General features: G+C 40.1%; 2 protein-coding genes across 2 annotated transcripts in view; one reads left to right on the top strand and one right to left on the bottom strand.

The window, feature by feature from the left end:
- The window catches only part of LIPM (lipase family member M), a 23908-nt gene extending 951 nt beyond the window's left edge, over positions 1–22957 (top strand). Inside the window, exons 2-9 of the mRNA XM_037156633.2 lie at positions 2102–2219; positions 10786–10984; positions 11840–11949; positions 14290–14426; positions 14566–14712; positions 16039–16110; positions 17597–17668; positions 22512–22957. Of these exons, the coding sequence (XP_037012528.1) occupies positions 2102–2219; positions 10786–10984; positions 11840–11949; positions 14290–14426; positions 14566–14712; positions 16039–16110; positions 17597–17668; positions 22512–22781 (1125 nt within the window). The 3' untranslated portion in view covers positions 22782–22957. The remainder of the gene's footprint in view (positions 1–2101; positions 2220–10785; positions 10985–11839; positions 11950–14289; positions 14427–14565; positions 14713–16038; positions 16111–17596; positions 17669–22511) is intronic.
- Positions 22958–27164: 4207 nt separating this feature from the next.
- On the bottom strand, positions 27165–58257 carry ANKRD22 (ankyrin repeat domain 22). The gene is made up of 7 exons (XM_037156690.2): positions 58193–58257; positions 57881–57960; positions 36884–37075; positions 33514–33621; positions 31407–31484; positions 29059–29157; positions 27165–28457 (listed from the first exon to the last, which is right to left on the bottom strand). Exons 2-7 carry the CDS (start codon positions 57899–57901, stop codon positions 28380–28382), a joined length of 576 nt encoding a protein of 191 aa, XP_037012585.1. The 5' UTR covers positions 57902–57960; positions 58193–58257; the 3' UTR covers positions 27165–28379.
- Between the last annotated feature and the right edge of the window lie 13832 nt (positions 58258–72089).

Raw genomic sequence — 72089 nt, 5'->3', positions numbered from 1 at the left:
GTAGAGCTACAGATTTATAAGCAGGCCTGCCCAGTCATATAATTATAACCAGCATGAAACAAACCCTCCCCAGTGAGAAGGAGGAGGGACATGATTGTGTGTAGTGTTCATGATCCACAGATTTGTCATAAAGTTCACTTGCTGTAACACAGCCTTAAGACACTTTTTACAGAAGCTTCTTCTAAATGGATTCTAAAACTCTAACAGATCATAGAAATATTTTGCATCTACGTGATGCCAAATATCAGGTTTCTTTTGATCATTCCAAAGACTGCCTGCCTTTTGGTTTGTCCAGATAGTTAGCAAGCAGTTGTAGCTCCTCAGGAGCCATCCTCTGGCCCTGAGAAGGTCCCGCACAGATTCCTCTGGGCTTCTGGGTGACGGGAATCTCTGCTGCTGCAGGCGGAGCCAGTCTCCCTGAGCCTAGCCCATGGTGTGTGCACAGCACTCGGACCCTGCTGGAGCTCTGGGAGCCCCCAAACTAGCAATCATTGAATTGGATTCTGGCATTGAGCAGTTAAGCATGGGCAGGCAAAGTAAAATAGGAGACTCGTATGGCTGCTGGTATAAATCAAAGAAATGTAGTTCAGAGCCTAAATGGGTTCGACTCTGTATACTGATTTATATGGATATAATCTATCCTATATGTTGGTATAAAATCAACTTCATTTGTGTATTTTCCTAGGAAGTGTTTAACTGAACACCTATTAGACCCTTGCTACTGTGCTATGCACCGAGTTACAGAAAGATCTAAGAATATCACAGGCTTTGCTTTGTAGGGATGACAATCCAGCAGGGAAGAGGGACACTCCTTTACCAATGACTAGAACAGAAAAACCAGAGACAAAAACCAAGTAGGGGACACCTGACCCTGGCAATTTGGGAAAGTTGTTCTGAGAACATTTTTTCTTACCTGAAGTCTGAAAGATAAAAGGAGTTACTTGAACACATGGGGATGATGTTTAATTGTTGTTGTAGCCAATGGCCATTTAGTACCGACTAAATGCCAGGTAGCTCAGTTATGTGCAGCATCTTTCTGTAAAAATTGCGTGGAGTACAAATCACTGGTACACCTAATGCACAAATACACTGAAGAATAGAGATGGGTTAAATAAATTTCCCAAGATCATGTAGCTGGCTTGTGTTTACTGTTAAAGCCAGGATGAAAATTCAAGCAATGGGACCCTAGGGACTTCCTCTTAACTACTGTGTCCTTTGACCTTATATATCGTACTACAAAGGATATTTGGCACCTGGCTTTTTCCTCTTTTCTTCGTTTTAAAGCAGCAGCTGATAGAAATAACTCCCCCCTTCTTTAGATGATTCCAATGGGCAAGAACGGTGAGAATACTTGGGAGATCCCTGCGGCTTCATATTTTCCCGTTTGTACCTATAACAACTGCACAGAATAGGGGTCCTTAACCACGGCTCGTACATAGGCAACAAGAAATCTGAAGCCCCTCAAATTCACTGAGGGATTCTCGACCTAAAAATGTTAAGAACTACTGCTGTGGAGCCTGCGGTTTTAGAGCTGAAAAGGAATTGGGAAAGGCACTGCCCAGGTGTTCTCATAAGGCAAGTGCCCCATTGGCTGCATTGAAATCACGTGGTCCCCAGCTCCACGCAGGCCCGGGAGCCTGTGCGGGGTTCAGGGTCCCGGATGATTGTGACCCACACCCAGGTTTGGAGTCAGTGCTCTGGTCCGGGGTTTCTCAAATGTTAGAGCGCATCAGAATTTCCTAATGAGCTTGTTAAACACAATTCTGGGCCTTATTCTCAGAATTACTGATTCAATAGGTTTGGGGGGAAACCGACAGTTTGTATCTCTAACAAGTAAGTGCCTAAGTGATGCTGATGTTTTGGGTCCAAGCTGGGTACTTGGAAAACCACTGTTCTAATCCGGTCTCCACGCTAGAGATAGAGAAAATGAGAACTGCAGAGGCTTGGCTAATTTTTCGGAGGTAACATGATTAGCTAAAGTAAAGAAAGTAGTTTTATGTTTATGTCTTCCAGCATCAAGAAATCTATTTTTTTACTTTGGGGTAATTGATAATATAGCCTTACAGAACTGATCTCAAAAGAAATTGTGCCTTTTTTGTAGAGTGAAATCATCCGACATCAAGGCTACCCCTGTGAGGAGTATGAAGTTGCCACAGAAGATGGGTATATTCTTTCCGTTAACAGAATTCCTCAAGGCCTCGTGCGACTTAATAAGACAGGTATGGTGTGCCCTGTGTCATCCTGGCACGACATTCTTCCCCAGTCATGGCTTTCTTGTGACTTGAGTGTGTGAAGGGGAGCTGGGGTCACTGGTATTGATGGGGGTCCATCATTCAGGCTAAAAAATGGCCTTTGTTTCCCCCATGTTCTCCATCACCACTACCCCCATCTCCAATGATCTCAAATAAACAGTGTTTACTTTTCAAAAAAGACCTTCAAAAATTCTGTTTCTTGACCTCTGCTAGCACTTAATCAAAACCCTCTTATATAGATATTCTAGAACATCCATTCATGTTCTCTTGAACAGACCAACCCCAGCAGACTCTATAGTCCCCAACCAAATAGCATTTTAAATAGCTAAGATGTTGCCCAGATTCTCACTAAGCTCTTCTTAAGAATATAGTGCACTATATGTACTTTTAAAATCTTAGGTGCATGTTTCCATAGTTCATATAATCTCCCCATTTTTGCATGTGGGATTTTTAGCAATTGCTGGCTTTTATTCATTTTCATTACTTATTAAAGTGTGCCCATTCTTCATCTATGTTTGTCTTCTATTCTCTTTAATACTGAGCTCTATGTTTATAGTAACAACCACATTATCTGTCACGAGTCCAGATGACATAGTTTCTTATAATGTTCTTATATGCCAGGTAGAATGCTAAGCGCTTTATTTGCATTGGTCTCACGTAACTTTCACAATAATTCTAAGGAACTGCCACTCACAGAGAGGTTAAGTAACTTGCCCAGAAAGTCTGTGAAAGTGTCAGCACTTGCTAGTGTGTTGCAAAACCTGAGCTCAAATCAAGATCTATCTGACCATAGCCTATGTTCTTAACTAAGAACAGGAAATGCTGGGCAAATGCTACTGGCCTTCAGTGTAAAGAAGCTCTAGGGTTCTCTTTTATTCTGATTTACACTTGTGCAGCTTTTGGTAAACCAGCTTTTTAAAAATTACCAGCTGCACATAGCTGTGCCTTATATATGTCCAGCGCGCTCTCATCTCGGTGCCTTTGAATTTACAGTTCTCCTTTGGGTAACTTTCATCAGATATCTCCAGTTTGTAATGGCCCTTCTTTTAGACCCTCTCAATCACATTCTTTCCCTGACCACTCTATTCAGTACAGCAACCCCTTGCCACCTATTGAGAGCCAGCACAGTATCCTGCTTAATTTGTCTTGTAACACTTAACTCCACCTGATATGTAGGTATTTGCTTGTTCGTTTACCTGTCTCCTCCCAACCAGACTATAAACTCTTTGAGAACAGGGATTGTATTTATTTTGTTTAAGGCTGTCACCTGTGCCTAAATAAGTGTTAAACATATTATAGGTGCCAATAAGTATATGTGCAATGAATAAACTAATTTTATAGAAATAAATTAATACCGTGGGGACACATAACTTTTCAGTAGCCCCACAAATCCTTGAGGGTAAGCAGGGCATGGCTGTGCCAAGTAATCAGGTAACTTGCAGTTCCTAAGCCCAGGGGAGACTCTTGCAGCTCCTGTTCATGGGAATTTGTTTTCTCACCTCCTGTTTATTTACATTGTACACTCACTGCCAAAGGAATATCTCAGTGTTCAAGGTGTCAACCTTTTTGGTCCACTCAGAGCAGAATACTGCCCTCCAGTGGTTGATATTTTTACTGTAGTTTCCATTGGTCTCTTCAAAGAGGAAATGTCCAGCACTAAAGGAAAGCAAGATTTCTCAACATCTTTAAAAAAAAAAAAAAAAAGGAAAACAAAATTCAGAATGAAAACAACTGAAAGCTGTTCATAAGCTTATGTCTAAATATTTTGAAAAATCTTTTTGTCAGATAATCACTGTTTGCTTCAAAAATTTGTATCAAGAGAGAAAGTAGGCTGAGCCATCCTCAAAAATGACAGCTTTTTAAAGAGTAGCTGTTACACATCCACCTGCCGGCTATAACTTAAATAAAATTCCATGGCTCTAGGGAAACCACAAGCATAGATTACTGCTAGGTAGGGATAAGCTGTCCCCAGCCATGGGAAATGTGCCAAGAATTCCAAAGGAGGGTATTGATCCAGTTTGGTTTGATCACAACATATTGAGGTCACCTCCTTGAGGGCTAAGAGGATGAACTCAGTGACCAGAAATAAAGAAAAACCTATAATAACTCAGTTTCATTCTCCTGGTTATGTACTTTTCCCAGAGGAAAAAATAGGCAAATGAAATGCATAAAGATCTCCCAGATGCTGGATGAGTTTGTTGAAGAAAGACCTCTGTCAAGAGGCTGGAACCAGTTCAATGAGTAATAGTGTTATCATAGGTAGCTAACTAATTATTAATAAGAAAAGGGGAGCAAAGGGAATTAGACATTGAGTTTAATCAACTGGGGAGCGTGAGCCTGTTTGCTTCACCAGGGAGCTACAACTTCACCCCTTAGGGAATTACAGCATTGCTCTGCCAAAGGGATTAACACCCTTCCCTTCCCCCCTCCAGTACTGAGATGGCGGGGAAGGTGCTTGATCCCAGAAGCCTGTCAGTCTATCTAGGGGGGAGGGACCGTCTCAAAAGCCCAGGAAAGCTTAGGAAGTCATTGGTTGTTTTGAAAAAGCACCTCATCCATCACAGACCCAACCTAATATAATCCCAGGGTGACAAAGAAGTTCCCTCTCTTGCTTGTGACCCACACAGCCCCCTTGCACTCACATATCCTCTCTCCATAGCCATGTGGCCCTTAGCCAGTGAAGCCCAATTTCCACCCACAACAGCAGGGTCTACCATCTTGTAAGGGGTCAGGCAGGGTACCTCAATGCTGAATGCACAGTACCCTCAAAACCCTGTGAGGTAGAAGATGTATCATTGTTTTTTTAATTAGTACACTGAAGCTCAGAAAATAACTGCCTTTGAAAATTATAGCACTAATAATACCAGCAGTGAAGCTTTTCTTTACTACAGTTTTCCTCTAAATCAGCTACTGTTGTGTGGTCATTGCATTTATGATCTGACCTGATTCCCATAAGTCCTATCAAGTGCATGATGCTTTTTCCTCTTTAAAGACACAACATTTTATTAATCTTCCAGTATTACTTTCTATTGTCAAAAAATAATGTTCATTCTAACATCTAACATGTTAGAATTTCTGATGCCATTAATCCTTCTTTATCCCCTGCTGATATTGTTATAAATTTTATTTTAATATGATTTCAAATTTATGGAAAGTTTCCAAGAGCTGTGCAAGAAACTAACACATGCTCTTTACCCTGATTTACCAATTGTGAGTTACCTTTTGCTCCCATTTACTTCCTCTCACATTATTTTCTCAAATATCTTTACCATCAAGTTTCAGACATCATGCCCATTAACCCCTAAACATTTCTTAATGTTGGGCAATAAAAATCATTTCCTTTCCTACTGATTTTAGGTTCTCCAGCTGGGGACCTATAACAAAAGACAGATTAACAAGAGAAAAATGAGCGGAGTTTATTAGCACAGGGATCACACATCCACGTGGGAGCATTCAGAGATGAGTGCCTCAAAAGGATGATTAGATTTGGGGGGTCTGTATACGTAACTTGGTAAGGAAACAGGAGAGGGAGAAAGAGCACTTATAGGAAAGCAAATGATTTGGGGGGAACTTAAATGGCCCCTGGGAAAATAGATGGCAGGTGAGATAGTTCATGACTGTGTTTGTCCGGCAGCCTGCTGTGCTACTAATTTCTCCTCCCCTCAGAAGAGAAGATCAGAGCTGCTGCAGGGGAGGGAATTCCTGACAACTGAGTTCTTTAGGGAAGTTCTGTTTTTAGGCAGACAAGGAATTTCCGGAACTCAAATGCCTTCAGCGCAAATTAATTATTCCAAAGTGACATATTTGGAGGAGGTGGGGAAAATATCCTGATCCTCTTCACCATTTATCGAAATTAGGAAACTAATACTGATTGACATTAGCATCTAATCCATAGTCTGCCTTCAAATGTGTTAATTGTGCCAAAACCATTTAAAGCCCCTTTCCAGCCCTATCAATAATCTAATCCGGTATCATTCACCATATCTGGTTGTCTCTTTCTTTGTTTCCTTTCTAAGCTGGAAAGATTCCTCACGTTATCCTTGGTACTTTAGACCTTGACCGGTTTTGGACAGTTATTCTATACAGTGCTCTTCAGTTTGGCTTGTCTCCTATTTCCCCGTAAGGAGACCCAGGGTACACACTTTGGCAGGAGCTCCACAGAGATGCAGCAGCGTCTGCCCCAGTGCAGCAGACTGTGAAGCACACGATGAGGTCCTGTTTCACTGCTGGCGATGTTACCTCACATTTTTGTCTTCACCCAGCTTTACAGATGCATGATTGACAAATCTGTATATATTTAAAGTGTACTATGTGATGATTTGATATTTGTATACATTGTACAATAATTATTTCAGGCTAACATATCCATCACTGTGGGGGTGACTTCCCTCGCAAGTCACCCCCACAGTGATGGATATGTTAGCCTGAAATAATCCCCCCATGTGCCATGGATGAGAGTAAATATAACCGAGACATGATGTGATCTGCTTGGGGAAGGTGTAGCCATTTTCCCTGCTGGGAAAAAGCCATAGGCTGGTGGCCAGTTTCTCAGGGGAGACAAAGGCCAGCAGTGGCCAGTTTCTCTGAGGAGAAAAAGGGCCTTGAGCCCCCCTCCTCCAGTGCCTTTTATTGGGTTCTAATACAAAGGAATAAAGGGCAGCAAGGATCAAACAATAGATAACATTTCAAAGAAATCTGAGGGCTTACTATGAGTCAGTCTGTCAGGAACAGAGTTTTAGGGTTTCTTGCTTGAACCCTTAACATATGAATGAAAGCACTCTTAGCAGAGCAGATTTCACAGGTTTATCAGGAAGTCTTTGTGGTGCCAGATTTTTCCCCAGGACATGCTCTAGCAAGGCAAGGAGCTGCACCTCTCCCCATCAGGTATGCAGGCTTAAGGGGGTTAGAGCCAGGAAGTGCTTCTCCCGGAGAACATGGGGACTCCGGCTATTTCAATACCTGGGGGGTGCAAGAGTCCATTGCTCTGGGTGCAAGAGTCCATTGCTCTTTGTTGCAGCCCCCCACCCCCAGTCCTTCCACGAAGGCCTCCCAAGTGATCGAGTCTGGCTTAGGTTGCCCCCTGCTGTGAGGGGTCTTACCTGTCATTGGCTTCCGACCAATCTCTGGGGCCAGGGAGAGGAACTGAGGCAGCATTTGCTATCAGAGACAGGCATTGTCTCCTGCGGCTGGCACTCCAAAGGTCATCCCTCGCCCTTAGCCACAAGGGGTTGAGACACAATTCCTAGAACCAGGCAGAGTGGTCTACAACACATTACCTCACATACTTTTGTGTGTGTGTGTATGTGTGTGAGAGAGTGCTTAAGATCTACTCTCTTAGCAAATTTCAAATACACAACACAGTATGATTAACTATAGTCACCATGCTATATGTTAGAGCTCCAGAACTTGCTCATCTTATAATGAAGACTTGTATCCTTTGACCAGCATCTCCTCATTGCCTCCACCCATCATTCCCTGGTAACCACTCTTCTACTCACTGTGGCTGTGAATTCAACTTCTTTTTCTCTTATTCCACATATAAGTGGTATCACATGGTGTTTTTCTCTCTCTGTTTGAGTTATCTAGCATAATGCCCTCCAGATTTGTCTATGTAGTTACAAATGGTAGAATTCCCTTCTTTCTTGTGGCCGAGTAATATGTCACTTTATATATAGTATGTATCACATCTTCCTATCCATTTGTTATAGAAGAAGCTCCCAGAAACTCGGTTCTTCTAGCCAACACAGTAAAGAACCACTGATCAGCAAGCCTGCTAGTGTGCAAGCAAAGTTTGTTAGTGCTAACTCCTAATAGAAAAGCTAAAGCAAGGGTGGCCAGAGGCCAGGTGGCTAGAAGCCAGGTAGGTGGCCAAACAGAGAGCAAGTCCTTTGTTCTGAGGACTTACATAGTTGGTGAGATGGGGGTGAGGGAGTTACATATTGATCGATGGGTAAAGGCGGCGCCAGTTCTCCCTCTTGGGTGACGTCACTACCCAAACGTAGTTGTGTGTGTGTGTGTGTGTGTGTGTGTGTGTGTGTGTGTGTTGGGGGGAGCACTGTTAGCCTGGATCCTTATCTTGCTGCAGACTCTATTTGTTCATTTTGCATACAAGATGAGAGGCAGGCAGTTAAGCAAAGTTTTTTTATGGGCTTTTTCTTTTGGGCACTGTAGACCGCCCCCACTTTTCTCCCTTCCAGGCCTTGGTATGAATATACAGTCTCAAGGTTTTCCTTTTCCCAGCTAGTGGAGATGATACAGAGTTTCAAGGGCCCCTCCCACCTGCACTCTCCTGGTTTTGCTATGTTGTTCAGAGTGCTTGGCAGTCTTATGGAACCCGGGCCAGGACTACTGGCCGAGACATGTCTCCCCTTGCTTCTGTGCTGCTGTGTTCAGTTCTTCGTTAGATTGCAATGGTGGGGGCCCTGCCTTCATTTCCCTTCTGGCTGCTCATTCTACCACAACACATTCATCATTTGACAGATGCTTAAGTTGTTTTAATATCTTTGCTATTGTAAATAGTGCTACCATGAATGTGAGAGAGTAGATACCTTTTCAAAACAGTGATGTTGTTTGCCTTGAATTATACCTGGAAGTGGGATTGCTGGAATCGTATAGTAGATTTATTTTCTTTCTTTTTTTTTCTTGAGGAGCCTCCACATTGTGTTCCATAACGGATGCACTAACTTACTTTCCCACTCATAATGTATGAAGATTCCCTTTTCTCCACATCCTCACCGACACTGGTTAGTTAGCCCTTCTTTTTGATAAAAGCCAAGTCTGAGGTGATACCTCCTTGTGGCTTTGATTTGCATTTCCCTCATGAATAGTGATGTTGAGCACCTTTCCTTGTACCAGTTGGCCACTTGTATGTCTTTAGCAAAAATGTTGATTCAGAACCTTTGCCCATTTTTAAATTGGATTTTTTTCTTGCTATTCAGTTGTGTGAGTTTTTTATGTATGTTGGATATTAACCCCTTACCAATACATGGTTTGTAAACATTCCCTTCTGTTTCATAAGTTGCCTTTTCACTCTGTTGATTGTTCCATTTGCCATGTCAGAGCCTTTTAGTTTGATGAAGTGAAAATTGTCTGTTTTTGCTTTTGTTGCCTGTGCTTTTGGTGATATAGCCAAAAAAAAATTGCCAAGACCAATGTCAAATAGCTTTTCCCATATGTTTTATTCTAGGTTTCAGGTCTTAGTCTTTATTTTCAGTCTTTTTTATTTCAGTCTTTAATTCATTTTTGGCTAATTTTCATGAGTGGTGTAAGTTAGGGTATCAGTTCTATTTGGTGATATTAGCTTTGATCACTTTGTAAAGATGGTTTCTGCCCAGTTTTTCTACCATAAAGTTAGTGTTTTTCCTTTTGTAATTAATAAATTTTGTGAGGAGGTACTTTCAAGATATGTAAATATCCTATATCCCTTCCAACTTTAACCACTGATTTTAGCATCCATTCATAATTTTTGTAGTGGCATTATGTTATAAATAAGAGCTTTTACTACCCTCTAATTCTTTCCTTGTTCATTTTTATTGATATCAATATTGTTCATACATTCTCTATTTAATAGGATGTGATTTATTGCTGTCATTATTCATTTTGGTGCTCAAATTTTTCCATATTTAAATATTGGAAGATCCTTCAAGCTGACTTGTGGGTCCTTCTGACATGAATCACCCATAACCATTTAAATCATTACATATATGGCAAAGATACATAAGTGTATGTATTAATATTATAATATCAATCATTATAAATATATGTAATCATATATCATTATATAATGTTATATAATATATGATATATTATATTTCTATTTTATATGATATAGATACACAATATATTGTTTGTTATGTGTATAATGCACAATACTATTATAATATGTATATTATATTTGATATATACACATGTAATGTTTTACACATGTATGCATTTCTATGCATATATAATTATTATATCAATAATTATATAGTGTCTATATAATTATTTCTATTTTAACATAATATACACACATATATAACTTTGTTATATAATAACATAATTACATATTATACATTACAATAATGTAGTAATATATTATATTATTATACATATAAAATGCAAATATATAATAATATAATTTTTATTCTTATTAACCTAGAGTAATTATGATTACTGTAATAACTATCTTAATCATTACATTACACTACCTCCTGGAGCATTCCTAATATCCTCCCAGGTGCTTAGACAAGTCTACTAACAATAACTACACAAAAACAACAATGGGAGTTGAACTTTGATTCTTTTTCAGTTCCAGGCATTGTGCCATCTGTTCCTTGTACACTATTCTATTTAATTATAATTATAACAAAAATTCTGCTTTTCTGATGAGGAAGTCAGAAACACAAAGGTTAAGTAACTGGCTGAGATAAGCTAGCAAGAAGCTGAATCAGCGGTTGAACGCAGGTCTGTCTGACCTGAAAGCCTTTGCATGTTACAGGATACCGAGGAAGGTAGGGAACATTTCCCACCGACGAAATTCTGTTTTTTGTAGGCTCCAGGCCTGTGGTGTTACTGCAGCATGGCCTGCTTGGAGACGCCAGCAACTGGATTTCCAACCTGCCCAACAACAGCCTGGGCTTCATCCTGGCAGACGCCGGGTTTGACGTGTGGATGGGGAACAGCCGGGGCAACACCTGGTCTCGGAAACACAAGACCCTCTCCACAGACCAAGATGAGTTCTGGGCTTTCAGGTATTTGAAAATCTTGAGAGTGGAGATGGACATGGATGTCTTTGGAAGAGATGGGTAAACAATTATGGCTTCTAGTGTTTGGGTGATTTACTTTGGTTGGCTCATCAGTATGCTATGTGATATGCTTTGATTGTCTTAATTGACTAGTGATTCTTTGAGGGAAGTAGTAGGGAAAATTTGGTACCCTAAGTAAAAGACTGGGTATGCTGAATGGCGTGAGAATGGTGACTGGTGTCAGGTGATTAAGACCAGTACAAGAGAAATTTATGTCCATTTTCTTACAGATGCATGTCCTGGGACTAACTCTTCTTTGAGTTATGACAAGGATCAGTATCCCCAAGAGGAGATCAGACATGAAAGACATAAGAAAACTATTAAGCCTTAGGGACTATTAGTTCAACTAACACATCTCTGACACTCTTACAAAAGGTTTTTAATATTTTTATTTAAATTACCTGTGGACATTCATCCTGCTCTTTATCCAATTAATCAGAGAAGTGCTTCATAGCATCTTTAATACTTTCCATATAAATGAATTTGCATGACCCTGTGTTGTTCTGCTAACAGAATAACAGGATACCTCTACCCGGAGGTGGATTGGGTGCTCAGTGCATAGGCACTGAAGATGATCATTGCTCTATAACATCTGCAGAAATAGCAGTTCGCTAACAACCTGGGACTCCAGAGGCACCCGTGCATCACGGGCTTGACGCAAGTCCATTCCTAGTGTTGTGAGGGGCACAGTAACAAGCATTTGGGGCTGACAATGCAAGGGTATGTTTGTAAGCCTCGGGGACTGTTTTTATTTGTTTCTGATTATAACTTTTCATATAACTTTGTCTTTTCCTCTTGTAGTTATGATGAGATGGCTAGGTTTGACCTTCCTGCAGTCATAAACTTTATTTTGCAGAAAACGGGCCAGGAAAAGATCTATTATGTCGGCTATTCACAGGGCACCACTATGGGTAGGTTCAAAGGAAAGCAGGTTTGTATACTCAGAAGAAACGTGAGCATATGGTGAACAACTGTGCCTGGGGTCAGTCCTCTCACACTTCACTCATCTAACCTTACCCTCTTCAGTGCCTCTAAGAGCTACAGGAAACAGAAATGGAATTGAGGGAGGCTTCTGGCATGGTAGGTAGAGCGAGGGCTTTGTAAGCAGAAAGCTGAGTATTCAAATACTGGGCTCTACCACCTCTTAGGTAAATGTCATTGAGCAAGTTATTTTACTCCTCTGGCCTCAGTTTCCTCATCTATAAAATGTGGATAGTAGTTCCCTCTTAGGTGTGTTAGAGGTGATGGACTGTTCAATATGATGGTTTATATAAGCTCTGCAAAGACAGGGGTTTTATCTAAAACAGCTGTGAAGACAGTTCCTGGCACTCAGTCTGCACTCAATAAACACATTGAATGAGTTCAGTGTCTGGCATGTAATAGGCAAATAATAAACACTAAGCGGTGTCACACTATAAACAGAACAGGTGGGGGAATTTATTCAAATCTCTTTTTTTTCCTTCTAATGCCAATGTCTGCCATTGCATGCTTGTGTCCTCTTGTTTTTGATGAATTTGTGAGAAATCTTAACTCATGATCCTAGAGAATGCAGATCACCTACTTGGGAAAATGGGTGTAGAGGCTGGCTATCCTGGCTTTATGTCCGACAGAGTCAACACGAAAAACGTACTTGGCTTAGATTAGAACGAAGGAAGATCAGGAGAGGCACAGTGTGTGCCTTGAGGAAAAGGCTCTCTATTTCTGGAGAGGGATGAGAGGAGCTCCGTACCTTCACCCTGAGCCAAACCCAGAGGTGAAGGACAGGGTAAGGGAGACTGAGGAAACAGGGGAGCGCTCACTCACAGGAACTCCGGGCACAAGTTCAGTTCATTCATTTTTACTTGGTGCTCTCTAGTGCATGAAAAGACACAGTTTCCTTTCTGGATTTTTTAATAACATTAACTGATCCTAGTGATGCTATGTCTCACCGTGTACTTCATAGAAAGAAAGTTAAAGTATTATGCCTGCTCTATTTTCCAGAGGTCTTAAAAATTTTTGCTCCATACTCAAACTGTTCAATGTGACATGAAGAAAAAGATGGTAGTGATGAAGCTAAATGTGACTCTGAGAAGAAGGAGGGGCAAAAAAGCATAAGATTACTCTATTAGTCAAGCACACTGCTATTAATATGGAGAACTCAAACTTGCTTTACGTAAGAAGTACTGATGGGAGAAGTTATATAGAGTTCTCAGATTTTGACATTTGAGGAAAGTTCTATATCGTCAGAATTACACTAGAATATAGTCATGTATTTTAAAGTATTCTCAACCCAGTCCTACTGATGGTACAGTTGGGAGAGCATGTGCTAATACCAGGTCACTCTTCTGCCTGCCTTTGCACATGGCTGGCAAACCTAATACAGGAAGAGAAAACAAGGGAAGGAATCAGTCTTTCTTAATACTTACCTGCTGGGGATTGGACAGAAGTCATGTAATTCCAAGGGGTGTTTTTTTTTCCTACTGAGCCTCCCTCCCTAGAACCCACAAGCATCAGCTTAGACAGAGAGAGTACAAGCTCTTCTGAAGTAGACATAGAGTATTTCAAATATAATGGCCACGCCCTGGCTTTTTCCAACAGCCTTTTTCTCCCAAGGGCTTCACAGAGAGTATCCCTGCACAGTGGTAATTTGGGGAATTTGGCTCTATTTTATTGGTATAGAAACTGAGGCATAAACTGACTTAATTAGCATCCCATACCAAGTTTATGGTGAAAATAATAGTTGGAATCCAGCTCACTAGACCACTTGTCTACTACATTAACTTACAGTTTGGGTTCCAGAAAAAAGCAAGTGTCAAAGAAAATGGGGAAAATCCTGCTATACCCATTCTGTCATAGAACATGCTTGTTATCAGTAAACAAGGCAAATTCTCATTTCTTTCACTGTAGAGATTTATTAAAATACCTAATAAAACTTTAAGAATGAAATGAAGTAAGGACAAGGGACAAAGTATCTAGCATATGGTTACCTCTCAATATATAAATATTCTCAAAGTCCATATTATTGGACTCAACACTTTAATTCAGTAATTTGATGAGAACCTACTACTGAACACCCAATAAGCCAGAAGTCAGAGGGCACACTAAGGAGTTTTTGCTGCTGTTGTTTTTCCCCCTCCAGCCACTTACAATTTTCTGGGAAAGTGAAGACATAATCACAAGTAATTACTGAAATAGTTTGGCAAAAGTAAAATAAGCATTTTATGAGTTCCGAGATATTCGATATCCACACTGACCTATCCCTTCTCTTGCAGGCTTTATTGCATTTTCCACCATGCCAGAGCTGGCTCAGAAAGTAAAAATGTATTTTGCCTTAGCACCAATAGCTACTATTAAACATGCAAAAAGCCCTGGGACCAAATTCCTGTTGCTGCCTGATATGATGATCAAGGTATGTGACACCTCAGAAAATGTCTTGTCTACGTACAGGAGTTGTCCTGCACGATAAGGAAAGGTTTATACTTTTTGGTTAGAGTCGCTTCTTTTGGATTGTAATGTAATGACTACTATTTTGTTTCATATCTTGACAGGGATTATTTGGTAGGAAAGAATTTCTGTACCAGACCAGATTTTTCCGCCAGTTTTATATTTACCTTTGTGGCCAGATGATTATTGATCAGATTTGTAGCAATATCATTTTACTTCTGGGAGGATTTAACACACAAAACATGAACATGGTAAGTGGAAATCTAGCAAATTCACTGTTCTTAAAGCAAAGCTATTAGTCTTACTCCCTGAGGATGAGGTATTGCCAATGAACACTTAGAGAAATGTAATCTTAGTAATTATATTTTCTCCATGTTATACTAATATGCAGGAAATGGTTTAACATGGGTTGAGGTCAGGTTAACATAAAGGCATTGCTAGATATTAACTTCACAGGTTATAGATGGAAGAAATAATGAAAACAGCTTCATACAGTGAATTAGCAGATGGATAAAAGTGATTAGAATCCAGTAGTCAAAAGAGAGAACAACGATGCATCATCCACCTCCTCTTTCTACTTGGGTCCTTCTGGTTTGTAGTTTAAGCCCTTCAGGAGGGTGTCTGGGAGTTTCCATGTGGCTTAGGCACAGCCACCAGTTGGCTGGTGTCTCAGGGTGGCTTCCCAGGAAGGACACTCAGAGATGGAGATTAGTGGGCAGAGCGGTTCAGGGTTATGCTCTTGGGGTAACACCTAGAGAAGGGAATGAAACAGGGTTGGGCAGATGGGGTGGGGTGGGGGGAGCTCTGACGCTCTTTTAACGGGAAAACATTAATGGGAAGCTGGGTTGATCCTACAGGGATTTGTGAAGATGGGATGACCCGTCAGTGCTGTCCCAAGTGAGGGTGAGAGAGCTGGGTTTTTATACCCCCACATCGACTGGTCATTCAATGCAGACAATGCCAATAGTAGCTGACACATTGAGCAAGACAGCACTCTACACCTGGGACAATTCCCCAAGGAGTCCCCACTGCTACCAGCCAGCAGCAGCCCTGGCAGTTGGAAGAACACATCTTTAATTCCTGTAGATTCTTTTCCTTCTTCTTTTAAATAATAAGAGTAATAGCTACCATATGATAAGCATCTATTATGTGTCAGGCTAAATTATTCCTCATAACAATCCTATGAGACAGATATTCTCAATAGTCCCACTATTCAGATAGTATCCTGAGATTTTAGTGGATTAAATAACTCCTAAATCCACCTAAAAATTCAGTGATAGAGCCAGGATTTGAATTCAGGCTAATTCTAGAGTTTTCACCCTTAATTACTGTAGTAAAGATTCTTTTATAAAAGAGGTCATATATCTAATGAGAAGGTATCCTCCGATGAAAAATATAGGGGCCCAAGAATACATTTAGTAGTGATTTTATTTATGTGTACATACTACTGTTTTTAGATCACTGCTGATCAGTTAATGTTTCCATTTCTGAGTCTGATACCAGGAGATTTGACCTTGACAAGGTGCATATTTTGTGAATTTCTCCGTGTCCCACAAACTAACCATGCTTTGTTACAGAGCCGAGCAAATGTGTATGTTGCTCATTCTCCTGCTGGAACATCTGTGCAGAATATCCTACACTGGAGCCAGGTAAGACTGCTGATTTGCAATTTTTCCTAAGTAAGCGTCTTTGTGCAGTTTGTCTGAGATACTTGAAGAATGTCCTTGACATCCAGGAGTTATTTTACATTTATGTCAAGATGCAATGTGATCACCCCGGCTGGTGTGGCTCAGTGGATTGAGTGCCAGCCTGCAAACCAAAAGGTCACTGGCTCCATTCTCCATCAGGACGTATGCCTGGGTTGCTGGCTAGGTCCCCAGTTGGAAGGTTGTGAGAAGCAGTTGATCAATGAATCTCTCACACCTCAAGTTTCTCTCCTCTTTCTCCCTCCCTTCTTCTGTCTCTAAAAATAAATAAAATCTTCTTTAAAAAAATATGAACAAATAAACAAAGTCTTTTTTAAAAAAAGATGTGATCTAGAACATGGAAACTTTTCAGGAGATGGAAGGAAAGGATTGGCACAAGGACATCTTCAGTTGACCTGAAAAGTGCGGATTCAGGTGGTCCCAGTGAGACCTTTCTCTGTCTCCAGCCACTTCAAAATGAGGCAGGAGAATATAATTTTTGGCTCCTCCACCAGCTCGGTCAAATAGCTACAAAATACTAAGGCAAGACCTAGTTACCCAAAGAGGTTTCACAGGAAGGAAAGACTATACCTGTTACACAGGAGGGAAAGTCTTGGTTACAAGTCACATGAACTAAAGAAGGCAGAGCTGAACTAAGACATTCAAACTGATTCGAGGGCAATGTGAATGCTAATTATTCTTTCACAAATGAAGAAGCACTGAACCTAAGAATACTGCTCATTCTAGATGATACAGTAGAGTGATCCTGATTGATTGTGGAAATAAAGATGAAAATTAGGAGAGAGCTAGAGCATAACTAACCTTAGATTCTCATCTATTAAAAATACCACTATGTTAAAAAAAAAACAAGAGGACTATAACTCAAGCAGAGTTTTAAGAAGTAGTGATATTTATAAATCTTGAATATGGTTTTATCTGTCTTTCTAGCAATTTAGAGTCTAGTGAAATTGATCTTGTAAGGTCATTGTTATATTTGTGTGTGAGTGTGTGTGTGTGTGTGTGAGAGAGAGAGAGAGAGAGAGAGAGTGTGTGTGTGTGTGTGTGTGTGTGTGTGTGTTTGATTTTATAACTGTGAACTGGGTTGAGTGTTGGTCACATTCTCCCAGAGTCACCAGAGGGAGCTTTTCCTTTGTAGCCTGCAGAGCGTAGCAGAATACCCATCTAGGTACACGTTGATGGGATGCTCTTGCTGGAGTTGTATAACATGGTGACAGTGTTTCTGCAGTACATCCATTTTTCTCCCTGAATGGGTCTTATTCTTGCCTTTGTACCTTCCTGAAGATTATCCCAATGCTGACAGGAAGCTCAGCCTCAACCTTTGCTCTCTGCTTCCCCCACAACTGCAGACTTGGTAGCACACTTCCATCCCTCCTCCCACTCTTATCCAGCAATACATTTGAATGCCATGTGAATTGTTGTCTCCTTTTAGGTGGCAAATTCTGGGGAACTCCAGGCATTTGACTGGGGAAGTGAGACCAAAAATCTGGAGAAAGGCAATCAGGTAAGAAAATCAACATTCAACCTTTTAAATTGCACAACAAAAAAGTTATAATGGCAGTTTATGAGATGGGAATAAAATACAAGAAAGTGAGTGGAAAATAATAGTTCGGGTGTGACTCCATTTGCAAATGGATAAGTTCACAGCTTAGCAAGAGGCGTGCTGCTTTTACAATGGAGTAGGAGAGCTTCTTTGAAAGGCTGCTTCCATGAAGGGGAGGCACTGGGCTTTTCAGGAGCAAGATAAGGTAAACTTAGTGAAGGGAAGAGTGTGCTCTGTGGCCGCTATTACTAGAATCCTTTTTGGACCCAAACCCAAAAATACACCAATGTAGGGTATATTTAGCAGGGGCGAGGTTGTCTTTATGGTACAATACAAAAAGCATTAATTTGTGGTTGCCAGAGACAAGGTTGAGGGGTTGGAGGTGGGGAATGGGTGAAGGGGGTCAAAAGGTAATATAAATGTTATAAGATATAATGTACAGATAGTACTATAGTTAATAACACTGTATTGTATATTTGAAAGTTCCTGAGAGTAGATATTAAAAGTTCTTATTACATGCAAAACAAAATTGTAACTATATGTGGTGATGTTAACTAATTCACTGTGGTAATCATCTCACATTATAATTCAATCTTATATGTAATTTTAAAAACTTGCTGCATAAAAAAAGACCATTAACTGGCCGGTGAGGATTCCTTCATTAGTCTTACCTTGACCTATAAACTCATGTGATCGTGGGTAGGCTGCTTTGACACTTAGGCCTAAATCTTTTTTAACTCTAAAAATTATTGGGCTAGATTATTCTGGTCCAAAATTATTGGACCAGAGCTCTCCCTGGTCACATTTATAATGATTCTGTAATTTGCAAGTAAAAGTATTTTTACTATATTTTTCTATTACATTACCTAGGAAACTGTATAGCCAATGCTATAGAATAAAATTAAAAATAAGTGTATAGAATCAGAATTGGATATTATACTGCTCTGAGCATAAAAATCTTCGCTGCAGACTATTGGTGAGCTTGTTGGTGAATGTAAACAAACATTGACTGTACACATTTAAATCTGGAGGGAGCTGAATAGACACAGGTAAATCTTTAATAGTCTCATAGCATCTCTTAACATCTCTTAACATCTCTTTCTGTACATCAATCTAGATAGAAAAGGCTAGGAAATTAAAGACTGTGTAGTGCCCAGGAATAGCAAACTCCCCATCAACGGTATCTGCTCTTGTTTTTTTTTAGATCTGTCTTAGCTATTTTCTAAAATATTGTGTTGGCCAAAAATCCATTATGTTTTTTCCATAAAATAAAAGACATATTTTTTTATTTTCACCAATAACTTTATTAGTTTGGATATTTCAAGTATGTCGGCTATCTCCTGCTATTGGCTTCTAGTAGGTAGAGGTCAGAGGTTCTGCTAAACATATTCCAATGCATAAGACAGCCCCACAGCAAAGAACTATTTGGTCAAAATGTCAATAGTACCAAGAAACTTCACACACCACTTTTGATATGGTCAATCAGTCCCAGCACTTTCTCCACACTGCACAAATATTTTGAGTTTCAGCTGCATTTTTGCCTTCCTTGATATCATAAAGCATAATATGCCAAAAGAGGTGTGTATTTTCTTTCATTTTCAATATTAAAATGGTTGCACAAAAATTCCCCAATTTTGATGTTTTTCCTAAAATGCAAATGCTTATATGACAGCTGTCACAGTACAATCTCACTAAATTGTTTTGCATGAAGTTAAAGACAACTAAGTGACTTTTCCACTCAAGATGGAGGTGTAGGAAAACATGCTTTGCCTCTGCACACAACTACAGCAAAAATTACAACTACACTACAAAATAAATATCACCCAGATTCATCAGAAAATTGTATGTAAGTCCAACAACCAAGAATTTAAAGAAGCCACATGCATCTAGACAAGTAGGAGAGGGAGGATGCAGAGAGGTGTGGCGAGGTGTGGAGAGGTGCAGAGAGGCAATGGAATGGGCAATTTCACATCCATTTGTGGTAGATAAATATTGGGAGGGATACTCAGGAGCAAGCAATCCCAGCCCCAGACCAGACCACCCAGCCCAGGGTTCCAGGGCCAGGAAGATAAGTCTCCATAACTTCTGGCAGTAAAAACATGTGGGGGTCGGAATGGCAGAGGAAACTGTGGGATTCTCAAGAGACTGCTCTTAATGGGCCTGCAATGGACTTAGGACTTACATAGATCCCCCCCTCTGGGATTCAGCACCAAGGCAACAGCTGGAAGGGCACAAGTGGCATATGGGGAGAAGGGGAAAAAGTCAGATGACTGGCAATAGCATGAGTGCTGGAGAAAGCTTCCTCCCAGGCAATCTCAAGAGGCCAGGCAGTGGCATTGTCCCCTCTCTGAACCCTCCCCTACACAGCAGTAAAATAGGTTGTCCCACCCTTGCAATTACCTAAAACTCTACTCCAGACAACATACATGGCCTATTTCCCACAATACGCCATGCTACTAAGACAGGGAGTCAAAGCAGCTCTATCTAATACATAGAAACAAACAGGGAGGCTGCCAAATTGAAGAGGCAAAGAAATATGGCCCAAATTAAAAAAACAGAACACAACTCTAGGAAAAGAACTAAATGAAATGGAGATAAGCAACCTATCAGATGCAGAATTCAAAACACTGGTTATCAGGATGCTCAAAGAACTCATTGAGTATGGCAACAGCATAAAAAAGATCCAGGCAGAAATGAAGATTGCATTAAGTGAAATAAAGAAAAATCTACAGGGAACTAAAAGGGAAAGAAAACACATTCAATCAGAACAGCAAGAAGAAAAAAGAATTTTAAAAATGAGGATAGAATAAGAAGCCTCTGGGACATCTCCAAATACACCAACATCCAAATCTTAGGGGTGCCAGAAGGAGAAGAGGAAGAGCAAGAAATTGAAAACTTACATGAAAAAATAACAAAAGAAAAATTCTCTAATTTGGTGAAGGAAATAGACACACAAGTCCAGGAAGCAGAGTCCCATACAAGTTGGACCCAAAAAGGACCACACCAAAACACATCATAATTAAAATGCCAAAGGTTAAAGATAAAGAGAGAATCTTACAACCAGCAAAAGAAAAGGAGACAATTACCTACAGAGGAGTTCCCATATAACTATCAGCTGATTTCTCAAAAGATACTTTGCAGGCAAGAAGGGACTGGCGAGAATTATTCAAAGTGTTAAAAAGCAAGAGCCTAGAACCTAGATTACTCTCTCTAGCAAAGCCATGATTTAGAATGGAGGGGCAGAAAAAGTGCTTCCCAGACAAGATAAAACTAAAGAAATTCATCATCACCGAGCTCTTATTATATGAAATGTTAAAGGGAACTATATAAGAAAAAGATCAAAACTATGAACATTAAATGCTAACAAATGTACAACTATCATCAACTGAATCTTAAAAAAAACAAACTAAGCAAACAAGAAGAACAGGAACAGAATCAAAGATATATCACATGCTTGACTCCACTAGCTGGGAATCTCCATCTGGTTCCAAGCCACTGCATTAACATAACGAAAGACACGTTTATGGCACTCATTATTTAGTAAAATCCAAGGGTGCTTTCTGGGGGCTGGGAGGGTAGTGACTAAAACAATAGAAATTTATTCTTTCACAATTCTGGAGGCCAGAAGTCAAAAGTCAAGGTTTAGGCAGGGTTGGTTTCTTTTGGAGCCTCTGAGATTGTCCCATGCCTCTCTCCTAGCTTCTGGTGGTTGCTTGTCGCTCTTGGTGTGTCTTGTTTTGTAGATGCATCACTCTAATCCCTCCACTTCTGCCTACATCTTCACATGACTTTCTCCTCTGTCTTCCACCCTTGCCTTTGAAAAACACTTGTCATTTGATTTAGGGCTACTCAAACCAATGATGATCTCATCTCAACGTCCTTCACTCAAGGTTTTAGGAGCTCTGTTCCAAAAATGGGGATGAAGAACAATAATATATTTTTTTATTTCAAATTGCACCATAGTCTGTAACTCCTAATTTTTAGAAAGTCACAAAGTGAAACAAGGACTGCCTAGATTGAAACTTTGGCTCCAGAGTGGATCTTCTAAGTAAAAAATGGGCCTCAACATTTCTGTGGAAAAGATCTGGGTGCTGATTAACTTCAAGGGCTCAGTCAGCCAGTCTGATTTCATAGCACTGCTTGAGTAAGAGGTGTTCTCAAGAATTACGAAACCTAGACACCCTTCTTTGGGTGATAGCAGACTAGAGCAGGGATCTAATTCATACTTGCTCTTGATTCAAACTCCCTGAGTCCCAGTACCATTGACTTCCCCACATTTTTGGAGATGGTCAAGCTGGACTTATTCAAGGGTTTTCTGTTATCATAGAAAATCTCTATAAAGACTGAGAGCAAAGACCTTCTCAGTAGGGTCCATTCTCTTGCCGTTCTCTGTAAAATATTTCTAACTCTGTCCTCATGAAATGTTTGTGAGATTATCTTTTAAAGACAATTTATGTGTTAAATATTTATTACTAGGAAAAAGAGAATTGGATATGAATAGTTAAAGTGCTAGGCAGTTTACATATTTTCACATTTAACCTAGTCAGGTTACAGATGAAGAAACTAAGGTTCAATGAGGTTAAGTAATTTCACAGATGAAGAAACTGAGGTTCAGTGAGGTTAAGTAATTTTACCTTCAGGTAAGTGCTCTAACAGAAACTCTAAATGCACATCTGTTTGGCTCCAATTCCCTTGCATTTTTCCATCAAAACACATGGCATATTTAGTATGTTCATTTGAAATGTAAATTATGTGCTTGGAAGTCCAAATGTGATCTACAGTTAACAATATTCTTCTTTTCTAGCCAAGTCCTGTGAGGTACAGAGTTAGAGACATGACGGTCCCCACAGCAATGTGGACTGGAGGTCAGGACTGGCTTTCAAACCCAGATGATGTGAAAACACTGCTCTCTGAAGTGAACAACCTCATCTACCACAAGAACATTCCCGAATGGGCGCACGTGGATTTCATCTGGGGTTTGGATGCACCTCATCGTCTGTATAACGAAATCATACATCTGATGAAGCAGGAGGAGACCAGCCTTTCCCAGGGAATGTGCAGGGTCAGACTCTGAAGCACCAAATACTGACATGTCTTCTGAAAAACCTCATGGACGATGGTGCTGGGGTCCACGAACAAAGGATTTTAAGGATTTCCAGAACTGGAAACCTATGGTATCAATAGAAGGGAAGTAGAGAAGGGAGGGCAGAAAATATTACATATTCCTTCAAATCTCTTGCATTTGGTACTAAAACTGACAGTGAATTTTATTTTTAGTTAGCTCAACTACTCATTGGCTAAGTATAGGTTTCATGTGCTATTCATACAGGGCCCAGCGGAAGTAAGGCCTGCTTGAATGTGGCTCATAGGGTAATACTGTAAGTATAACAATTCGTAGTTTTAATTTGAACATTTCACCTAAAATGTCTTACGGCGTGCCTGAGTATGATATTATTATGTTATAGAATTACCTGCTTATGATTTTGTAATAAGAGATTTTATAATAAAAAGGGCATTATTTGTGCCAGACTCTGTATATTCTACCATATCGAAGGATAAGATTTATACAAATCAGTTAGACATTCTCTATGTTATTCAGGTAAACTTCCCTAAAATTTGTTATTTATTTTTCTATAAACCATATTTTTGAAACAATAAACTAAAATGAAAAATTGGGATGAGTCTTTTTTATTAAATATTTTACTTATTTATTTTTAGAGAAAGAAGAAGGGAGGGAGAAAGAGAAGAAAACAGCAATGTGTGAGAGATACATCGATTGGTTGTTTGGCTCTCATACGCCCCCAACTAGGGTCGTGCCCAGGAACCCAGGCATGTGCCCTGAATAGGAATTGAACTACTGAACTTTCAGGGCACAGGCTGCCATTCAATCCACTAAGCCATACCTGCCAGGGCAAGACAAGAATCTTGAATCTCTGGACTGTTAATAAATAAACTAGATATTTTCACCTTATTTCCACAGAGACAACGCTACCTCAGAAAGCCAAGCTGTTATAACAAACAAACAAATAAATTCATTGTATAGCATGGACAAAATATTACATTTTAAGCACCTTCAAAAGCGCCAGGTTTTACAGCTGAGTCTCAGAGGAGATACTTTTGTGGAATTATTACGAGTTTTTCAGTAAGTGCATTTGCACTGCATAAAGCATGTGTGTGTGTTTCAGTACCTAAATACTAGTCCAAGCTTGTTTGAGAGTTGGCTTGGAGACCTATTATCCAGAAATGTCTGACCAGCTTCCTGCCTCCAAAAATTAAAAGCTGGAAAGAAAATTGTGAAATGTCATGAGCAAAATAAAACAGTTGTATATTTTATCCTTTGATCTTGACAAAGTTACTGTTGGGAAATTCCTCAGCTCATTCTCAACTCTGGTTTTCTTTCACTTTTCACACAGTTTCAAAGATGACAGATATAATTATATGAGTAATAGTACAACTATGAAAAACTCTGGAACCAATAGCACAATTTTGAAAACTTCTGACTTGAAGGTATACTGGTGTGTGTCAAAGGTATATTTATGTGTGAAGTTACTTTTTTTTTAGCACCTGGTCACTCAGTACAATCTGACTAGATCTTACATAATTTATTAAGAGACATTTAAAAGCTTCAGAATCTGTATCTATACCCTACTATTCCTATCACAAAATAAGCGCCTTAAGGCCCAACATTCCTGGATTTGATTTTGATTAGAACTTTGTTCTGCTCAAGGATGGCAGATCTTTTATTCATAGGCATATTTGTTACCACACATACTGTGGCTTAGTTTATGTCTAAAGATATTTATGATTTGACTTCCAGTCAAGATGGCAGCATAGGGAAACATGGCTCACCTCTCCCATAACCACATCAAAATTACAACTAGAATATAAAACAACCATAACTCAGGACCATCATAAAATGGGTTGAATGAACACCTGACAACTATGGAATTAAAGAAACCATATCCAATCAGACTGGTAGGAGGGATAGAGATGCAGAACAGGAAGGTCCCACAAGCATGTGTGGTGGGTAAAAATTCGTGAGGGATATCTCAGGAGAAATGACTCTGAGCCCCACACCAGGCCCCCCAGCCCAGGGTTCCAGTGCCATGAAGAAAATTCCCCAAAACTTCTGGCTGTAAAAATGAATGGGGATTGAGTGGAAGAAACTGCAATAGACCCAAGTGATTCCTCTTAACCCACACATGGACTCACTCAGACTCACTCCCTCTGAGCTCCAGCACCACAGTAACAGTTTGAAAGGCACCAGTGGCACAAAGGGAGAAGCTGAAGTATCTGGCATAAAAGCAAAAGCTGGAGGATAGCTTTCTCCCAGACAGAAAGGGGGGCAGAGGCCATTGTCCCTTTTTTGAGCCCTCCTCCAACAGAGCCACAGAGCCAGCAAGCTGGTGCCATATCAGGGACTCCATCAACCTGGAGAATACGGTTTGCCCCCAGTGTTTGCCTAGAGATCCCCAGAGACTCAGTCCCACCCAACTTATGGGTCCACCCAAACTGCTTTTCCATATTAATGGCTGGTCTTGGCTCATGCTTCACAACTTCCTAAATCCCCTCAAACATTCAAGAGCCGACCTCAGTGAGCCCTCAGCCCCCATACCTCTTGCTAAGTGACCCCAGGCACAGCACTAGCAGCAACCAGCCTAGATTAACAGCTTGGCTTAACATGGGAATCTCTAAGACCAGTACAAGTAGCAGCCATCTCAGATTGCTTTATTGCTCAGGCAGGATGACTCTGGGCAAAACACAGGTGGGGGCTGACCTTGGTCTGCACCGCCCAGGAAATTCTAGCGCTTGCATACCCAGAGGATAGCTACAAACCATGCTGGAGCACCACCACCCTGCCCCTGCACAGATGGTCCTCCACAGAGGGTACAGGTTGGTGATCGGTGGCCACAGCCAGTCCTTACAGCTGACTAGCCTGGGTAAATTGACCTGCCAACAATAATCAAGGCTCAACTACAAGAGAAGGGTGTTCTCAGCCCACATGAAGGGTGCACCTCGATTAACCCAGCTTGGGTGATAGGGGAGGCTGTACCTCTGGACCCCACATGACACCTACTACACATCATAGGCCATGCTACCAAGACAGGGAGTTTTAGCAGTTCTGCCTAATACATAGAAATAAACACAGGGAGGCTAACAAAATGAGGACACGAAACATGGCCCAAACGAAAGAACAGATTAAAACTTCAGGAAAAGAACTAAACAAAATGGAGATAAGCAATCCATCAGATGCAGAGTTTAAACACTGATTATAAGGATGCTCCAGAAACTTAGGACCTCAGCAGCATAAAAAAGATCCAGTCAGAAATGAAGAATACACCAATTAAAGAACAACTTACAAGGAAACAATAGTACAGTGGGTGAAGCCAAGAATCACATCAATGATTTGGAACATAAGGAAGCAAAAAATAACCAATCAGAACAACAAGAAGAAAAAAGAATTATTTAAAAATGAGGATAGTATAAGCAGCCTCTGGGACAACTTCAAGCTTTCCAACAATTGCATCAGAAGGGTGCCAGAAGTAGAAGAGAAAGAACAAGGAATTGGAAATCTATTTGAAAAATAGTGATATAAAACTGCCCTAATATGCTGATGGAAATAAACATGCAAGTCCAGGAAGCACAGAGGGTCCCGAATAAGATGAATGTAGAGTCCCACTCTGAGACACATCATAATTAAAATGCTAAAGGTTAAAGATAAAAAGAGAAAAGCAGCAAGAAAAAAGCAGTTAGTTACCTACAGGGGAATTCCTATAAGACTATCATCTGATTACTCAAAAGAAACTTTGCAGGCTAGAAATATTTCATTGGCAAAAAATACTCAAAGTCATGAAGCAGGGACTACAGCCAAAATTGCTCTACCCAGAAAAGATATCATTTAGAATTGAAGGGCAAATAAAGAGCTTCCAAGACAAGAAAAAAACTAAAGGAGTTCATTACACCAAACCATTATTACATGAAATATTAAAGGGACTTATTTAAGAAAAAGAAGAAGATCAAACCTATGAACAATAAAATGGCAATAAATACATATCTATAAACAATTGAATCTAAAAAACAAACTAAGGAAACAAAAAAAGCAGAGACAGAATCATGGATACAGAGAGCATTTTGATGGTTGCTAGATGGGAGGAGGTGTGGAGTAATGGGTGAAGCAATGAGGAGATTAAGAAGTACAAATAGGTAGTTACAGAATATGCTTGGGGATATAAAGTACAGTATAGGAAATGAAATAGCCAAAGAACATACTCATGACCCATGGACATAAAAAATGGTGTGGGGATAACCTGGGGGAGTGAGGGGTATTGGGTGGAGGGGGCCAAAGAGGGAAAAATGGTACAACGGTAATAGCATAATTAATAGAATATAATTTTTTAAATTTTTAAATAAATTCATGATTTAGTCTTTATTTGTAAATCTAATCATTTTTAAGACTTTTAAAAAATATTTTATTTGTTTTTAGAGAGAAGGGAAGGGAGAAAGAGAGGGAAAGTGCATCAATGCATGGTTGCCTCTCATTGGCCCCCTACTGGGGACATGGCCAGCAACCCAGGCATGTGCCCTGGCTAGGAATCGAACCAGTGACCCTCTGGTTCACAGTCTGGAGCTCAATTCACTGAGCTACACCAGCCACAGCAAATGTAATAATTTTAAAGATACACTTTTTCACTATTTCATTGATGAAGGAGTTGAGCAAATATTTTATATTCTCTCTTTCATCTAGAAGTATAACTCAGATACTATCTCATCATATAACTGTATTTCTTATATAGAATACTTTATTTAAATAAACTACAGTAATATTTACTTATTTTTTTAGGTTTTCTTTTTTATTATGTTTTTATTGTTGTTCAAGTACAGTTTTCTGCTTTTCCCCCCACCCCTCCCCAAAACTACAGTAATATTTAAACTTTTATCAATAAAGTAAACAGAATTCACAAGTTCAATAGCTGCCTTGCATTCACAAGAGATATTTTTAAACAAACATCTTGATAGTCACATAATCTTACTCAAAATCAAGATGGCTTTTTGTTTAATAAACTGACAGCAAATTGTTTAGCAATGTGCTGGTAAAGTGATTCTCCAGGAAAAAAAGAAAAGCCTTGGTTTTAGCATTTGCCAATTTCTGGGGTGTAAAACTGCCACCACTGACAACTGATAAATGTGGTTGCCATTGTTTTGCCAAAGGAACATTTACAGGTGAATCACAAACCCCCGCACATAGACACACCATTCTATACAAATGTACATATTCTTCATCTTACCACTTACAGGGGCCTGGAGGAAGAGTGCCTCCTGGGTGTGGCACAGACAGGACAGCCTCTTCCAAAAGCACACAGCAAAGAGAACAGATCACTGTCTGAGATAACTGATCCTCTTCTTCAGGACAGACTGAATTTGAAGCATCGCCTTTTTCACTGGAGTAGAAATTTCAACAGCTTTAGTGTGTCCTCTAGAGTTAGGGCCATGGTGAACTCCACTGAGTGAGGACATGACTGCAAATCTCTTCAAAAACATTATCCTTGGCAACCACCGCTGGTCCCATAAAATGGCAGCACCCAGGCTGAGTGGCCCACAGACCAGTAGTCCAAGACGCAGATGGAATCTAGTCCTTTAACTTTTTCTACTTCTCCATCTGAGGCCACAAGCATTATGAGGCTTTTGTTAGCATTAATTCAATCTGGGAAAATTTTAATCTTCGTGCAATATCCAGGGAACTCTCGCCATCCTGACAAAAAAAAATTATTGTTATTTATCTCTAGTAGAATCAAATGCCTATACAAAGAGTCCAGTTATCAGTTTAGGCTAATTGACTCTCACTCAGGTTTGGCAAAGGCTTTAAATGTTATTGTTTTAAAAGTAACAGGATTACTTAATTATCATATTTTGCTGTATATAATGAGTACTTTTTTGCCCAAAATTTTTAGGGAAAAATAAGGATGTGCATTATACATAGGCAGTACTAATTCAATATCTATATAAATGATTTTAATTCTTTAATTTATGCTTATGCATTAAAAGTATATCTCCAGAAAGCAATACCAATATCCTTATGTTTAAAAATAAATGCTAACCTGCCTTTATGATATAAGAACCAGTATCTATATATAAATAAATAATTGAATTAAAAATTCAAACAAAAGATTTTTTTCCTGAAAGTTTGGGCCAAAAACATGGGTACACATTATACATGGCAAAAATGAGGTATTTAATGAGGATGATTAATTTTGCTGTTAACATCACACTCAATGGTAATTTAATTCAACACAAGTCCAAAGTTAGAATATCAGGCTGCTGGAGATACCATAAACCATGGACTACAGTCTTACCTTGTTTCTCAGCGTGGGGTCAGCGTGGGCTTTAAGGAGCAGAGGGATGAGATTCTGGTTTTTCATCTCACAGGCGTAATGTAAGGCAGTGCAGCCATACTGAAACACAGTGGACCAACGTTACAGCTGAGTCATCCCACTCTGCAGACCGCAGCACCTGGCTTCTTTAGCAAGCACTCCTCACATTTTGTAGGGTACGACTAAGCAAAACAGTCCCACCCAACATGTTTTTCTATTCTTAAAGTCTTTTCTGTCTCACTATGTATGTTATTAATGTTCTGTAAGTCATTAATATCTTCCTTTCTCATTTTCTCTTCCAAAAGCTGATGCTGAATTATACCAAGGTCTTTTTTGTAGAATTCCGTATGTCTGGCCAATTAGTGCTTTGATCCTGTTACCATCTTTTCCCTTAGAGTCTCCACATGGGGCATTCTGCAGATATCATCCTCTATGATTCTTGATCAAAGATCCCCCAGTCTGAAGAAGCACACTTACAAGACCAGTGCACTTTGATATATATATATATATATATATATATATATATATATAGAGAGAGAGAGAGAGAGAGAGAGAGAGAGAGAGAGAAGTCCTCCATTCTTGGTTTGTTGCAGTTTATGTTATATATTATAAAATAATGGATCGACTCTCTTGGCACTAATTTAATACACTAACTACAGGTCAAAAGAAATTTATAGCTAGGGCATTTGGGCTAAAAATTTTGCCTTTCAAAGCCAAACAACCATGATTTTAGTAAATGAAGAAATAATATCCTTGACTATCAAGATTAACAGAATTAACTCTGGCTCTTTTTCCCTAGAAACTCCTCTAAAATCACAGGGGATAATGCTATAATTTCATATTTTTTATTAAGTGATGGCATGATGAGTGGAAAAATCTAGCTCTGAATTTTTCCATGTGAAATAAAGAGTCTAAAAAGTACAATACACTACAATTACTTAGAGTTGGAAAATGGATCTTAATATATAGGTAGTTTTTGAAAAATGTGTTAAAAATCTGTGCCCATGTGCACATCTGTGTACAAGTGTGCACAGGGATGTAATTCTATGTCTAGAGACTGAGATAGAATAGACATAGATAACTAGAAAAATACCCTAGAGAAGTTTTGTTCACAAGCAAAGTTTTGAACATTTTGAGTTATCTTTTACTTAATTTTTAGTGACATCTTAATACATTTCAAAGTTACCTAAGCAAATGATGGTTCCTAGTACTAGTCTGTCCAAATTACTCCAAAAATTACATTTGAAATAGAAAAAATCACACGTTTCATAAACTCACTCTCTTTCTCTCTCCGCCCTCTCTCTCCCACATACACACACATGCAAAGAGAGAGAAAACAAGGACTACGTCTATTTAAACATCGGATACGAAATCGGACCCAAACTAAAATAGTGTAAATAATTAATAGAAATGGATTGGGATGTTTTCTTCATCACAGGACATAGAATGGTAATATTCACACAGATATATACAACATAAATTAAGGATTTAAAATAGAGTATTGCATTTTTTAATCAAATTTTGACTGGCCTATTATTTCAGTAAAGAACTAGGCAACCAAATTTTATTCAATCAAATAAGCAAATAAAACTTAGAAATAAGTTTTTGACCCATTTAGGACTATGTAAGGGGGAAGATGCATTCAAGGCACAGTTGTAAAAGGTGAGAGCAAAACCTTATGTTTATAAACAGGAAAAAGTTAGCTGGGGCTGTTCCCACTGGTATCATTGCCCTTACCATCATTTGGATTTTCCATTGACCTTTGTCCTTATCTTTCCTTAGTTTGCAGATGGAGCCCCCTTTGCTGGCTGGGATCTTGGCTGTAGTAACAGCTGCTAACAATGCCTGAGCACTTACCATGTCTCAGGCACTCTGCCAAGTGCTTTACATGAATCAACCCTGTAAGTTATTGATATCCTTATTTTACAGATGAGCAAAGCAGAAGCTGGAAAAGTTTATAACTTGCCACAATGCACACAGGTAAAAAATGGCAAGTCCAAGTTTACACGTCATAGGCATTCTGACTCAAGGTTCTTAACTACCAAGAACAAGTTTGGTTATCTGAACCTTCTTCATCTTCTTTAACTTTTCACCCATGGTGGAGCAGGGCTTTTTAAAAAATGTCCTAGATTCAATAAAGATTGTATTCCCACAAGTTTAGTGGCCATATATAAACAACCTCAAGATCACATAACCGGCAGTGAAAAAAAAGAAAAATACATGCAGAAGTGTCTAGGAAAATAAAACAAACAACTTTACAGATGACAAGTACATGACCTACAAATACCATTTTGAATGTTATTTCAAAATGACTAAAAATACACACTTACACGGTCTGCAGCATTAACGTCCACACCAGCATCAAGTAGCATTCGAACAAGGGTTTCATTCTGCTTTGTCTTTGACACCTATTACAAATAACCATACACAAGGTTTATTTACAAACATTTTCTTCATCTTATGTCTAAACTATTCCAATCAATATATTTAATTTTAATCCCAGTACCCCTATGTGCCCAGGATCTTTTTAAAAATCCCCCCACCTCTACAAGCCTTTCTAAGACCAATTAGGGAAAGCCAGGGTTCTCGGAGTGTGGACCTGGACTAGCGCCAGAACCTGGGTACTGAGAAACGCAAATTCTGGGCCCCCACTCCAGACCCACCAAATCCTCCTGAGAACAAAGCGCAGTGACCTGTCTCCCAGGATCTAAACTCTCCAATGATGTCCCACTGCTCCGAGGGCAAAGTGAATGCTTTGTCCACTTGTTGGGACTCTGCTTGTTGGGTCCACCATTTATCCCTAACACCCAGTAGAGTGCCAGCACGTAGTGGGTCAGTAAGTTTGTGTTGACTGACTGAACAAAAGGATGAAACAAAGTAGGCTCCTCAGAAATCCACTTTTCCTGCCTAGTCCCCTGAGATTCTGAGCACAGGACAGATCGATCGTAACCCCCGCCACCCCCTCCCCATCTACGACATCTCTGCCTGAGGGAGCACAGCCCTTCCTGCTCAGAAGGGCATGTCCTGGAGGGCATCGCTTTATTATCTCGGAAGCTCCATCCAGTGGTCTTTCTCTGTGCTTTCCTCTTGTGTCGGTGTCTGAACTGACTTTCTCCTACCTTCTTCTGAAGTAACACAGTCCTTTCTGTTCTCTTTAATTTCTTCTGTCCTGTAATTGCTTTTCATGTCATTCAATCTTTATACATTACAAATTAAGCATTTCAGGCCCCATTCATAAACAGAGTTCATGTGCCATCAGAGCCAGGCTATTGATCACAATTAGTAGTTGTGCCCAGGCTTCCAGCTTTTAAACATTGGACTGTCTTAGAAAGCTGGATTGTGCATCAACAAATTCTGAATGAACCTTGCTAATCATAGATGTTTTTTTCATAATCTCCAAAAATGTCTGGAAATGAACCACAGATCCCCCCCCGCCCCCAAACTACAAATATTTATATGTTATGCACTAAATACACAACTAATTTTTCAAGAACTTTTCAAGGATATAAGGAGATTATATGTTTATCAGTGAATTATAGTTTTCTCTCTCCCATAAATCCAAGCATCAAAATCAATGTTATCATGTTTAATTGCAGTTCCTCAAATTCTATAAAAATTTAAATAACAGAGGAGGTGGTAACATTTCTGACTCATAGACTTCATTCTGGAGCTTATGCTAATAGGAATAACTAACACCCATAGTCTATTAACTACAAAGAGAAGGGAGATTGGTCATTGAACTGGAGTAAATTACACATCCATTGAATCACCTTTCGAAGGCGGAACTGGCCACAGGAGAACCATATGGAAAACTGTGAATGAGTCACAGCAAAGTCGTCGCTTTATATGAAAAACAACAACAAAACTCAAGTTTCATCTTCTTATAATAGAACTGCATTCCTATACCACCTACATCTTTGTTCTCTCAGCAACATTACTGCATGCCTACGTTCATCGGAGGGAAAGGTGGGCTTCACACACCCTGTATCAAGATCTTCCGTGTCTGTCAGATGCTGGCTGCAAATTTCCTGGGCTCTGTTTCTTAACTGACAACCAGGGTGGGTCCTTAATAATCAGAAACTCAGAAAAATATGTACAAAGACAAACTCCTCTTATGAAGAGGAGTGAAAAGAAACAGTACATAGGAGGGGAAATTTTATTTTCAATATTCAGGACTTTTGTGCTTCCTTAAGATTTAAAGCAAGATGAATTTCTTTTCCTAAGTAAACATCACACAGATGATTTTACTATTGATTAATTTGTTTGGCTACTCCTTGCTTCACAGCATCGCATGTCTATTGGAAATGTCGTTTACAGAATACAAACCAAGTGCTTCTTTTGTTACTATTTCTTTACATCTCACTGGGCCAGCACAGCTGGGGCAGTCATGTTGTGGGTCTCCTGCTCACTGGCCTTTGCTCTCACAAGGGTACTCACCATGAGGAAATAACCAATAAGCAGAACCGGCATTAAGAGGACAATGAGGAGATAATCAAAGAAGGTAAATTTTTTCTTCACAGCATAATGCAAGCAGGTTCTCTCTTTCTACAAATCAAGGAAAGAATTCTCCATGAATAAATATTTCATTTCAAATTTCCTACTTTAAGACTACCCTATCAAAAAAATTTACTTTATGCCTTTCATTTTTATGGTGCATATGCCACCCATTTTTCTGTGAAGTATGTTTGCCGAAGAAACCCAGGTTGTCACTGATTAGAATGGAGTACAGTCTAAAGGAGAGGCCAGAGGAGGGCCTCGAAAAGGTAACAGGTGGAATGTGCATTTTACAAATCATCAAAAGAAGGATTCTCACGCATTTTAGTTTTGTCTAAACTAAAGCAAAAACTAAGGAAAGATAAGGACAAGGGTCAAGGGAAAATCCAAATGCTGGTAAGAGCAGTGATAACAATGGGAACAGCCCCAGCTAACTTGTTTCTGTTTATAAACATACGGTTTTGCTCTCACCCTTCACAACTGTGCCTTGAACACGTCACGTCTTCCCTCTTGTATTTTTGACCCGGTCCTAAATGGGTCAAAAATTTATTCCTAAGGAGTTTTATTTGTTTATTTAATTGAATGAAATTTTGGTTGCCTAGTTCTCTACTGAAATAATAAGACATCAAGATATAAACACAGGACTAAACACAGTATAAAAATCTATAGTTTTATCCCTCAATCACCAGTGGTTACAGTTATTCATTTTGTGGTTTGTTCATTAAAGAAATTTAACCATGTGGCAATTTTTGTGTTTCTACATGCATACAGAGAGTGTTAGAAGAATGGAAATAACTCGATTGAATTATTCAAGTACATGAATATTTATCAGATGATAAACTTAACTTTCTAGAGATTGTGAGGAATATAAATTCCTGGGGCCTCAAAACCAACCCAGGGAGATAGAAGCAGGCACAAATAAGTATAATGCAGAAAGCAGCTGTGGCAGGAACACCAGCCAAATCAATGAGGGGAGAGGGAGGGCCAGAGAGAAGAAGGGGCTGACTTCCCCTTGGGGCAGGCACTGTTCTTAAATAAGTCTTTTTGTTTTTCTAATATAAAGATATATATGTTCCCTGTAGAAGTTTTGTAAACTAGGCAAGAAGATAATAAGAGAATGAATTTAAAATCACCCATTAATCAAACAGCCCAGAGTCAACTGTGAAATTTTAAAATGTAGGCTCATACTGCATCTTCAAAATTATTTGTTTTTTTTCAATTAACATTTAGAATACGTGCATTTTCCATACCATTTAATGTTTTTAAACCTATGGCTGTAAAGGCTGTTTATCTTTCTACTGACCAGAACTATTGTGATTTATTTAGCTAAACCTTACCTGTTGGACATTTGAGTTTTTAACTTTTGATTTTTATAAATAAAACTACACGAACATCTTCTTAAAGATTAGTCAACCTTTCTGCATTTGTCTTTAACATAAGCTTCTAAAAATATAATTTCAGTCATAAGAAGTTTTGTTTTTCATATTGGGCTACTAAATTGCACTCTAATAAAACAATAATCATTCAAACCTCCTTCCTGATCAACACTTGGCTTTCTTTTTGAAGCCTGGTTAATTTCACAGACCAAGATATATTTATATATCTGTATCTGTATCTATATCTATTTTTACACTTTTTAAAGATTTTATTTATTTATTTTTGGAAAGAGGGGAAGGCAGGGAGAAAGAAGGAGAGAAACATCGATGAGTGAGAGATACATCAATTCATTGCCCAAGCATGTGCCCTGATGCAATCAAACCAATGACCTTCTGACTTGCAGGCTGGCACTCAATGCACTGAGCCACACCAGCCAGGGCTATCTTTAGGTTTTAATTTGCCTTCCATAGAATCAGTGTTCTCTGTTAAGCCTGTGCATCCAAATCACCAGCAGAGCTCTTTGTTTTCAAGGCCTTTATTTCGCCTTGCTAAAAATAACTCATAAATTTAAGAAATGAGAAAGCACTGGTTCAAATCACTAATGTACAAAGATTATACTTGAGAAAAATATGAAAAGCTTAAATACTTTAAAAACATTAAAATATTTTTAAAATAGGAAGTGCACACCAGTTATTCTGCTAAAACCTCTATTAACCTAAAGTACCCACTGAAGTCTTTTCCACGATATTTGTAACATGAGAGGACCCCAGGAAGCTGGCTCAGGTTCTCTGCAAAACAGATATGAGTGCCTCCTCAGCCCCGTCCCTGTGCTGGCAAGCATCTCCTTCTATCAGCTTCCTAATAGTAAGTCTCTTGAGAGAGGATGTGGACCCCTCGATGTCTGTTTTTGCCACCCGGTCTCACCACAACCCCACCACCTGGTTCTTCAGCTAGGAGATCGTGTCCTGCTCTATTGTAGATCTGTCAGATTTAGAACAGGCATGACTGGCTTTGAAATTCAACCAAGCAAAAAATAATAATAATAGAATAGAATTACATGTATATATATCTCACAGATAAGAAAGTTCAGCACTGGTTTATTTTTCTGATAATATAGTATTGCTCTAAATGGGTAGGTCTTTAAGCTAACTTGGAAGGGGACCCCACAGGCTGTTTTTCTTCACTGAACATGAATGAACACAGGGCATTCATAATTATTACAAATAATGACTTTTTATGTTTACTCCGGTACTTTAAAGGTTGCTTTTACTAGGATGCAGGCGTTGGAAGTTCCAAACGGGTTCTGAAAGGACCTTCACAGCAATGGACACGTATTCTGTTCTCCCTGACAGAAGACTCCACATCTGCATCCTTAGTGCCTTTCTAAGGCACTAAGGTTACAGACGCTTCAGGTAACCTCTGGTTCATGAGCTTACTTGTCCTTGGCATTTTTTTTACTAGCACTCTTTTATTCTGTAAGTAAATAACAGAACCTTCTAAGGATCAGTATATTGACATAGAAGGTAAAAAACCCAATGAAATAGCACCAGCAGGTCAATATTTTTCCCCAGGAAATCATTTCCCATTACGTCTGTAACCGTGATGAGGAGCTGGCAGAGAAGGGGGTGGGGTGGGGTCAAGGAAAAGCATGGGAAGGTGAAGGCAAAGAAATGAAGTTCTGTCCCATCAAAAGAGCGAACTATTCTCTTCCTTTTCAGAAGTACAAGGACATAATTCCCCATAAAATATGCCTGCTTAGTGAACTATGTTTTATTTGGCTTTGTAGCCCAATCAAATATCTTCAGTATGTGTCATCTCTCTAAAAGAAAAATGGTTGGTACCCGGAGCTATAAGCAGAGCATGAGCTCCCGTAGATGCTAGGAGAAGCGAATTACCACTGTCAATTACTTCCTCCTCTCCTGTGTCCTGGCCTTACCTGGTTTTTCAGGTTCACATCAGCATTTCTTTTCAAAAGGAAGGAAACGATTCTGAGGTGGCCCCGCCGGCAGGCACAGATCAGGGGGGTGTCTCCATTAAAGCCGTCTCTGACGTTGATGTGGCTGCTGTCCTCCCTCACCCACCGCCACACCTGACCAAAGTCATTCTGATAGGCTGCCTGGCAGATGGGCTGAGGAGAAAAAAACAAAGCAGATTTTTAAATGTAAGTATAATTAAACCAGGAAGAGAAAAATCATTATCCAGTAACAAAATTCAAGTGCTTCCTAAGAGTAATATATTGCTCTGTGGATGAGATTTTTGGTCTCAGTTATTCTTAGTGTTAAGTCTAGAACAAACACTGAGTCTCTGAGGAATCGCAAGATTTCCTAAATTGCTTGGCACGCAGAAAAGTTTATCACAGGGATGAATGAGTGAACGGATGGATGCAGTCATTCAGATTCGACTCCATGAAGAAATTGTTGTTGTGTTCACGAGCAGGTAACTCTTGTCAGAAAAGCAAGATTTTACAGACGATACAGTAGGCACATTGGAGGAGTTTAGGGCAGCGCTAGGTGACAGGATAAAGATGCATGGCCGCCTGTGCTCCAGGAACTTGACACAGTGGGAAAAGACCTATTTAAGATAAATAACATATAAACTATGTAATCGACTGCACCTAGATGTCTTTTAGAAAGCATTATAAAGAGCTTTGCAAAGCATGATGGGAGTTTAATGGCAAGACTGAAGCAGAAGTCATCCTGCCACTTTCCTCTCTGCTCTCCTTGTGCACTTCTCTTCATTGTTCAATACCCCTTGTTCAGTTACTTCCTCCCGGGCCTCTGCCCTTACTGCTCCCTCTGAACAACACACTGTTTCTCCTCCCTTAACCTCGCTAACTGCTTGTTTATCCTTCATGTCATAACTTGATTTTCATCTTTTCTGTGTCCTTCCTGACCCCAGCACTTCTTTGCAGCAATTAGCATAACTATAACTATTTTCTTAATTATTTATAACTGTGTGTTTCAGCCTAGCAGGAGTCAGGGGGTGAAGCAGCAGTGAGTGAGGGAAGGCACTGAAGTTCAGGCTATAAACTCCATGTGGTCAGAGGCTACAGGATTCAATCCCCACCTTATCCCCAGCATATAACATGGGGCACGTGGGAGGCAAAACAGTAAACATCTTTGGACTGATTTTAATTATGCAAAAAAAAAGCAATTAGAATAATACTTAGTATGTACAAGGTGCTCAATTTATGAAGGTTATTAGTATTGCTTATTAAGGCATTCTTTAATTTGTTAACAAGGGCAAACCTGTACACTGTGCCTGCCACAGTTGCTAGCGGAGAAAAGTATGAGCTACATTACTACTAATCATGTGAAATTTGTTCACTGGTTGGTGATATAAGACACACACACACACACACACACACACACACAAGACTAAACAATAAGAAAACAATTTTAAAGGACACAGACTTGGGAACATAAGCGCCTGCAGCAGTGAGACAAACCAGTGAGCAAGTCAAGTGGTACATTTGCTAATCAGCTCATGTTCTAACACAGCCAAATATTATAGTAAGTGAGCTTTTAAAAGTAAGATACTTTTAACTCCCAAGACCTACTCATGAAAGAAACATCCTAAAGAAAAGTCAACTCAATAGCAGATGAAGGGGCAAACTTCTATACCCCAGAATGAAATGAGCGTGTTACAGGGGTTCACAATTGCAGTAAATATTGCAGTTACAAAAATCACCCTTCCTGTTACCCCGAAGTCTTCCCTTTACCGGGCCTCGTCACCGCTCGGGCTCAGCAGGGCCTTGGGTACCATCTGGCTGACATAGAAATGATCAGAGCAGTTAGTTGAAAGACCATGGATCTGGTTTCAGGAAACCGGGCTGTAGTGAGGTTCTGCTACTACCTCCTGGGTGACCACGGGTGAGTTCGTTCCTGTCGGGAGTCTGTGCCCTCAGTTACCAAACGAAGGAGTGAAGCAGAAGTTCCTTTGGGTTCTCACACTCTGTGACAGTCACACTTCTAGACCTCAAATTTCTCTCCACCCAACACTTTTTCCACATCAATTGCTAGGGTCTAGGGTTGGGGTTAGTGTTATTTAAACACATAATTGTGTTGTGATGCCCAGACACTTAGATTTAAATAACCAGTACAACAAAACTAAATATAATAAGACAATGTAAAGTCACCAACTCTTACTTTTCTCAATTAAATTCAATAGAAGTTATAGCATCATTTCATAAAATAAAACATATTTTAAGTAAAAGCTAAATACAAATCCAAACCAAGACTATTTTAACAAGATATATAAGGCTATCATCACAGGGTGAAAGCAGTTCAATATACTAGATATATTTAGCCATATGGAAAAATTTATCCCATTGTCCTTTTTTTAAAAAAAAAATTGCCCTGGCTGGTGTGATTCAGTAGATTTAGGGTTGCCAATTCTTCTCAGGCAGGGCATGTACCTGGGTCACGGACCAGATCCCCAGCTGGGGACACGTGAGAGACACCTGATTGACGTACCTCTCACACATTGCTGTTTCTTCCCCTCTTTTTCTCCCTCCCCTCTAAAAGTAAACAAACGACATCTTTTTAAAAAATTTATTGTCAACCAGCAAAACTTTGCCCATGATCACTAGTAATTATGGACTACCATTTGGAAATTGGTGGTCTAGCATGCAGAACTTGAAAACAGGTGACTACAGAATTCATTTTTTCTTTTAAAATTATTGTACAACATTGTGAAAACTAGAATATTTCATGAATTCATTGGCTTTCCAGCTTCTCTTTTAAAAATGGAAGGATTTGGCAATATTGGGTCCTTTTCCCATAGGACACAAAATAAAGCCCTCTCTGTTCAGGCTCCTCAAAAATCTCTACTGGGACTTAACTACACAGAAAATGGTAAAGGTGGATAGTTTTCCTACATAGTCACTTGATGTTTCTGAGTGCTTTCTCAACCCCATTTGGGTGATATTACTTAAAATATTGATCTAATGTTATTAGACTAATATTTCCTAGTCTTCTTGTATCCTAGACATAGAGTTTCTGTTTTTGAAAATTAAAGTATATGCCTGGTTCAGTTAAACATACAAATGATTTGTTGCATGAATTGTAAAAACTGTGTTGTTATAAATCATCAGTCTCCACTAGGGGGCAGCTCAGTGTCGTGAAAGCCCTGAGGAGAAGGACAGGAAAGCCAGTAGAAAAATGCTAGTTGGCAAGCTAGGAATGAGAGAGGGGCGAGGGGTGGGGGCTGTCCATTTGGACTGAGGGGAGAGGTATAAATTCTGTTGGCCTCTAAAGGTGCTGGAACTCGGAGGAAGTCGATGTGTAGAGGAAACCAGTGAGAACTTGGGAAAGTACCATGATAATTCTATCCCCAAATAACTCTCAGAACCTTTCTGTCCAACTTCACTGCCAAAGTACTAGCTCAGATCTTCATAATTCTCACAAAGACTAATGGCTAATTAATGAGCCCATAATCGGCCATACTTACTAGTCTCGCTCATTCAGTTCTAACCCATCCTCCGAAAACAGCAGCTTCATATCACTTCCCTGCAGGAAACCTTCAGCGGTGACCAACCAGATTAGGATGCTGTCCCCAAACTGGCCCACGTGATTCTTCAAATCTCACAAATCCTGTCTTTCCAACTTCATCTCCCACCACTCCCTATCAGTAGCCTTGATCTAAGTAAATGAAGGGGAGCGTTATTAAACAGCGATCTTCCCAGCTAGACCGTAAAACTCCACGAGAGCAGGTGTTGTGTCTGTACCTGGAGAACACTGTCTCCCCAGCACCCAGAGTATGCTTGACACAAAGTGGGCATCCAATATATATTTGATGAGCAAATAATCAAATGAATAAATTATAATGAGCTTTTATCCAGCACTCATTTATTTCATTTAACCCTCACAACAGCCCAATAGATTGACCCCTGTACTACAACCCTATGGTATTATTAGAGCCATTTTATACAGAGGAAACTGCGAGAGGCTGCCTTCCTTGCAAAGTCACATAGCTCATAGCTGATGATGCTAGGAAGCCAATCAGAATGAATGACTCCAGAACGCATACTTTCTGGCTCTAATTACTTCAGGTAATTTAAAATTGCCTTCAAAATATCTTCTGACTACAGGACTTTGTATTAGACACTTTTTGGTTGCATTTGCACCCAAAATTAAGCTGCAGCCTACAGTCTCAGGAAACTGATCAGTCATCTTCTGCCCTGGCCCATTGGTGTCTCAGCCTTCTTGGTTATAGAGACAGGATTTTTCTCCAAATTGACCTAGAATTAGCAGTATCTGCCAATAGGAAAAGACACAGTGGTCAGAGAGGTTGCAGGAGAAACTAGAAACATATATGGCTCAGAAGAAAATGTTTCAAGAAGAGGTACAGAGTCAATAGAATGAAGCACTGCACAAGAAAAAATTGCTGGATTTGACCATTAGTGACCATTCAGAGATCAATTTTTATAGAGTGTGAGGCAGAAGACAAGGGCCTGAGTGCATGGTCTGTGAAGAGTTAGAGGCTGTGGCTGGAGAGAAATGTGGGGTCACTTTGGCAGTGAAAGCTAAGGATGAGGTTGCAAGTACACGGAGGGGAGTAGCAGGGTCCAGCCAACATTCTGCATGTGTGCAGGCAAAGTCAAGGGGTTATAAGAACAGCCTCTGGGAGCAAATTTCTAAGTTTCAGTCTCAACTCCATCATGTAACTGTCACTTGGACAAGTTCCTTAAACTCTCTGTTTCCTTCTCCATTTAATAATCACATCTTCTTTATGAGGAAGTATTAAAGGTGACTGTGTGTATGAAACACTTGGCTCGGATCTGACTCACAACAAACCCTCAATTAGCCTGAGCTACACTTATAATTATTAAAGCATAAGGAGCCAGTGACAATGGACGGGAGTGGCTATGCAGGAGTAGATAACTGCTCACAGAGAGTGAGCGGAGATAGGCTAGAGAACACAAAGGGATGCGACTGCCTTGCTAACCAGAATAACAGCACTGGGTCGAAGGCCAAAGCAAGGGAGGAAAGAGATTTGGGGTGGAGAGAACTTTACGTTGGATGATATTTTTGCCAGGAAGTCTGAGGTTTCATCTTCATGCTTTAGGTTAACATATATTTATCATAAATAGATAGACATACAACTCAGTAAATAGTAATTATGTTTACATAGATGAATGGGGCTAATGACAGGAGAGGAAATTGAGTCAAGACTGGAAGAGGCTCTTTATCACAGTGGGAAATATTTGGGACGGTCATAATGAAAGTGTCTACATGAGATGAATAAAAATATAAAATTGCTTGAAGGTTGTAAAAACGCCCTAAGAAGCTACAGTGGGCTTAGCCTGCTGTATAGGTTTGTTACTTTCTTTAGCAAATCCATTGTCAGGGTAAGGTGGAAAAAATAAGGGGACACAGAGCAAAGATTGGAAAATGTATGACAGGCGAGGGGTATAAGAGAAGAGTTCACCATGGAATTGAGACTGGATGGTTAGCACATACAAACCAGGTTGAGACTGGTAGATTTGATGAGAAAAAGCAAGACAAGCAGGTAGGAACAGAGATGGATTCGAGCAGGGTCAGTACATATGATCTAGTGGGAACTGTGACCAGTTAAGAAGTTATGATGGGAGGAAGAGGTGACAAATTCTAAGTGCTAGGGACAGAGTGGCCTTGTCAAGAGGCTGCCTGATTGGAATAGAGACAGAGGTCAAGAAAGGACAGTGAAGCTTTGTGGATATTGAGGTCACTGAGGATCACCCCTGGGAAGAGAAAGAAAAGGGAAATTGTGCTACAGCATCAAGGAAGGTGGAAGTGTGTCCTGGAGTACAGTAGACAAATGCGGGAAGGCAGAGAAAGGGACGTAGCAAGGACTTTGAGCAAGAAATTGAGCAATGGGCACTGATAAACAGTAAATAAGGAGACTGCAGTACAGATCGGATCACCACGAGATGTAAGTGAAGACACCAAGGAAGATGGGCTGGGCTGAAGGAATAATGTGTGCTCCACCTTGATTTCCCCTGATGGCTGCCGTCCCTCATAACCCAGTCACTGCCAGGACCTTCCTTCATATCACATAAAGGTGAAGTGGGTCAAAGACAAACTTAAAAAAAATCCTTGTGCCTCTTTTGTCCGAAAGAAAAAATTTACTAAGAAATTAAAAAAATCATAGTAGTGAAGAAATGAGTCAGAAAGAAAAGCTTGGAGCTAATAGTGCATATCAAATAAGAAGTTAATGTCCAAAATTTATAAAGTACTTACAAAACTCAATACCAAAAAAACCCCACCAACAACACAATTAAAAAGTAGGAACCTGTATAAAGGACCCATGGACCAGGACAACAAGAGGGAGGATTGAATGTGGGAAGGACGAGGTGGGCAGGGAAGGGGAGAGCAATGGTGGGGAAATGGGGACAACTGTATCTGAGCAACAAATTTTTTTTTCAAAAAATGCAAAAGACCTGAATAGACACTTCTCCAAAGAGGACATACGGAGGGCCAATAGACTTATGAAAAGATGTTCAACATCACTAATCATCAGAGAAATGCAAACTAGAACCACAGTGGATACCATCTCACACCTGTCAGAATGGCCACCATCAACAAGTCACTGAACAACCAGTGCCAGTGAGGACGTGGGGGAAGGGGGACCCTCTGCACTGGGATAGGAATACGGACTGGGGCAGCCCCTGTGGAAAGCAGCAAGGAGATGGCTCAAAAATTTTTAAATGGATCTGCCTACAGACCCAGGAATCCCACTTTTGGGAATATATCCAAAAGAACCCAAAACAATAATTCCAAAGAACATAATAAGCATCCCTCCTCCCTGTTCATTGCAGTGTTATTTACAATCGCCAAGATATGGAAGCAGCCCAAGTGTCCATCAGTAGATGAGTGGATAAAACAACCATGGGACATTTACACAGCAGAATACTACTCAGCCATAAAAAAGAAGAAAACTTTTACCCTTTGTGACAGTATGGATGGACCTGGAAAACATTATGATAAATGAAATAAGCCAGAGAAATAAGCCAGTCAGCCAAATATCACATGATTTCACTCATATATGGAATCTGATGAACAAACTGAACTGAGGAAAATGGGGACAGACTCACAGATGGAGAGTAGATGATGGTTAGGGGTAGATGGATTGAGCAAAAAGAAAAAGGATTCATGCACATGGACTGCCCTGTGGTGATTGCTGGGGAACACAAGGGAACTAAATGGTAGTGGGAAAAATACAACAAAGAGCAAATTTTAAATATCTGACAAGTGTTTATTATTTTTCCCTAAGATTTCTTAACTTTTAGAAGAAGAAAGATATCTTCTTTCCTTTCCTGGGAAGATACCTCCTTAGTGCACAAGGCTCTTTGCTAGAATCATTTTGCTTTAAAAACCAACAAATCCTTTTCAGAAAATGTTATGAACATTTTAAATGAGATTAATGTGTAACGTGTCAAGTTCTCAGAGCCTCAGGCAAGGTTGCACCTGATCACTCCTTACACTGAGGATTAGGGGGGACCTGCTATACTTCAGGGGAAATAATACTGAAAAATGGGGTGGAAAGAACTCTGCAAACATTGATCATGGCAAGCTGCTCAGATACTTCTATATTACTAAAATAATACCAAGTACTTTTCTAGCTGTGAGATTTATTAAACTTGGAGCAGTGCAAAATGTGATTGTGTTAAATAATATATGTAGAATATTTCAGTTATCGCCAACATGCTGGATATGTCACGTACTACCAAGAACCACTGCTCAAAATTCAGGGTCTGGGACAGTGGGACAGGGTGGTGCTCTGGCACCAAGTCCTCGGCCCTTCAGCGGGAAGACCAAAGTATACAAAAGCTGTTCCTCTGGTGATGGAGGGTGATCTGACTTGGGATGCAGATCACACAGTACAGTGTACAGATGATGTGGTACAGAATTTTACACCAGAAACCTATATAATTCTATTAACCAATGACACCCCAGTAAGTTCAATTTAAAAAGCTATTTCTAATATTCCAGGTTCCCTGAGTTTCAATGACTTCTTACCTAGGAGTGTAAGAGTTACAGTGTTTCATTACAGCTTTGCTTTCATGCTGTGTGGGGGCTTGTTTCTCTCACCTTCGCAGTGGTCCCCAACCTCATGATGCCTCAGAATCACCCACGGGACTTTGAAATAGCATGAATGCAGCTGCCCTACTCCCATAGATTCTGATTCAATTAGTAAATAGTGGGACCTGAGCTTGCCTTTTTTTTTCTTTTTTAAAATGAACTTTATTAAAAGAGCCCTACTGCACAGCCAAGGCTGAGAACCCCTGAGCTAAAATATTGACCTGGTTCTCACATGACATATTACTTCCTAAACCTCAACCCCTCTCCCAACCTCACCTCCCCAGCCTGGTCACAGGCGGATCAGTGCGTCAAAAAACAAGAGATTTTTGACTTCCGCCAAGATGGAGAAGTAGGTGGAGGGTCCACCTCGCCTCTGTGCACAACCAAATCTAAGAACAACTATTTTTAACAGCAGTCACAACCAAGCCACACGGAAAATCGACAATACGGAGTCCAAAGGACAACTAGATACTCGGCTGGACCGGTAGGAGGAGCGAGGCCAGAAGCAGAGCAGGTTAGCAAGAAAAAATTCCCGGGGCGGTGCGCGGGGCGCGCAGGCAACCGAGGGCTGATCGCCAGCGAGCTGGCTGCGGAGCGCATAGGGAAGAGGCGCAGTGGGTCGCTCAGTCGCGCGCATTTACGTGCGGAGAAACCAGTGAGAAGGGAAACCCGCGCGGCGCAGCAGGCTCGCAAAATTAGGATCGGAAAAGCAAGCCCGAGGCCTTTGAGTGTCTGGATGCGCTGGGCTAGCGGAGAGGAACGCCATCGCTCCCTCTCTGACCCTGCCCCCACACACAGCGTCACAAACCAGCGACCTGGGTCGCCCCGTCCTGGTAAACAACTAAGGCTTCGCTCCGCTCACTAAACAGCACGAATAAACCAAAAATGGCTCTAGAACAACTCAGAGCCCCAGAACCGATAGACCTAAGTGATGAAGAAATAGCCAGTCTTTCAGATGCACAGTTCAAAACACTGGTTATAAAGATCCTTACAGAACTGGTGGATTTTAGTCACAAATTAGAGAAACATATGGAAGCTAAATTAATTGAAATGAATGGTGATACAAAAGATACCAATAGTGATGGAAAGAAAATTGGGACTCAAATCAAGGGAGAACACCAGACAGAAGAAAAAGATGATCAAGCAGAAAGGAATGAAGAAATAAGAATTCAGAAAAATGAGGAGAGGCTTGGGAAACTCCAGGACATCTTTAAACGTTCCAACATCCGAATTATAGGGGTACCAGAAGGGGGAAAGGCACAACCACCAGTTGAAAAATTATTTGAACAAATAATAAAGGAGAATTTCCCCAATCTGGCAAAGGAAATAGACTTCCGAGAGATCCAGGAAGCTCGGAGAGTCCCGAGGAAGTTGGACCCGGGAAGGAACACACCAAGGCACATCATAATTACATTAGCCAAGATTAAAATGAAGGAGAGAATCCTAGAAGCAGCAAGAGCTAAGGGGACAGTCACCTACAAAGGAGTTCCCATCAGACTGTCAGCTGATTTCTCAAAAGAGACCTTACAGGCAAGAAGGGGCTGGACAGAGGTATTCCAAGTCATGAAAACCAAAGATCTACAACCAAGATTGCTCTACCCAGCAAAACTTTCATTTAGAATGGAAGGACAGATAAAGTGCTTCTCAGATAAGGTCAAATTCAAGGATTTCATCATCACCAAGCCCTTACTATATGAAATGTTAAAGGGACTCACCTAAGAAAAAGAAGATAAAAAAGATGAACAGTGAAAGGACAGCAAACTCACAGTTATTAAGAACCACACCTAAAACAAAAGCAAACTAAGAGGACAGCTAGATCAGGAGCAGAACCATAGAAATGAAGATCACATGGAGGGTTAGCAACAGGGGAGTGGGAGGAGGGGGAAGGGGGGAGAAGGTACAGAAAATAAGTAGTATAGACAGTAGATAGAAAATAGATAGGGGGAGGGTAAGAATAGTAGGGGGAAATACAGAATCTAAAGAATTTGAGACACGTGTTCATGAACTAAAGGGGGAAATGGTGGGGGAGGGGTATGCAGGGTGGAGGGGAAGGGAGGGGGGAATAGAGCAAATGTAATGGCATAATCAATAAAAAAAAAAAAAAACAAGAGATTTTTTACCCATGTTCTCAGTGCTTATCACTAAGGCAATCTGACTTTAGGAAGGCTAAAATCTAGTTAGAAACACTGGCTAACTTGCTGACAAATGAGCAGCTTGAGGTTCTGCACAGCTCCTGCTGCAGGTAGAAGAAATCCAGGAGGTTTATACGACATGAACCATGAACTGGGCCTTGAAGGAGACACGGTGCGATTTGAAAGGGTCAGGAGCGGAAGCTCAAAGGTAGGCGTGAGGAGAGAGGTTTGAAAGAGTGAGAGCAGGCAGAAGATCAGCCCTCAGTCAAAGAGAAACAGGACTTTGAAAAGCAGGCAAAAATCACTGGCACCTTACACTCTGGGAAATAGGGAACATTAAGCCTAATTTCAGTAATTATAACTGCAATTAAAAAACCCTAAAACATGGTAATGTGGTGGAGAGGGCCTGGGCTGGGAGCCAGTCCCTTTAGACTGAGTGCTTAAGGAAGGCCTCTCAGAGGAGGTGGGGTGTGGGCTGATGCATGATTTGGCCGACATTAAAGCAAAGACATAAAGACAGAAGAACGTGGAATATTCCAGAAGAGCTGGCGTGCCATGAGCAAAGACAATAATGATCGACACTAGAGAGAAACGTTAGTTTATCAGTGGGCTCTGTTAATTCTGTGTCTGTGTTTTCTATTTTTTTTCCAACAAGGTCTGCTTGAGAGATCATGTCTGCACTGCCAGGGAGCTAAAGAAGCCCCATTGCCACACTTCAGAGCCCAGCGGCTCTGAGGTCACTATGAGGAAGACCAGGAAAGGGCAAGAAAGCCTTTGCCTCCAATGGTGAGGAGAAGGGCAGAGGAGGAGTGGGTTCTACCTGGTAGCATCTAGCAAATCCAAAGCCCTGGTACCTTTCCACTGCCTCAGACCACCAAACAGGTAAATGCCAGGCAAAGAGGTGGGGTGGGGGGATGGGGGGGGCTGTAAAGAAAATCCTCTTTGCGGTGTTAATCAACTTCAGTGATGCAACTACTTCCACTCCCACTTCCTGGATTTCAAACTACCAAGGAGAGGTCACCGAATTTGCAGTTGGGCAAAATCAGCTCTCACAACAAACCAGTTCCAGCCAGGGCCAGCTGGCTCCAGCCAGCACTGGCATGTAGTCACCTGACGCCAACAGGAACTGAGGCATAGTCTCAAGACGTCCCTGTACCATCTTCCCCAGCCTTCCGGAGGGCTGAGCTGGGGAAGGGTCCGGGACTTGGACTCTTAGTAAGTAGTGTCTCCAAACACTCAGTGGACCAAAACAGGTATTTCTGCACTAACTTTATTTGGGAGAGAAATTACAAATAACATTAAAAGGCGAATAGCTATAATAGCTACTGAATATAAATTTTTTCTTACATGACAGCTACACAGCTAAGCACTTCACCAACATATCATTTAATCCCACAGCAACCTTGGTGTGAGGATAGTTATGACCTCAACTGGCTGATGAGGAAACTGAGGCTCAGGGCTGTAAATAACTAGTGAGAAGCAGAATTGGAATTCATATCAAAGTCTGTCCCACTCGAGAACTAGTGTTTCAACCTACAGTGACTCTCCCACCTTCACATGCAATTATGTACTAAATCATCATGAACTCAACCCACAAAGGTTCCAGAAGCTTCTGTAGCCCTTGATTATTTTCTTTAACACAGTTTAAGAGAACTTGAGCTCCCAATATTCACCAGGTACTGTGTGAAGCTCTAGGGATACAGAGATGGATAAAACCCAGTAGACACTCCCATGGGTACTTACTATATGCTGCAACACCCTGCGGTTGAAATCTATCTCGAAGCCTAACACAACCCCCAATGTCACAGCTTCGTTCCAGGCTCCCAGCTGCCCCTCTTGCAGCTCACCAATTCGTTCTTCCACAGCTACCCCAGCAACATTTTAAACCTTAATTGGGTCATATTACTCCTCTTCCATTGCTTTCCATTGTGTTTAGAATAAAGACAGTATTCCTCATCTGGGCCCACAAGGCCTGCACAGTCTGGCCCTGACAGCCTCCCCCACTGCAGCTCCTGTCACTCTCACTGCCTCCTGGGCACCAGGGATTTCTGTCCAACAGTGGCCACCCAAGGGTGGGGAGGACCACGCTGAATTTCCATTATTTAGAATGATCAAAGAATGGTGATAACTAAAAGCAAGTCAATAGTTAGTCAGTTCTAATCATCTCTAAATCTGTATGAACATTGCATGCAGCTAGATGAACTGCTGTGACCAGAGCGCCCTTCGTAACCCGCTCAATTATTCTGATAGGCCCAACTTCTCACAGTTCTGGAGGCTGGAAGTCTAAAATCATGGTGCCAACAATTTTTGTGTTTGGAGAGGGCTTTCTGGTTCACAGAGGACTGTCTTTTCAATGTCTTCTCCCATGGCTGAGCTGGTGAGGGGCCCCTCTGGAGCCTGGGGTCTCTTGTTTTAAGGGCACTAATTCTGTTCATGAGGACTGTACCTTTAGGACTTAATCACCTCCCAAAGTCCTCACCTCCTTATACCATCTGCTATGGGTTAGGATTCAACATCAAATTTTGCGGGGACACAAACATTCAGACCATAAAAAAATTGTTACATCCATAGGTTTATGAATCTAGAATGCTGGAAAGGTATACAAATAAAAGCCTCACTATTACTTCTATCTTCTTACTGATAGAGCTGTTTTGTTTATTCTTACAGATTCCCTTCATTTAATGAGGGATATTAGAAGCAAATGTGAATATATAGTTTTATCTACTCTATTCTTATTTATTTCAAATGATAGCATACTCTTGGCATTTTTAATACTGCTTTTTTTTTAACTTAGCAAGTTACTGCTTGCTAAGCAAATACTGCTTTTTTTTAACTTACGCACTTTTTACATAAAGTGCATGCTAATGTTGTTTTATAGCTATATTGCATTACATGCAGGTAACCTAATTTGTTTAACAAAAAAATAATCTTTTGATAGGCATTTTGGTATCTTGCGTATTTGCTGTTCTGATATATTCTGGAAATCTGTTAGTGTTCTTATAAGACAAATGCCCAGAATTAGAATTGGTAGGGTAAAAGGATAGGTATTTGGTAGGATAGGTACTTGACAGATGCTGCAAATCGCCCTTCCCAGGGTTTGTACCATTTATTCTCTCATCAGCAATGTACGCAGGGCCTGTTACCCACACCCACAGAGAACATTCTCAAGTTTGTGGCCTCTTGTCCATCCCATAGGTGAAAAATGGTCCTCGTGTCTCTGAGAAGTAAGAAACCATTCTTAGGAGCTACTCCAGCAGACTGGTCCTCTGTGGACAAGAGACCCAACTTTTCATGCTTTGGATTCTTCCTACACACATCTCCTCTGCTTGGGACAGTCTTTATCCCAAGAAAGAGCTGGTAAGAATGTAAAGCGGGGCTGGTATTTTTTTCCAATTTTTGCATTTTCCTTTTCCATATCGTGGAGACATCATGTTCAGTGCTGAACAAAATCTCACCCAGCTCTCTTGTTTTATAAATATTGGAACTATCACTCAGAGAAGTTAAATGACTTCCCCAAAGTCCCATAGACTTCCTGTCACAATCGGAACTAAATTACAGGCTTTCTTGATTTCTAGTCCAATGGTCTCTCCGCTAGTCCACAACTCACTGTTTTCCCTGTATTCCCCTCTACCATGCCAGCCCCCCCAGTCAGCCCTGCTCAACCTAAATTATGCTCTCTGGATACTGTATGTTTCAAAACAATCCCTCTGTTCCTTGAACTATGTACCCTTTTTCTATAGCAACATCTGAAAAATAGATCCATTACTAAAAAATTAATATTAAGAGTAAGTGTGTGCATGGGCATGTACATATATGGTGTGTGTTGCATGTATGCACACGCATGCTGTATGTTATATATCCCTCTGTTCTTAGATAGCCTATGATTAGACCTTCCCAAAGTCTAAAGAGATACATCATTATGATACGATCCTCAAGACATTTCTTTTAAAGCCTGTTTCTCCAGATGACAGAGTCAAGTGTCTATAGAAGATTCTATAGGTCTGCTAAACAGGAATTCCTAATTTCTTTGTTTTTAAGATTTTACTTATTTATTTTTAGACAGAGGGCCAGTGAGGAAGAAAGACAGGGAGAAAATCATCAATGTGTGGTTGCCTCTTGCGCTCTCCACACCTGGGAACCTGGCCTACAACCCAGGCATGTGTCCTGACTGGGAATTGAACCAGCCACCCTCCGCTTCGCAGTCCAGCACTCAATCCACTGAGCCACACCAGCCATGGCCCTAATTTCCTTAAGTTCTTATACATCCTCCCTTTTTTCAATTTTTTACAATACTTTGCAGTATAGTACTTTTCATCTGCAATGTAGAGGTAGAATGTACCTCACTGGGACCTGGATTTCATTTACCCCATTTATTTCACTAAGGGAAATCACAAGAGTGTGCCCTAGTGGAGAGGAGTACCGGAAGAACAGCAGACAGGTCAAGACCAGCTCCTATTTGGAGCACGATGCCCTGTTGAGACAGCAAGTAGAGAAAGAACTTAGCTGGTTGTTCATCAGTGACATGAGCAGAATTTCCCTGAATGCACAAACACAGACCTCATATCTCAGCCCCTATTCTCCAGCCATTAAGTGCTTTTTATCTGCATAACTCTGGGCAAGTTACTTAAACTATCTTTGCTTCATTTTTTTTCATTTGAAAAGTAAGTTGTTGTATGAAGTGTGTTAATACACATACCGTGTTTACAACATGGCCAGGTATATAATACCCTCATTAAGTGTGTGTAAATGTACAAACATATTGTAAATAATATTAACATAAATATGTTTGATAAGGGTTTAAGTGAATCAACTGTGTTTAAAAGTCCAGCTTACATAGCTGAGGTTGATTATTCTCAGTTAGGTTCTCCCACCGAGCTCTAAGCATATCCTGTATTGCAGGTGTTAGGCCCAACTCTTGAGATGCTCCCTCAGTCTCTCCTTCCTTCTTAAAAGCATATTGGATACAATGTAAATGTCCATTGATAAATGAATCGATAAAAAAAATGGCACAGCCCCGGCCAGGTGGCTCAGCTGGTTGGAGCATGGTCCCATACACCAAAAGTCTGCGGGTTCAATTCCCAGGCAGGGCACATATCTAGGATGTGGGCTCGACCCCTCGTTGGAGCACATATGGAAGGCAATCAATCAATGTTTCTCTCTCACAGAGATGTCTCTCTCTCTCTCTCTCTCCCCACCCTTCCTCTCTCTCTAAAATCAATAAATACATCACTGGGTGAAGATTTTTTTTAAATGTGACACATACAATAGAATAATATTCAGCCATAAAAAGGAAACCATGCCATTTGTGACAACATAGCTGGACATCCAGGGCGTTATACTAAGTGAAAGAAGTCAGACAGGGAAAGATAAGTATTGTATGATCTCCCCTATATGTGGAATCAAAAAAAAACAAACAAAAACTGGAGCACATGACTATGGAGAGCACATTGGTGGTTATCTGAGGTCAAAGGTCCAAATATCCAGTTATAAAGTGAATGAGTCCTGAGGATATAATGTGCAGCATGGCAACTATAGGTAAAAACACTGTGTTGAATATTTGAAAGCTTCTGGGAGAATGGATCTTGAAAGTTCTTGTCACAAGAAAAAAATTAATATATATATGGTGATAGATGTTAACTGGACTTACTGTGGAGATGATTGTACAGTATGTACAAATATTAAATCATTACATTTTATACCTGAAACTAACATAATGTTATATCAATTATACCTCAATTTAAAAAATATTATCATATATATCGTGCATATATGCTATGTACATATGACATCATATATTCATATCATAACTATTAGCAATGCAAGGCTCTGAAGTGTAGTAGAATATTCAACCCAAAATATACCTCTCAGCATAACAAATACTATGAGCTAAAGGCAACTGAGAAGTTGATACAGGAAAGTTCTTTACCCTTCCCCTACTTAGCTAAAAGCAGGACATAAATACGTGAAGGTGTCCCCCCTTCCCTCTTTAAGGGGAAAGACAAAAGTTACCCTTATTTGCCCAAAGAAGATACCAAAGGAATCTACATAATAAAATGTATTAAGTAGCCTTTATCTTTCATTAGCTCCCCTATATATTTGCCTTCCTGTAATTTGCCATTCCTAGAAACTCAAAGTCCATTTCCTGTATCTTACCACTAATAATTGTTCTATTGTTAAGATGCTGTGTGAGCCCAAGTTCTAACCACCCACTGAGTTACTTATCCTGAGTATGCATCATGCAGGTGTGACTAAACTTGTTTGTTTTTCTCCTGTTAATCTTTCTGTTGTCAGTCTGTTTTAAGGGTCCCAGCCAGTGCACCGAAGATGAGTGAAGCAAAAAAGGATTCTTTTCCTCCCCTAGGGCTTTACAAGTATAGGGAACTTCTACCAATCTAGAGGACTTCCCACATGCCAAGTGGGAAGTTGAACTTTACTAAAAGTTTAAATAAAAATACTTGCTTCAGGGGGATGGAGCAGGACTGGATGTTTCTTGCCCTGTTCTTATTTAGTGGTTCATGTTCTTTACACCAAGGAAATGCCAAGTAATTAGTATAGGACAAATGAGAGACTGGTACATGACAGATGAGTAGATTATGTTTAAATATTTGAGAGATTACTCCAGAGCTTCTCCACCTCTCTAAAATGATAGATGGATGAGTGTCACGGAGGGTTCCTCCCCAGATCTTCTGCATCGGAACACCAGAGGGTGAGGCTAAGCTTTCTCTTTTTTCTTTTTCCATTCACCTGTAACTCCCCGATGCAACTGGAACATGTAATCTCAGCTTTCCTCCAACTTAAAAGAACCCATTTCTCTTCAACTGTTTCTCTTTCATCCATCATTGTAGTCAGATTATTCTAATTTGGGGCATTTAACAGCACAGAGTTTTTTAGTCCACGTATAAAGAAGCTGGTGTGTGGGGATATTAATGCTTTTCTAAAACTTTGGCAGTACCAGTGTACCTCTAAAATCCATTGCTCTGGCATACCATGAAATCTGGAAACCAGAAATGAGACATGTCTAAACCCATCAACCAAACTAGCTAATCTCTGGGGGGAGTTCAGTGAAGGTGCCCTTCACACTAATGGGATATCTCCTGGGTCCAGCGCTGCTGGAGTGTAATGAGGCAGCAGAATAAACACGCACCAACACAGCCATTCTACAAACAGCATCCCCACCAAGCTGTCGTGCTGGAAGATTCAGCACTCACTCTTAAAACAAACCTACTACTCAAACTAGTTCTGCTTGTACCTTTACATACCACCATCTGTGGCTACTTTTACAAGAAGGAGGAAGAAGAGAAGCTGGTATCAGGAAGAATTCTGATGATTGAGGAGTTATTTTTGAAAAAAGGTAAACAATTTTCTTTCTGGAAATGACTGCGTTTTCAGGTGTTTCATATTGTTGATATAAAAGTAGTAAACAGTGAGCAGAATTAAATGGAAGAGCCTAGAATCCACTTCCACTTAGGAGATGCATGGCCACATTTTTCAACATTACTTTAGTGTATTTTTGTTTCAATATTAATTATGAGTTTTGAATAATTACATATGATCTTCTAGGTAAATTAAGGTTTTGTGTGTGTGTTTATTGTATTTGTTTTTTAAATATCATAGTAAATCATCCCTATTAAAATACCAATGGCATATTTCACAGATATAGAACAAACATTTCAAAAATATATATGGAACTATAAATGACCCCAAGTAGTTGCAGCAATTTTGAGGAAGAACAAAGTACAAAAGATCACAATACCTAATATCAAACTATATTACAAGGCCACTATAATCAAAACAGTATGGTACTTGCATGAGAACAGACACATGGATCCATGAAACAGAATAGGGAGTCTGGAAATAAACCCATGTCTCTATGGCCAATTAATATTCAACAAAGGGACAAAAGTATAAAATGGAGTAAAAATAGCCTTTTCATCAAATGGTGTTGGGAGATCTGGACAGCTACATGCAAAAAAAAAAAACAATGAAACTGAATCAACTTATACCATATAGAAAAATAAACTCAAGATGGATAAAAGACTTAAACATAAGTCATGACACCATAAAAATACTAGAGGAGAACATAGGCAGGAAAATCTCAGATATTACATGCAGGAATATTTTCACCAATAGGTCCTTCAGGGCAAATATAAAGGAAAGAATAAACAAATGGGACTATATCAAATTAAAAAGCTTCTGTGCCACTAAAGAAAACATCAGCAAAATGAAAAGAGAATCAACCACGTGGGAAAATATATTTGCCAATGATACCTTGGACAAGGGTTTGATCTCCAAAATACATAAACACACACAACTGCACTCCAGGAAGACAAACAATCCAATTAAAAAATGGGCAAAGGACATGAACAGATACTTCTCCAAGGAGGACATACGGAGGGCCCAGAGACATATGAAAGGATGCTCAGCATCATTAGCTATCAGAGAGATGAGAATTAAAACCACAATGAGATACCACTTCACAGAGGTCAAAATGGCCAACAAATCAACAAACAACAACTGCTGGTGAGGTTGTGGAGCAAAGGGAACCCCAGGTCACTGTTGATGGGAATAAAGAGTGGTGTAGCCAGTGTGGAAAACAGTATGGAATTTCCTCAAAAAACTAAAAATGGACCTACCTTTTGACCCAGTTATTCCACTGCTGGGATTATACCCTAAGAATCCTGACACACTGATTCAAAAGAACCTAAGCACCCCAATATTCATAGCAGCACAATTTACAATAGCCAAGTGCTTAAAAAAGCCTAAGTGCCCATCACTAAATGAGTGGATCAAAAAATTATGGTACATTTACATGGAATACTACACAGCAAAAAGAAAGAAGGAGCTCCTACTTTTTGTGACAGCATGGAGTGAACTGGAGAGCATTAAGGTAAGTGAAATAAGCCAGGGGGTAAAAGAAAAATACCATATAATCTCACCTATAAGTGGAACCTAATCAACAAAACAAACAAGCAACCAAGTAGAGCCAGAGACATTGAAATAAAGAACAAACTGACAATAACCAGAGGGGAGAGGGATAATGGGGGAAATTAGGGGAAGGGTCATCAAGGGACATGTATAAAGGACACATGGACAAAGCCGAAGGGGAGGCAAGATTGAGGATGGGAGGTGGGGCAGGGGAGAGTGGGAGGGGGAATGGAGACAACTATCCTTGAACAGCAATAAAAATTATAAGTAAATAAATATCACGGTAAATCAAAGTTGCATTGTCCTCAATGTATCTGAAGGTAAAGCATATGTTCCATTTCTGGGCATATTTTCATTGTTGATACTTGTAAGTAAGTCAACATGTATTGCCCTGCCCTGCCCTGCCTTGCCTAGCCTCAACCAATTGCCAAATCAACACACAATAAACAAACAATTGCACTGCTCATGCAAAACCTTTTTTTAAATGTGATTATTCCCGGGGCCTAGACTGCAGCCCAGCTACCCAGTGGCTATGCCCAGTGTGGTGTGTGGAGGGACAGCATAAGCATCTAGGATCTGATATGCATAATCTTAAGCCCCATTCAGCCCAACAGAATAACGATGTGCAGTTTACCAAGATTTAAACAAGATCTTGGGGTGATGGGTATGCACATTAAAATTTGAACAGCACTAGCCCAGGGCAGTGTTTCTCTCCACTGGTGGTAAACTGATCACCTACATCAGCATCACCAGGATGTTCTTCTAAAAGTAGGTTTCTGGACACTACCAGGGACTGAGCAAAACAGACTCTCTGGGATGGTGGCACTTGAAACTGCTTTTTAAACAATATTTTTCTCACAGACACTTAGGCAAGCTAAAGCTTGAGAGTTCTAGAGTAGCATTTTAGAGCATTACAAGTGTTGTCATTTTCATCCACATGAGCTTTTCACCAGGCCAAAGTCACTGGATCCGACGTGCCGAGACTTATAAACTAGTCAAACACGCACACACAAATGGCATTAAAATAACTGCCAATGGAGAGAAACTGCATTTAGTACTAGAGGAACCACCCAATGAAGTTCTGCTGAGCATGTCTAATGAAATGCAGACTAGCCGGTTAAAGTGGCAGAGAAAACAAACCATGAATAATAACGCCGTCACATCTCCGGTACCTGTTTAATCATTACTCACTTGTACTCCTTTGAGACGTACTTAAAAATCAATTTGATTCTAACAGGTTACTTTCAATGTAGGACAAAGGTCCTTTTTTTTGTAGTCGTCAGACGTGAAAAGAAAGAACTCAAAAATATATTGAAAAACCTGTTGGTTTTATTTCTCTTCTCTACAGAGAAAGTCTTTATTGATAATTGCTGCAGGTGAATTTTCTTTCAAGTACCAAGCTGAAAGGTGTTACTCGGTACATGTGTTTCCAGAAAAGACCAGTCTATCTTTAATAAGTTTAGAAAATCCAGTTAGGTACAATTTTCGCTTTTCCTCTGGATGTTTGACATCAGAAAAACATGACTCGAAGTCCATTTTTGCAGGGTCCAAATTACCCCTGTAAACACGTGGACATTCTGAATGTGTTGTATTCCTCTCTACTTTCACGTAGCTGACATTTTCAAATTGCCAAACAGTTTGCCTTAAGAAATGAAAAACACCAGAAAGAGTAACACACAGGTCTTTGTTTTGACTTGCTCTCACAGAAAGTTAAACAGAAGGAAAGGCGACACTAACTGGGATAGGCAGTGACTCCATTTGAAAAACGTGAGGACTTTTTAACACTGTCTTACTTTCAGAAAGATTACATACCTCAGAGTACAGGATTCCCATGCCGATCCCTCACAGGCTTTCTTCACCGCCACAGCTTCCTGAATCCTCCGGAGGTATTTCTGATTAACATCAAAATGCTTCCCGTCAAAGAGGAAGATTCCAGAAGCCCAGATCAGCGGCAAACGCTCAATTTCCACACCTGCAAGTGCTTTTCTAGCAACACTGGCAGCTACACCACCTTGTACTGGGCCCAACCCAATGAGGCAAAGGCATTAGTTACCCAGTGATGACCCACACGGTGCATCATCTAATGTTACAAACAACCCTGAGAAACCGGTTTCTGAGTCTTACCTGCTCTGCCAGTGGGTGGTAGTGAGTAGAAAGAAGCAAAGTTGAGAAGGAAAGGAAATTCTTACATTGGCAGGAAGAACGAAGAGTTCAAAATAGGGTAGTGCATTTAGGGCATTTCCTAACTGAACTCTGGTTCTCAGAAGCTATTGAGAAAGGCTGGAAACCAACAAACTTGCGTTTTAGATCCATATGTCTGCCAGGGGGCTTGCTTGACCTTCATGGAAAATACTCTTCAAAACTGTCATTATGGATTATTTCCTCTCTTTAAGTACGGATAAGTTTATTCTTCCTTGATGTTGTTGATTAATGTACACTACTTAAAATAATAATTTAATAAATTAAGGTCAATTTATAAGCTAGTATACATACATTATTCTGTTTCTATATATAAATTATTTTATATTTTTATAAACATATTATTTTCTCTATTTAAATGTGTTCATAATCACTTTCAAGGCCTCTTTGTATAAAGTTTGAGCAACTCAAACCGAACAAACTAAACTCTTTGAAGAATCAATTTATTTACATTCTAGTTAATTAAATTATAGTAAAAGGTTTAAATTACCTTTATAGCATTACTATATTTAAATCTTCTTTTTAGGCACTTCAACTCTGAGCCTAACAGGTAATACTCTTCCAGCTAATTAAATGGTCTTATAAGTTTAATATATTATATTAATATAGGAATATTAAGTTGTCTTAAACATTCTAACTCTGTTTACAAATTTAGCCAAATTATTTTTTAATATTCTATTTAAAAACCGTAAGTCTAAAATCAAGTACTCTATTTACACATTTTAAATGGAATCACCAGGCCACTTGTGAAACATGCTAAGAGCCAAATCTCTTAAACATTGTAAACATTGCATACTAAATACCAGATATTAAAATATTTTTCTCTGAACTTAACACAATCATAGCAAAATGTTAAAATACCATACACTCCCATGAAAGAAAGAGCTCAATCATTCCAAGCGTTCTGATGGGATCGTTCCAATCAATTCAGGTTCTTTAGTGACCAAGGTTAGGCATCAGGATGCAAATCCTGAGCCTATTCAGGGAATTCTTCCTAATCCACTGATCACAGATGAATCATTTTTGTAATTGTTATAACAAGAAAGGGGTATTTTACTATAGATTTGGACTTGGCTCAAAGCTGGTAGGAGTTTTAAGAATTTGGTAATTATGTTGGAGACAGAAAGTCTGCAATACCCTCAAAGATTGCAGCTGACTTCCTCTTTGGATTGCTTTACTTTTGCATTTCTGTAGTTTCTTAAGACAGTGAAGTGTATTTCCCATTAACCTAAACATTGGTATTTCCATTGAAAATCTTTCCTTTGTTAGGTAAATCTTTCGTAACCTCCCCTTTAGCTTCTTTTGTAAGCTGTTTTTAACCCACTTGTATGGCAGACCACTTGGCTCCCACTACCTCTCCTCAGGTTGCAGCTGGGTTCCTTCTCCAAGCTCTTCCCTCTCCAGTGGAACTTAGAGGTTTCTTTAACTTCCTGTGGCGACCACAACTCATCTAATTGGATTCTGCATCTTGACTCTTTCCTGCATCTTAAAGGGTAGCAAGATATGCCATTCTAAAAGATGATTCTTCCGCCTACAGATTTTCAGTTGATTGTTTTTGGCAAACTGTAGAAATACGGGAGAGTCTCTGAACATAGAGTAGCATTTAGCCAGCTGTAAGGAATATTTAAATTTATAAAAGAAATCTCCATTTGTAAAGGTTTCTTCTGTCTATACCAGGGAGAAGGATGACTCTAAATCCCTGCAAACCCTTATCGGCAGAGAAGCCATAGACCCTGCATGATAAATTTTACCATTGTTTGCTCTGCTTTTCCTGGTTACCTCCCATAACTGCCCCTCCCCAGCATCTTTTCTTTTGTCTTCAGCTCAAATAGTATTTGCAGTGGTGGCTTGGGCCACTGCAGAGAGTTTTTACTCAGTTTTCCTGTCTATCTCCCATGTATACATGAGTTATGCATGTTATTCAACTTCTGTTTGCTTTTCCCTTGTTAATCTGCCTTTTATTACAGGGGTGGGAAAACCTCAGCCAAGAACCTAGAAGAGTATAGGAAAAATGACTTTTTCTCCCCTACAATGTAGTTAGTTATAAATGCACTATCCTCATTATGATTATGAAAAGTGAACTCTTTTGACATGTGGTTGACTCTAAAAACAAACCAATAAAAAAAATTGACTCCTTGGCATCGGTAAAAACACTTCCATTTGACTCTAGGCTAGTAAGTGTTTACCCAGGTATGATTTTTTACCCCCAGGTAGGACTGCCAGATTTAGCAAATAAAAACACAGATATTCAGTTAAATTTGAATTTTAGATAAGTTTCTAAAATATTACACAGGCGATTCTTAGAGTAAAAAATTATGTTGTTTAAATTAAGTTTAAAAATATTCAACAATGTCTGGAGGCATTTCTGATTGTCACAACCAGAGCAGAGGCATGAGACTTACATCCAGGCACATAGCAAAACATCCCACAGCAAATAGACAGCCTCTCACAAGAAATAATTATTCTGCCCAGTGGTTCAATAGAGGAACCCTAGCCTAGACCAACTGGACAATTAAAGATGAAGAAAGAGAAATTTGAAAAATTTATAGTGTTAGAATGGAATAGGTTGTAGAGGAGGGAAGAATTCTTTTTGTCTCCTAGGTTCTTGGCTGGAACTCTGTAACAAAACACACATCAACCAGAGAAAAACAAAACTTTGTTAGCATGTGCTTCTTCTATACACATGGGAGAAGCTCAGGGATGTAAAGCTCAAAGAGGTGTTTAAAATTTAGGGCAAAACTGCAATGACATACGACCTCACACCTGTTAGAGTGGTTATCATCATCAAGAAGACAAGTGACAGCAAGCGTAGGAGACGTTATAGAAAAAAAGGAACCTTCATACACTGGTGGTACAAATGTAAATTGGTATAGCCACTATGGAAAACAGTATGGAGGTTCCCCCAAACATTAAGAATAGAGTTACCATGTGACCCAGCAATTCCTGTTTTGGGTATCTACCTGAAAATGTGGAAACATTTACCTATAAAGTTACATATACCCCTATGTTCATTACAGCATTATTCATGGTGGTCAAGACATGGAAACAACCTAAGTGCCCTTCAGCAGATCATTGGATAAAGAAGATGTGGTACATGTATGCGATGGAATCCTCAGCCATGAGAAAAGGTGAAATACTGCTATTTGTGACAACATGGATGGTCTTGAGAATGTCATGCTAAGCAAAATAAGTCAGCTGGAAAAAGTAAGAGCTATGTAATTTTTCACATGTGGATTATAATAAAAGCAACAAATGAGCAAACAAGACAAGTAAAAAAAATCATAGACACTGACAATAGTATGATGGTTATGAGGGTTGGGAGAGGTAACAAGGGTTAAAAGGGGTCAACTCTATGGTGACGAAACAAGATTTAACTTTGAGTGGTGAACACAATGTAGTGTACAGATGAAGTATTATGGACTTGCACACTTAAAGCCTCTATAATTTTACTAACCAATGTTACCCCCAATAAATTTAAAAAATTTTTTTAAAGTAAGGTTGTCCTGGCCAGATAATTCAATCGGCTGGAGCATAGTTCTGATGCACCAAGTTGCCAGTTCAATTCCCAGTAAAGGCACATTAAAAATCAGTGAATCCATGAATAGATAGAACAACTAATTGATGTTTCTTTCTCTCTCTCCCTCTCAAATAAATAAATAAATAATAACAGGCTGATGCCTGACCAAAAAAAAGCAAGGTTATATATTATCTTAGGCTGAAGGAAGAGGGGTCTGAGGCTTCTGGGAAGGGAGGGAGGCGGAGGATATGCAAGTTATTAAAAGGTGACCCGGACAGTGTGGGAAAGCAGAATCGTTTAGTGAAGTTTGTTAGGCAGATTGAAGTCAGTGCCTTCTCTGTTGATAAGAGTTGTTGAGTCCGTTACAAATGAAAATGTCCTTCGTATAGATGTAAATTTATTTTACAGAAGGGAAACTTGTACCCTGTTTTTAGAGCTCTTTCTGTGTCTGCTTGTTCTCAATGGCCTTTAGCTCAAAATAATCTGTATACCAAAGAGACACGTTTTGTGGTATAGCATTTTGATACCCCTCATGGCAAAATACTGACATAATGAGGTCTGATACACAGATAATTTTTTTAATTTTTACTTATTGATTTTCTCTGGAGAGAGGAACCTTCTAGGTTCTTTGGCTGGTCTAATAATTAAATTGATATAAGACCGACTAATAGAAAAAAACAAATTTAAATACATATGTGTGGGAACACCCCATAAAGATATGAAGACTCAAAAAGCAGTGGCTAACTGAAACTTATGTAACATGCTGAGATAAGGAAAGGGGTCGGGTCAGGTCTGGGGGTTCAAAGCTGGGAAAGGCCATTCACAGGAAGGCAAAAGGAGGTGCTAGGAAATTAACACGTAAGTTACGCAGATAAGTTTCTTAGGTAAACAAAAGATATATACAAACATGTTTATATATAAATACCTATATTAAAATATATAAATACATATATTAAAATATATAAATAGTATATATATTATATATGTATATGATTCATATGAAATATATAAATATATATCTGGTCATAGCTCTTTTCATGGTATAGGCCCTTTTTTATAAAATGTAAAAAATAGGATATAAGTCTTCATATCTTTACTTTTAAAATATATCTTATATTTATAAAATAAGTTTCTTAGGTAAAAAAATATATAGGGGGGCTAGGGTTCCCTCCTTATTTATATATAAATATATATAAAAAGATATATATTTAATATATATATTTATATATAATTTCTTACATAAACTATAGTTTCAACTTTACCTAAGTTTCCTTTACCTATAGTTTACCTAAGAAATTACTATAAATATATAAAATATATAAATATAAATATACATATTTATATATTACATATATGTGTAATATATATAAATACATATATATTAGATAGATAGATAGATAGATAGATAGATATGGTAATAGCTCTCTTTCTGGTACAGGTCCCTTTTGCAATGTGAACTTTGGCAGTTGAGGGGGAGGGCAAGAGCTTTTCCTGTATCTGCTGGGTTTTGGTTGCCTCTAGTTGGAAATAATCCTCAAGCCACAGTGGCGTACTGGTGGTGGTAAATTCTACCATCACTCTGGCCATTGTGTGCAGAGTGATTTTGAGCCAGGCAAGAGAGAAAACAGCAACCAATTAGGAAGCTACTATGTTAGGTCATCTGAGAGGTGCGGTTCCTAAGGCAGGAGAGCAGCAGTGGGGAGAGAAAGAGAAACTCTAGAGGGGATTAGGAGGCAGAAACAACACACTTTACTGAACACGCCTTGTTAGGCTATGTTGAAATAAATGTCTAGGCCCAAGATGGAGTCTCTCCTGACTGTGGTACCAAGTCAGCAAACTGAAACTTAAATAACTTTCACGTTCCTGTAAATACTCTGCTTGACCAGAAACCCCCGTCTACTCAGCCACCTAGTCCCCAACTGTTGATAATCTGTACCAGTTCCTGTGTTTTAAATAAACTCAGGTATGCAACCCCAGCCCACCAACTTAAACCAAATCCTCTTTTTATTCCCTGATTGACCTGCTAGCCTTATGAGGAAACTCCTACCTCCTAGCCAATCAGGTGGTATGTGCCGTAAGGAATACCTGGGCCCGGGGCTCTATTTCTATTGGAGTCAAGGGTGGGGGGCTAGAGCTCTCTCTTTACCAGTAAATTTAAACAAAAGAGTGGGAATTTAAAGGGAGAAAAGAAAAAAACAAGGGGTGCAAATGGTCAGTTATTGGAGTCAACCAGCATCCCTTAAACGTAAGAGCCTTCATGGAGCAAGCAGACAGGCTCTCCGTGCAGCTGCGTGGTCGTCAATGTCTTTATTCCAGACGGCCATCTCTGAAGGAAATGCCCCTTTGAAGTGAATGCCTTGCCAACCAAATCTTGTCAGGCACTTGCATTCCCAAAAAGAAGAAGAAAACAACTCTCAGGGCTTAACACCACACACACCCTGTTTCCTTGTTGCCTCTTTTAACACACTATAAAACTTTCTCATGTCAGAATATCCCTTGGGAAGAGTCTCCACTGTACTGCCCCAATCCCTGGATTGTTTTCCCTTGAATAAAGGACATCGAATCCATTACTAAGTTGTTTTATTTTTTATCATTTGACAGCTATTATCTTTCAGGTCCAAACACACTTCTCTACATTTTGTTTCGCGGTGCTCACACCAGCACTCTAAAAGCTAAACCCCCCCCACCTCCTGCCTCTTGTTAGGTTCTCCCAATAGGAAGTACTCAAGGGAGACCTCAAAGCTGAGAAGGCAGGAAGAAACCTGCTCATTTCGACATGTTTGCTGATCCTAGCAATAGCTCTTCCTTCCAGAAGCAGTGATTGGTCTGTTTTCCCCACACTCCCAGAACCCACCTAATTATATCCTTCAGAGGGCCACCACCAGCTGTCTCCTTTCCACAAACCAACTTGACGCAAACCCTCCTCTGAGCTCCTGAAGTAGCAGCAACCCAACAAAGGCCCGTCTTCAGGGCCCGAGTCCAAGGATTTCAGGGTCCTTCCACCAAGTTCCTAAATTTTGATAAGCCCAAACTTGTTCTTTGTTCCCCCAGTTTAAGGGGGTGACAGCTGCTTGAACAATTCACTCTCTGCTACCTTGGTGTTCCCTCTCTGTCCGTTCATCCCTCCAGTATACACTTAACCAATTCCTTATGTTAAATTCTTTGTTCCTGCGACCCACATGATCACGGTTGGATTTCCACTCAGGGCGCATGCCTGGGTTGCGGCCCCGTTCCCTGTAGGCCAGTTCCCAGCAGGGGATGGACGAAAGGCAACCATACATTGATGTTTCTCTTCTTCTCTCCTTCCCTTCCTCTCTCTAAAGATAAATAAATAAAAATCTTTTTTAAAAATTATTTGTTAAAATAACTAGTATGAAAAAAATAACTAATATGATTTTTGTCACTGGACCCTGACTAATATTCTAGAGATGTTTAGAAGCTGGAAATAGCAGGAATTCTCAATCTGATATAAGATGATGTGGGAAATGGCAGATTAGGAATAACATGAATGTTTCTGGCTTGGGAATTTGGTAGATTTTGATAGCCTTGTCAACCAAAATTAATTTTAGTTTGTAATGAAGAATAAAAGCATTTATTTGAGAAAAAAGCTACAGCCTGGAACACAGATTCAAGTAGCAACCTAAATTGTAAATCACCAAGACAAAAGAGAGGTCAACTTTTCTAGAGCATTTTCCATCTACAATTCCCATTTTAGTCCATTTGATGGTAATCGGGTTTCCAAATTGTACAGTTCTGATAGGTCCAAGTTGTACAAATCTGATTGGTCGGCATAGTTGCAAATGAAGATATAATTTGCATAGCTTGGATCGGATGGGGCAGGTCTCAGTCCCCTGGTGGAAAGATGATACCAGGGCTTCACTACAGTGGTTGACTCAGATGGTGTCAACAAGTAGGCATAATGCGAGAAGCTGAGAGCTCAGTCTGAGGTTCATCCCTGTATACAGAGCACATGAGGAGCTACTGTCAGTAAATCTAGACACTTGTTAGACCCCGGGGAGTTCATTTCAGCAGATACATTGCTTTTGGGGGTTCACATTAAATCCATCATTTTTCTTGGGGTGCACACCTTGCACCAAAAACACAGAACACTAGAAGAGAAGCTGGATCAGGGGACGGTTAGGGAGAGAGGATCTGATCCAGTTTACATTTGAGGGACAGATCTGTAGCACAAGTAAGTGGCACTCCCCAACAGGAAGTGTGTTACACAGTTCGGAAATTTTAGAGTAAAAGTTGTTCCAGAGACAAAGAGTTTGAGAGCCATTAGCATATAGACCAGGAGTCTTTAATGTAAGAAATGAGCCAGTGTATTCATAGATACCTTATTAAAGTTTTCTATTTCCTTCTACAACCTGTATAAAGTTCTCGATGCATAGGGTTATTACTTCTTTAAACAACATGAAGCACTTTTTCTTTTCATTTTACAGCTGTAATGTTGGCAATTGGCATCTAATCAAATAAATACTTTCGCTCATCAGAATATTTGTGTTTCTGAGTTTAATGCGTTGGAGTCCTGTGATCTCTTTCTGTAACTCTCTTGCATGTGAATTCTTATATCACTGGTTCCCTTAAAATTAAATCCAGAATTCAGAGGCCGTATTGCGATCATAATTACTGCTTTATGCTAATATAGGGTCTTTATTCTCCAGACATAAAAATTCTTGTCAAATTTGAAATCAATTTTGAATTTTACAGTAAATATGAAATATATGGTAATGGGGGAGGAAATGGGATTAGCCAGCCTTTAGGATTTATAAAGAAAATACATTGGCATTAGAAGTTTAAATTTAAAATAGGTCATTTAATTGTTTAGCGCTTATGCAACAATTAATTCCATGGTGTGTTCTAGTTCTGTGTTGTCCTCCATCCTGTACTCGCAGAATTAGTTATCATGCTGCTTTAATGGAAACACAAAAGTAAATAAATATTACTGTCACAGTCTCATAGTCATTGAAATGCTGTGATTTATGTTTTCTATTTTTTTGAAATACTTTAACGTATCTTAGACAAGGGAGTTTATTTCTATTTCTTAGTAAAAACAAAAAGATAGCTAGGAAATAACTATATTTGTTGACAAATCTTGCTATATTGGATGCAAATTGTCTACCAGTGACTCCACCAGGAATCTGCTGGATGACTTCCATCGTTAGCCTCTTTCAAATTTGCAATACAACCAGTTCACAGTATGAGACAAGCTATGTCTTTAGTGTGTGAGTACTACTCTGACCTAGGATGAAGGATGCTATCTACATTACAACTTGAACTACAATTTTCTCTTACTTTATGTCTACTTCCTTGTGAGGCTTAAAGGCTCATTGCATTACATTCCTCTCCAAACCTATGAAATACAGTCTCAAGTTTTTATAGGGTTTTGTTTGTTGTGTTATATTTTATTTATTTTTAGAGAGAGGGGAAGGAAATGAGACAAGAAAGGTAAAGAAGCATCACTGTGAGAGAGTGAAAGGTTGCCTCTCACATTCCCCCAACTGGGGACCCGGCCTGCAACTGGGGCATGTGTCCCAATCAGGAGCCTAAGTGGTAACCCTTTGGTTTGCAGGCAGGTGCTCAATCCAATGAGTCACACCAGCCACAGCTGTTCTGGTTACAAAAAAGGTTTGTTTGTTTGTTTGTTTGTTTGTTTTTAAAAACCACTTATTTTTAGACAAAGGAGAAGGGAGGGAGAAAGAGAAGAAGAGAAACATCAATGTGTTGTTACCTCTCACACACCCCTACTAGGGACCTGGCCCCACAACCCACACACGCACCCTGATGGGGAACTGAACCAGTAACCCTTTGGTTCACAGGCAAGCACTTAATCCACTAAGCCACACCAGCCAGGGCTATCTGTTTCTTAAATTAATGTGTTGTTAAGTTCACAACTGTCAGCCTTTGGTTGGCCAGATTCTGATACTTCCCTTTTGAAATTGATTTACTTCACCAGTTCCTGGTGGTGCTCCGGCCTTTCCAGCTAACCAGTTATCACAGCATAAGGCAGGGTCCTGAGGCCACAGTGTCACACACCACTCTATCAAATCACAGCACCCCTCTTTTTCCCTCACAATCTCAAACCCACCAAAACAAGTGAACAGAGCTATTCACTGGTCTGAAATAAAGCACTCCATCATGTTGACGTTTTAAAATTGCTTTGAGAGTATTAAGAGTGACTGCATCTAAAGACTTAAAAATCATAAGCCACTACTACATTCCTTGCCAGCCATTTAAAAAGACACTCTAAGCTATGAGAACTTTTCTTCCATGGTCTGAGCTTCTTTTCCTATTCCCTATTTTATACTCTTCCCTCCTGTAATCATGCCATGAGTCAGCTGTGTGATGCAGTATTTTAAAAGACCAATAAATCTGTGGCACGTAGGGATTCTGCATGATTTTAGAGTGTAAGAAACATCACATATCTTTATTTTTTAAATTGGACTATAAGTGGTTTGAGCCTACTTTCAAAGGTTTTGAAGAAATCCAATATTGATCAGATTCTCTGAGTTTTCCATTTTCTTGGGATATAACAGAGCACCTGGGCTCTGGCCCACAGACCATTATGCATTTTAGCTGTCATTGTTATTACCATCATCCCCGCATGCAAATCAGAAGCGACAAATCAGAATCTCTAGGTGAGGCCCTGGGAACCTGCATTTTAGTAAGTATTCCAGGTGATTCTGGAGCTGGGCACTGGGAACCATTTTGGGAAAAGGTGATTTTCAGTCGGCCTGATTCAGAAGCCCAAAGAGCAAGCAGCAGATTGATAATGTAGCTTTCTCTCAGGTTTCAAATGCTGTTCTGCAATTGTCTTTAAATGTGCTTGATTTGAGGTTCTAAAAATTCTTCATAGAAAGCTAATGAAGCTGTTCAGTGAATAACACTACTTACCTGAATGCTCTCAACAGCTACACTCATTTCTCAGTGGGCATTTTGGGGCACAGAGCGGCCTGCTCATTTCTATTCCAGGCATAAAGCCTAAAGAAGACTTTACGGTAAATAACTCGTGAACTGAGAATAGGTTCATGCATGTGTCTGCATGGCTGGTACCAGGATTTTAAATAATTAAATTTCCTGCATACTCTAGACCTTTCCTCTTTGACTATCAGTATTTCATCATTTTTTTAAAATTTTAACTCATGCAGTCTCTTTTTTTAAAAGATTTTTTAATTTATTGAATTTAGAGAGGTGAAGGGAGACGGAGAGAAACATCATTGTGTGGTTGCCTCTTGCATGCTCCTTCTGGGAACTTGACCTGCAACCCAGGCATATACCCTGACTAGGAATCGAACTGGAGACCTGTAGTAGACCACTCTGCCTGATTTTAGGAATTGTATTTCTACCCCTTGTGGCTAAGGGTGAGAGACGACCTTTGGAATGCCAGCCGCAGGAGACAAAGCTTGTCTCTGGTAGCAAACGCTGCCTCAGTTCCTCTCCCTGCCCCCAGAGCTTGGTTGGAAGTCAAAGATGGGTAAGACCCCTCACAGCTGGGGGCAACCTAAGCCAGACTCGATCCTTCGTGGAAGGACTGGGTGGGGGGGCTGCAACAAAGAGCAATGGACTCTCACCCCCACCCCCTCCCCGGCTTTGACAAACCCAGAGTCTCTACATCTCCTGGGAGAGGCGCTTCCTGGCTCTAAACCCCTTAAGCCTGAATACCTGCTGTGGAGGTGTGCAGCTCCTTGCCTTGCTAGAGCGTGTCCTGGGAAAAAAATCTGGCACAACAAAAACTTGCTGATTAACCTGTGAAATCTGCTCTGCTAAGAGTGCTTTCATTCATATGATAAGGGTCCGAGAGGAAATGAGTATGTTTCCCAAAGTTTCTGCAACTCTCTTACTGACAGACACTGACTCATAGTGTCTGTGTATTCCTGTGTATTACAACCCAATAAAAGGCTATGGATGAGGGTGCTCAGGGCCTTTTTCTTCTTGGAGAAACTGGTCGCTGCTGGCCTTTGTCTCCCCAGAGAGACTGGCCACAGCCCACTCCTCCTCCATCCCCAAGCAGATCAAGCATCTCCAGGCCATATTTATTCATTCACATGTGTCTGTGGCACCGGGGGGACTCACGAAAGAAGTCACCCCCACAGAGACCCTTTAGTTCACAGGCCGGTCGGTGCTCAATCCACTGAGCCAGACCAGCTGGGGCTTAACTCATGCATTTTCAATGAGGATGCTATCACTTCCACCCCCCAATCCCTATCTCCCACCCATCCCCACCCTACATGCTTGCGCACCCAAAGACAAAATTACTTCTTGGAGAGAGAAAAAATCCTCACATTTTTTATAACTATAGTGCTCATATAAATACAGATTATACATGGATAAGCAGTATATCTGTGGCATAAAAATATTATGGAGAAGGGGCAATTAAAGGGAAAATGTTTACAGTTTCCTCAAGGAGAGAAATGAAAAAAGTTTCTCAACTTTGACTTTCTAGCTTTTTAAATAAACAGATTTTTTTAAAGTCTTATCTATTTACTTTTAGAGAGAGGGAGAAATATAGAGACAGAGACACCAGTGTGTAGTTGCCTTTCACATGCTCCCAACCCTGGACCTGGCCTACAACCCAGGCATGTACCCTGACTGGGAATTGAACTGGTGACCCTTTGGTTCACAGGTTGGCATCCAGTCCACTGAGCCACACAAGCCAGGGCTAAATAAACAACTTTTAACTCAGAAAATAGAAAAGAAACAAATTCTCAAGAATCTTGTCACACACCCACTGAGCAGTATCAAGTACATTCTTCAGAAAGATCAGTCCTGTATTCTCAGTTAGCCTTGGGATTGATCCAGGATGGTTAGCAGTCAGATGTCAATGAGTCAGGATCACAGATGCCAGGGGGTGCCGAAGAAGGCTGCTGTGAGATCGGGCCAAGTGCCAGTGGTCCGAATAACAGATGTCAGGTTGTGTCTACATGAGTCTCTCAGGGAGCAATCAAATGAGAACTTCGGGGGATAATTAGAAGATTACATAGTACATAGTGACACACTTCCATGGTATAAAATAGTCTTCAGTATCCTTTTTAGTGACTACCTAGCAGGTCCCTCATATTGATGCTAACATCTCTCATTTATTTAGCTCTTACCATGTACTGAGCCTTCTGACAGGTACTTAACACATATGTATAGTTCAATCCTCATGGTAGTCCCTTGAGATAATAATTAAAGCTAAAGCTAGTGGCTACCATTTATTGACTGCTTCCTATTCCACGGACACATCTCAAGAACCTCATCCACACGACTTCATTTAGTGCTCTTTGCAATGACCCTCTGAGGTTAGTACTATTATTATCCCTAGTTTTACTTAGAAGGATACTAAGACTCAGAGAGAAATTAGCTCAAAATCAGCAGTCAGCAGTCAGAACATAGACAAAAGCCTTAGTCTGAACTACTGTACACTATTGCTTCTTCTAAGAGAATGTAGTGTACTTGGTCTTTATGTGTTTTAGTCCTTAGAGTCAAGTGCACTTCCTGCTGCCATGACAGTTTCTTGGTTTCCAGACCTTGGCTCATTTAAGCTCCCCCAGGCACTACTGGACCAGACCACTGGAACTGCATTGCTAATGGTGAGCTTGGATTTTCTGACCTCTTTAATATTCAACTTGACTAGCTGTTGTCTGGATGCATTACAACATGGACATTATTAAGTCTGACCAAATACATGGCACAGAAGACGCATACCTAATTCCTAGACTGTTCCGCTGTCAGAGACCATCCTGGCACAAGCCCAGAGGCAAACAGCATCATTTGCAGGTGGTCAGACAATAAGACTGAATTAGCAAGGAGCTGGTGCCAGGTTTCCTGTATAATTTCTCAACCTGTCACCTCAGGAATCCTCTTCCCTCCTCAGGGGTACCTGAACTTTTGGTGTCTCTGGGCCACACTGGAAGAAGAAGAGCTGTCTTGGGCCACAGGTTAAATACATGTGACACATAATTACAGAAAAAAGTCTCATAATGTTTTAAGTAAATTTACAATATTGTGTTGGGCCGCATCCATAGTCATCCTGGGCCATATGACACCTGCAGGCTGTGGGTTGGACACCCCTGCGTAGCTCCTGATCACACAGGGCAGGTAAAAATTACTTGTTGGGTCACCTCTGCTTCCTGGATGACTGAGCACACTCACAGTGCCCAGCAGTCAGCAGGTCCTAACATGCAGATGAGGCAATGGGGAAGTTTGCAGACACAGCTGGGATGAGCTCACCTGGCAAGTGCTTCTGTGGCACTCTGACTCCCTCCGCCAGTATTTGACCTTGGCTTAGGCTCTGGTATGAAAGTCTGAGCAGTCCTTGCT

This window comes from Artibeus jamaicensis, unplaced genomic scaffold, assembly GCF_021234435.1.
Source record: "Artibeus jamaicensis isolate MK-2021 breed Jamaican fruit bat unplaced genomic scaffold, CSHL_Jam_final contig_332, whole genome shotgun sequence".
NCBI lineage: Eukaryota > Metazoa > Chordata > Mammalia > Chiroptera > Phyllostomidae > Artibeus > Artibeus jamaicensis.
Note: the sequence above shows the minus strand (reverse complement) of the source record. Positions and strands in the feature narration are given on the sequence as shown.

Coding starts and splice junctions, on each gene's coding strand:
- ANKRD22 (XM_037156690.2), bottom strand. CDS start 57,901: ATGGGAATCCTGTACTCTGAG. Junction 29,158..31,406: donor ACGTTAATGCTGCAGACCGT/GTAAGTGTGTAT, acceptor ACTGTGTTTCAG/TATGGCTGCACTGCCTTACA. Junction 28,458..29,058: donor ACCCCACGCTGAGAAACAAG/GTAAGACTGTAG, acceptor TTTTTTTGTCAG/GATGGCGAGAGTTCCCTGGA.